The 60,948-nt window shown below is 41.8% G+C and overlaps 3 pseudogenes; 2 read left to right on the top strand and 1 right to left on the bottom strand.

Annotated features, from left to right (window-relative positions):
* Positions 1 to 5,339: 5,339 nt before the first annotated feature.
* On the bottom strand, positions 5,340 to 6,392 carry LOC101704697 (olfactory receptor 2M3-like; annotated as a pseudogene).
* A 32,210-nt stretch (positions 6,393 to 38,602) lies between these two features.
* On the top strand, positions 38,603 to 46,176 carry LOC147826847 (L-amino-acid oxidase BmooLAAO-I-like; annotated as a pseudogene).
* Positions 46,177 to 58,871: 12,695 nt separating this feature from the next.
* On the top strand, positions 58,872 to 59,951 carry LOC106008339 (olfactory receptor 2T1-like; annotated as a pseudogene).
* Positions 59,952 to 60,948: the final 997 nt, after the last annotated feature.

Here is a 60,948-nt window from a genome sequence, read left to right on the forward strand (position 1 = left end):
TTTCAGTGAGCATGCTCACCTACCCTTTAGATCCCTATAAAAGGAAGCTCTCATTTCTGATGAAATTCTCAGACTTTGGAGGATGAACTCCTCTGAGCCCACCAGAGTAATAAAGGTTTTTCTCCACTTCTTTGAGTGACCTTTGCATTCTAGAGGCTTTATATTGTGAGCTGTGACCCAGAGCTGCCACACTGAGCTGTAACAATCAGCTGTCCCTCACAGCTGTGGCACTTGGCTGTGATACTGAGCTGTTCCACTTTGCCAAAGAACTATCACCCTCATTATCTGTAATATTCTATTTTTTAACTTTTGATGTACTTTTATCAATAAACACAAATTGCATGTAGCAAAATGTTTAAATGTTTGTGAATTTATTTGGCCTAGAATAAGCCAATTTCTCAGAATGTTGCAAACATTTTAAATAATGATTATCCTCATACTTTGGTGAATATATACTGTATAATTAATATTTTATGTTTTGAATCATATATGCATCAAATTATGGCAGTAGCTTAAAGGTGCGAGTACTTGCCTGTTTCTCCAGAACTTAGAATCAAATTGTGTGGTTGTGGACTAAGCTGGGGACAGTGGAGTGAGCTGGACTTGTACAGTGCAGTGCAGAGACTGGGGATCCCCAGAGATTTTCAAGCAGAGAAGAATGGGAGGAAGAGAAGATAAGCCCTGAGTGTGGAGCAGTGGAGCAGGAGAATATGGTGTGAACCATGGAAGGGATACAGGTGAGGGTGGAGGAGCCCTAGGGGACTGCACTAGTGTAGGGTTCAGCACCTTACAGACTTACAAGTTATGATCTGAAAGTATGGTGGATACTGACAGGAAAAAAGAAATACTATTAAAAAACCACACACTGCCTCATATCAAACACTTGTCTCATTGCCCTTACCACTTTCTGAGGTAGGTAAAGAAGTCCTCTTTCCTGGTGTCTTTAGTTTCACTGTCTTGGGTGCCTCGATATCCTAAATCCATTCAAAACACTAAAATACAGAATGATTGTTTTTCATGATAAGCAAAGTGGTCATAATTGTTTCTATAAATAACATTTTATAATAATTTTTATTATTAGAAGTAACTTTAGAAACTGCAAAATATACACCCTCCAATCCATGTTCAATACAGATTTATATTTCATATGTGACATAAATATAAACAAATGATACAGGAATAAACCAATGTGAGGATAGAATTTCAGATATAGAAGATAAGATTGCAATTAGTGACCAGGAAAAGAAAAATTGCTTTAAAATTGTAAGGAAACATGAGAAATCAATCCAGCAGCTGCTAGATGATGCAAAGAAGAATAACGTAAGACTGATTGGAGTCAATGAAGAAAGAGGAGAGAGTGCAGATGACATAAAAAACCTGTTCACAGAAATGATGGCAGAAAACTTCCCAAGGAGGGGAAAAGAACTTGACATACAGATAAGGGAGGCATATAGGGCTCCAGCTAGCATTGGTAAAAAAAAAAAAAACTACACATAGACATATGATAGGATTCCAGAAACCCAACAGAAGAACAAAATTCTACAAGCAGTTAGAGAAAAGAAACAAATCACATACAAAGGAAAGCCCATCAGAACCACAGCAGAGTTCTCAAGGCAAGAAGAGCTTGGAGTGACGTATTTCAAGCCCTAAAGGAAAATAGGCTCCAAGCCAGATTGATGTACCCTGCAAAACTATCGTTCAAAGTTGATGGAGAAATAAGATGCTTTAATGATAAAGAGCACCTCAGGAACTTCATGAATACCAAACCAGCACTCCAAAAATTTTTTGACAATATTCTAGGAAAAGACAATGAGGACCACAACCCCAGGAAGCCCAGCAGCATGAATCCATTGGGCGTGACAAATTAAACACAAAGGGAGAGAATCCAACAGAAAGAAAATGTCATGACAAGGCTTTTAAAACTTTTAACTTCATCTCCCTAATGAGTTTATAATTCAATCTTGTTATTGTACTGATTAGTATTTTTCTTATTCTAGAGTCGTACACCTTTGCTTGTGCTGTACTGGCTATTAATCATCTTCTTATGTCTACTTTTTAATTGGGTTGTCTATTAATGAGCTGTAAGAGTTCTTTATATATTCTGCTCATAGATTATATGCATTGTAGATATGGTCTGTTTAAGGACAACTTTTCATTTTAATGATGTCATTTAAAGTTCTAAATTCTGATGGAATCTCATTTATCATTTTTTTCTTTTATACATCGTGTTTTTTGTATCCTAGGTAGTTCTTGCCTATTCTGAATTCATAAACATTTTCCCTTACAATTTCTTCTTAAAGATTTATACATTTAGGCTTTCATATTTAGGTTCATAGATCCCTTCACATCATTTTTATATATGGAAATAAAGGTTGAGGTTAATTTTTTATATATGGATACCAGGTGTTCTAGTGCCATTTGCTGAAAACACTATGTTTTCCTCAGCTCTTGAATTGAGTTTATATTCTATAAAATGTTAATGTTAAATAATCTTTCAAAACTCAGTGGACCATATATGTGTGGTTCTATTTCTAGATTCTCTGTTTTATTCCAATGATCTATATCTTTCCTTACACCAACACTGCCTTGATTACTGTAGCTTTAGAAGATGTCTTAAAATTAGGTACTAAAAGTCTTCCAACACTGTTATTTTGTTGTTGTTGTTTGTTTTTTCTTTTTACTTTTCTAGGTCCTTTGTGCTTCTACATAACTTTTAAATTTCAATATCCAGTTCTTCATTTATAGCAAGTATACACAGACCTGAATTTTTATATATACCTTGTGTTTTCTAATCCTGCTAAATTCAAATACAAGTTCTAGGGGCTTCTAGAGATTTCTTAGTATTTTCTCTGTAGATGATCATTTCATCTACAAATAAAGATTTTGCTTCTACCTTGCCAATCCTATCCTAATTGTGTCCTTTTATTGCCAGACTATTTTGGTTTGGGCCTAGGTTTCAAAGTTTAATGGACAGATGAAGAGTAGACACATCTGCCCTTGTCCCCACCTTAAGGAGAAAGCATTGTACCTTTTCCATTCATATAAGGAATTCTTGATGGAAGTATGGAGTACATGTCTTTAATTTGTTGAGAAGTTTCTGTTCTACTTCTAGTCTCCTGATACCTCTTACCATCAACAGGTGTGGAATTTGGTCCAATACTTTTTCTCCAACTATGCCTTTTTCCTTTCCTCTCTTAAAATGATGACTTTTGGGGGTGGATCTTCCAATGCTGAACCAACACTGCCATCCCTATAACAAAGCCACTTTCTACATCCTGCCAGATCTGAATTCTAATAGTTTGTTTTGTTAAACAAATTTCTATCTATGTTTATACATTTTTCTTCTGTTATCTTTATCCAGTTTTAGGATTAGTACAATGTTGAGTTCCTAAAATGAGGGGAGAAGAGTTCCTTCTTTTTTCTGCTTTAAATGTTTCATATAATTTATCAGTTAAAATGTATATGAGCCTGCTCTTGTCATATAGGCAGGCTTTCAAGCTAGGAATATACTTTCTTTAATAGGTGCTATTCAAATGTTTTATTTCCTCCAGAGTTAGTTTCATTAATTTGTCTTCCAAGGTACTTCTCAGAAGTTGTCAAGTTTACTTCAAAGCAGATTTTTGAAATATGCTTTATATATCCTTTTAAATTCTGTAAAATCTGTGGTAATGTCTCCTAGGTCTTGATATTGTAATTTTTAAAATGTATAATGGAAATTGTGTAATAGGATGTAAAGGTCTAAAGGAGCAGTGAAAGTGGGAGGGGTAGGGGAAAGGAAAGAAGGGAAAAGAAAAAATATGAGAAAAGGAAAAAAATGGAAACAAAATCTTTGCAAATAGGGAAGGATGGACAGGGTAAAGGGAGGGCAGGGGAAGGGGAAAAAAATAAGAACCAAGATACGTCATGTAATGGCAGAAGATCCCAATAATGAATGTAACTGTATTTTATACCTAAAATGTACCAATAAACTTAATGAGGGAAAAAATACATAAATGATAAATGCTACAAAAAAAGAAGTAACTTTAGAAACTGCAAAATATACACCCTCCAGTCCATGTTCAATACAGATTTATATTTCATATATGACATAAATATAAACAAATGATGCAGCAAGACATTAAATTATTGGTAATACTGAATTCAAAGTAGGAGTGAGTTCACATGAGAGGTTGGGAAAGATTTCCCTGCATAATGGAAATCTGCTCCATGGTGAGAATTGACCAGACTGCATAAAATGTCAGAAACCTGTCATTTCTTTAGCATAGCTAATAAAGATTTAAGTAGTGTCTCAATGAACTTTCCTTTCCAATAATTTTAATTAATTTAGAAAGTCACTTTTTCATCACGTGGATGAAATACAAAATATCTGCAACCTAAAGGAGGACAAGATGAATTTGATGCATGGACATAGCCCCTGGTTGGCTAGCTCCAAGGTAGAAACTGCACATGGTGGAAAGGCCTGCCATACAGAGAAGTTAGCATTGAGGCAACAAGAATCCAGAGAGAAAAAAGGAATAGCCAGGTAGGGAGATTTATCCTTTCAACTCATGCTACCAATAAACTGCTTCTCTGACCAGGTTTCTCTTGCTAGCAGCACTATCAGCTCTGCAGACAACAAGCATCTTGCAAAAGCCCAAACTCTGAACACATGGGGGACATTTTTTATGTGAGCCATAGTATTCCAACCCTTGCCCTCGAAGAGTGATATCTATCTCTTTATGCAGAATGAATTTAGTCCTTCTTCAAGTTGCCAAAGTTGTAATAGTTCCATCACAGTTGAAAAGACCAAGTCCAAAGTCTCATCTGAGAATCAAGACAAAATCTTAGCTGCGAGACCCTGTCAAAATAAAAATGAAAGTTAAACACTGCTGGCATAGCATGGTTCAGGGTAAACATTCCAGTTCCAAAAGGGAGAAATGGAAAAATAGAAAAGAAGCAGACCAAAGCAAGAGCCAAACACAACAGGGCAAATATTACATCCTATATCTCCTCCTAGCACCTGGGCAAGTAGTGGTGATGATGAACCCTATAGGATTAGGGCAACCCAACCTTGTGGTCTCCACTCAGTTACTGGGGTCTTCCCAACTGCTGATTCATGTTTTTGGCCCTTCTGACTTCCTGGTCACTCCACTTCACTTTTTTCTTGTCTCTCATAACATCACATGATGCCGTCTCAGGGCCATGCTCTTTGGCCTCCCAGGCTTTCTTCTAACATCTGGGTGGAGGCTTACGTGACCCCATAACTCTTACATTCTCTTTTGACATAAAACTAACACCACATTGATGGCATTCAAAACATAAAATAATATGAAAATGTTATACACTTGCCTACAAATTTGTTATTCCAAAAACATATGCATAATGAGTATTTTGTCAAGGACTGAATGTATATAAAAAAAAAGGATTATTTAAAAGAATGTAGTATAGGCCAAAGCAAAGAGAGAATTAGACAAAACATTATCAAGGCTTGCCCCACCTCAACACCTTCATGAAGGCTCTGATGACTTCTCTGCTGTGGAGGCTGTAGATGAGGGGATTCAGCATGGGTGTGAGGATGGTATAGAAGACAGACACTATCTTGTCCTGGGATAGTGACTGGTCAGTCACAGGCTGGATGTACATGAACATGACTGTTCCAGAGTATATGACCAATACTATCAGGTGGGAGGAGCAGGTGTCAAAAGCTTTGCAGTGACCCTTGCCTGATCCCATGTGGATGACAGCCAGAATAACATAAGTATAAAAAGAAATGATAATTGCTATGGGCAAACCAATCATCACAATACAACAAATAAAAACCATCTCTTCAAATGTGGATGTGTCATTGCATGAGAGGATTAGCAATGAAGGGAAGTCACAGAAAAAGTGGGCTATTTTCCAGGACCCACAATAAGAGAAGGAAAATGTAGCTACAGCATCAATGATTCAATCACTAGATCCCAGGATCAAGGAGGAAGCAGCCATAATTCCCAAAATTTTGGGACTCATGAGATTGGTATACAGAGGGTGGCAAATGGCAATGTTGTGGTAAGTCATGACAGCCAGCAGGAAACACTCAGCTCCAATCAGCAATGAATAGAAAAATATATGTGTGGTGCAACCAGCCATTTAAATGACCTGGATACCAGATAGGAAGTTCACCACCATCTTAGGGACAGTGGTGCAGATGAGCATGAGGTCCATGTGGGAGAGCTGGCTGACAAGGAAGATCATGGGTGTGTGCAGCTGGGCATTAGGTAGATGAGGAGGACCATGGCTTTGTTCCCCATGCAGGACACTCTGGAGATGGCCAGGACCAGGGTGAAGAGGAAAGGGTGGAAGGGGCTGTGATCAAAGATTCCCAACAGGAAGTCAGAGTTGAAGGTCAGATTCTCCCAAGCCATTGTGAACATACACTCTATCTAGTACCATAAAAAGTGAAATCAGTTTATTCATTTGTTAAACTTTTACCCAGTGTCTTACAAGATATCTGGTTCTAGAAATTTCTGTAGGTCAGTGTTCAATACAATAAAACTAGACTTAAGGGACTCAAAGCTTAATAGGCACAAATTCAAAATGAAACTTACTGTACTCAAAAGTTTCTCACTTAGGAAATTTTGGAACTTGTTCTAAATACCACCTCTGAGCATCCATTTTTCTCACTTGAAAACATAGAATGACAATATGTAATATTATTTTGTGGATAGAGTTTTTGCAATATTCATATGTTCCACAGGCAAAGAATAACTGTAACATCCTTTGTACATCTGTTAATTAATAAAAGTAGATTTGGTCAGCATTTGGTTGGCACAATAATAGAGGTCAAAAGTTAGATTTGTGCCTGTCACAGGACAAAAGGCACTTTTATCACTAGTGATGACAAAATCTCTATGTTTGTTTATTACTTTATAGCTTAGAGTGTTTGGCTTTAATTTACATTCAATGTTCTACAGATTAAATGGTTCAATGAGAAAAATTATTACTAACTTATTTAATTCTGCAATTATGTATGTCTAAAACCTGGACCCTTTTCTCAGTAGTTGATATATTGAAGAGTTTATTCACTATAAACATATTTTGGGCTGGTCCTCGATTTTGATTTAATTCACATGTTTAAAAATGATAGATAAATAACTACCACAAATTGTCATTTTCTAAACTGCTTGATGCTATTGTTGTTGCAGATTGTATCATGTGGGCTAAGGTGTTGTGACTGACCTAATCAATTGTCCTTCCTGGTATACTGAAAATGAGATTAGCTAAGAGTCATTAGAGACTCCATACGTACAGACCATATATATCTGGAAGACACTTCTGAGAAATAATCATTCTTTAAATCTTCTAAATACAAGCAACAAAAATACTTACAATAAGCAATATTGAAGTATCAACCCAGGAATTGATCCAAAAACACAGTACCAACAACAAAAATAGAAATAAGAAGTCACCTAAGGAAGCCACAAAATCAGGCTACCAGCTCACCAAACTGGGGGAAATGAGATGGAAAAGTCTGATAATCAATCACCTGGATAACCTGAATTGATGGCACAGGAAGTAACAAAATAGAATGAGGCTCTAGAAAAAGTCAAAACAGAAATAATTTCCCAGATAACCACAGAGATGTTGAGCAGAATGAAAGACATGATTAGAGACTGTTGAACAGAAAGAGATAAAAAATAATAGATGAACTCATGACCATGATAGAAACCATTAATGCCCAGCATAGGAAAGAAATAGAAACCATGAATACACGACATAGGAAAGAAATGGAATCCATGAAACAGATTCAAACAGATATTCAGGAGATTAAAAACTCTATTGAAAACATTTGCAGCAGAATGAGTGAATATGACGACACCATATCAGACATAGAAGACACGATTGTGGTCAGTGACCATAAAAAGAGAGATTGGTTAAAAATAGTAAGGGACCATGAGAAATTTATCGGGCAGATGAGGCAAAGAAAAATAACATAAGAGTTATAGGAATCCATTAAAAATCAGGAAAAAGTACAAATGACAAAAAAAAACCTGTTCACAGAATTAAAGACAGAAAAATTCCCAAACAGAGTGAAAGAATTTGACATACAGATGAGTGAGGCATATTGGATTCCAACTAGCCATGATAAAAAAAATCTACACCTAGACATATAATGATCATGATCCTGGAAACCCAACAGAAGAACAAAATACTACAAGCAGTTAGGCACACACTTCTCTTGTCATGAGAAACAACCTTGAGGCCTAGTTTTGTGGTGGCCACAATATCCTCTGAGTTCCTGTGCTGCTGAGCTCAGTGAAACAGATACAGGGGAACCAATGTCCTAGGATGTCCTTTTCAAACAGGGCTTTGAGGTACTGTCTTCTCACATGAAAATTTTGCAACTTTGCATCCTTGAGCTTTGAATGAGCGGGGGCTTGCTGATCCCTAAGATGCCCTCAGGACATCTTTCATTTTGTCCCAATACAAATCATCGATTCTTTTCAACAACACTAACCTCTATAGTAGTCATATTCCTGTTAGCCCCAACTTTACAGATTTTTTTTCTATGCCAAAATTAAAAGGTTTTTCAATTTTTCTTTTCTGTCTTCAGTTCACTTTTAAATTGGATAAAAGCAGTAGAACCTATGCCACAGCCTAAATGTAGGGTTGCTGTGAAATTTCCTCCAACAGATTGATTAGTCCTGGACTCTCCTAGTCCCAGTGTCCTGCAAAGTGTCAGGACATAGGCAAAATATATATAGACACATTTTTCTGCCAAGCATAGCACACAGGTTCTTGCATTCATATGCTACTGGTGTCTTTGTTCAAAAATTAAATCTCCTGGGCCTGTTTTATAGTCTGAATTTCTAAAAATATTCTGTTCTTCTGATTGCTAATTACAATTATCCCTATGACTCTGCTTACAGCATTCTGCAGTGTCTCTTGCCTGCATTTGCTAACCTGTCTACACACCTCCAGCAAACCAGTGTGAAGGGCTTAAGAGTCAGATGGTCAAGGCCCCAGTTTTCTTTTACCAAATTTTTTACTAGATATCTTTCTCATCACTGAGGCACAATACTTGACATGAACAATTTAAGGGAGGAATGATTTCATTTAGTTCACTGATTGGGGAAATTTATTCCATAGTTTTCTGGGAAGCAGGGCAACAGAAGGAGGAGTGTGGGGCCACAGATTGACCCCTAGGCCACATTTCCATGGCCCACCAAGACATACCTCTATGTGGGCTTCAGCAGTTCCTGTGCAGCTCCTAAGGCCAATCTGGTTGTCATTCTCACCTAACCTCCTCAGCTAGCCACTGCCCATCAGTTTTTGGAATCCAGCTGGGGGAATTGGTGGCTTTGATCAGTTTGAGCCAGGCAAAGCTTTCTCTAAATCTCCCCCACCAAAAAGAATAGCTTAACATTTTCATTACATATCAGAAGTGTTATAGATAATAAAGACAGTCAGAGTGCCTTGTTTTCATTCTATGAAATATAAGAACTAAATAATTTACCATATATGGTAATTCGTTAAGTTATGGTATTATTATTATTATCCTCATGATTATTTACTCACCCCCTTCCTCATGGTGGGAGCTGGACAGGTATTGTGTATGTTTAATTTGTTTAAAATGTCCACAGAGTAATTGATAAATTTATGATTTTATATAAAATATAATTATTAATTATGGTTTTTATTGGTAGTTTAAAATTATGGAGTCTCAAGCTACATAAGCATGAATATGAAAAGTTAGAAATTAAGTGGCTAATAGAATAGAAACTAAAGAACATAGGTTAGTCCTCCAAATTTTAAAATTTGCTCTAAATGGGTAGGTTGAAACTTGATCAACATCATAGGCATTAATGGAAAAAGAGAAGGTATTTAAAACAGGTCTTTAAACAAAGTGGAAGAAATTATGTTAAAATAGTATTTTCATAAACAGCTGAATATGAAAATTAATTGCAAGGAAGAACAAAAACAGAAAATATGAGTTTAAAATAAAAGTATAATAGCAGTACTTGTTTTGCCAAAATTTTCGGTGTGATAATTAATTAAAAGGCAACATTTCCACAGAATGAGATAAAATGGAGAACTCAGAAATGCAAATTACTTTAAACTGAAATTCATATTAGAAATTAGGGATAAAAGTTTAAAAATTTATGTTTTAAGCCATTTTACATGTATTGAGACAGAAGAATTTATGCTATTGATATAAAAATACAACTTTTAAGAAAATCACCATTAAATTAGAATAAATGTCATTGTGTAAAGGGAAAAATATATGATGACATCTATGTTGAGTTAATCTGTGATGAACTACAATAAAAACTTTTTTCTGAATTACTGTAAAAATAATAGGACATCAACTTCTACTGGGACACAGTAAATTTCTTGGAGGATACATTTTCCAAAGATGGAAATAGAAGAGGATCATGGAGGTCATCAAGTCTCAGGTGTGGTTTACCTGCAGTCATGTGATGGAGCGCAGTTCAGGATGGTGTGGAGCTGTGGAAACTCTGTGACCTGGCACCCTAGTGGGGCAGGGTGAGGTCTTTGGGTGCTGCTCCTGTGAGCCCCAGTTAGTCCCCACCAGAGGGCGCTGCTCTGAGCGAGCCTGACCTCTGCTCTGTCTCTGCTTCCTGTGTCACCATGAGCTTCCTCCCAGTGCCCTCTCACTGTGAGGTCACTGCCATCTCCTCCCCAAATGGGCCTGAGCTGAGGAAACTATGTGATCTTGGACTTGCAGCCTCCTGATTGTGACCTGAAGGAACCTACTGTCTTTATACAGCACCCAGGGTCACATATTTCATAATAATAGAAAATAGGTTAATACAAATGTCACCATCATGGAGCTGTATTTTATAAATATTCACAGCACTGTGGCCATTTCAAAGAGTGAATTTAGTTTTCCCCTTCCATGGGAGATTTGGATAGAGTATATGTGTTCACAACAACGACAGGCTGGCACTGCACATAAGAGGAACTATAAACTGGAAGCAAAATTGATCTTTAATGATAAAATTTTTTTAAAGATAAAAAAACCCGCTTCTTCATTCTAAGAGTGGAAACACTTCCCCTATCAGTCCTGGAAGTAAGGAAGTTATAAACTTCCCTGTCCCCTCTGCAAAACCAAGCCTTCATCCATGTGTGAGTGCCTATTTCCTGTCTTTTCTTCCCATTTTCTACATATGGGGGCTGTGTGAGTTCCAAGGTGCCGAATAGCTGCCTTAATCCTTTGATCAAATAGTGAATAAATTCTTGTTTTGTTTTCTAATATTTTCAATGGCAATTGGGCAAATAATCCAGTAGCTATTCCCTAGATCAGGCCTTTGACTGAACTACCTGACAATAAATTAAAGAGAGGTAAGGCAAAATGAAAATTTAAAAGTTTAACAAGGCCAAAATTACTAGGCCTAAAAATGTGCTATGGGTTACTAAACTCAGGATAAAGCCCAATAACTATGTCTTATTTTATATCCATCTCTTTTATTGCATCAAAGTTTGGGAGAGCTGCCCACTGAGCTCTGCGCATAGGCATTGTCTTCACTTCAGGAGTTTCTATCTAGGAGCTGTCAGCACAAGATCATTACCTACATTTACCTAGTTGATATTCCCCCCAAAGATGGAGCACACCAAGGTGCTTCCAAAATGTGTTGTGACAAGCAAGCACCAGATTTTGCCACATTCTGTTCCACATTCCCACAACTAAACTGTGAAGTTCCAGTCATTGCCCTCACCCTGCAGGCATCTTGGATTCCAGGATTAGGACTGCCTCAAAGGAAGTTCACCCCAGAGAGAGCAGTGAGCCCTGCTGAGGAGCCAAGGCTTCTCCCACAATCAGGAACCATGTTCCTCTGGCAGCATGATAGCATCCTCAGGCCTGGTTGACTTCTTTCAGCCCTTCACAGATCCAGCCTGAGCTGAGGCCTTGCCTGACCCAGCCAGGTGGGTTTGAGAAGCAACATCCCTGCCATGGAAGCCCGCATCCATTCTTTCCTCCCCTTATCCATTAATCCTCAGAGTGTCTGTCAGCCCCTTCCAGGTGACCTCTAGCTGTGCCTGTCCTTCCTGTCATGGTCTCCTGACCAAAGCTCTTTCTCTCCCCTCAATGCTGCTCATCTCCTCAATGGACATTTGGGGCTGGACTCCAAGCCTGGCTGTGGGGATGCTCAGCTGGAGCTCTCACCTGCACAAAGTAAAACGTCCCCAATTATTAAAAAAATGCATTAATACATCTATCATTCTGAATCAGAGTAAAATAGATACAAATATAAGAAACATATCTCTGGAAAATATTACTGTATTGTTACAAATATTAAATGATATTTAAGGAATAATTTCTGTCAGACTATATAATACATAGTTTATATCAATGAAGTTGTTACTTTCAAATCATTCAACTGCAGATCCTCTTTACCTACCATTTATATATAATTATGTTGAAACAAAAATAGAGAAGAAAGTCACTTAACTAGTGATAAAATTAAGAATCATATTAATATTTACTTTTATTGGAATTTAAAAAATATAAAGAAGCTATTAAAACAGAGAGACATGTAGAAAGATTAAAAACCCAATCATAAAAAAAATAGACACAGAAAGACCTTACTGAATCTAATAAAAGCCATTATGACAAACCAGAGGCAAATAACTGGAAACTTTCTCTCTAAATCAGGAACAAGTAAAGAATGCCCACTATCACAAATTCTGCACAGCACTGTAGTCAAAAGATCAGTCGGAAAAAATCAGGCATGAGAAATAAACAAAATGAATTAATGTAGGAAAGGAAGTAGTCAAATTTATATGATATGGAGATGGCATGATTCTTTATATAGATGACCAAAAAATTGCACTAAAACCTTATAAAACTCATAACCACTCACAACAATATATCAGGATACGGAATCAGCACACAAAAATCAATTAAGATTTGTTCATATCTATAATAAACTAAGGAGAAAGAAATTAAACAAAAAACAATTCACAAGAGCATCAAGAAAAATCAAATACAATTTACCTAAACAGGAAAGTTAAAGAACTCTTTTATGAAAACTACTAAAAAAGGAGATTGAAAAGCATATCAGAAAAGGGAACAATATCCCCTCTTCCTGAATAGGCAGAATTAATATTGTTAAAATAACCATACTTTCAAGATTGATAGATTTAAAGTTTTCCCAATCAAAATACCAATGGCATTACCTACAGAAGTAGAGAAAAAATTCCAAAATTAATATGGAACTAGGAGACTCAGAATAGAAAAAATAATTCTGGGCAGCAACAGTAAAGCAGGAGGCATCACAATACCTTACTTCAAGTTATAGTCCAAGGTTAGAGTGATAAAAATGACACAGTACTAACATTAAAACAGTCATATGTGCCAAAGAAATACAAGATAGGATTCAGGAACATCCAGAGAATGATTCAGCTGTCCGACCTCTGACAAAGTGGCCAAATCATACCTTAGAGGAAAGACAGCCTCTTTAGAAAATGGTCAGGAAACTGGCAATCTCTAAGGAAAAGATGGAAGCTGGACCCATGTCTCTCACCACTGACTGGATGAAAAACAAAATGGATCAAAGATTAATGTTTAGAATCCAAACAATTAACCTGCTGAAAGATAAAGTTGATAAAATTCTTGAAGACATAGGTGTAGGCAAGACTTTCTTAACAAAAATACATAAAAACAAGAGCAATTGGGCCAGGGATTTAGCTCACTGGTGCCGCCACCTGCCCCGTAAGTGCAAGGACCCAAGTTTGATCCCTGGTATAAAAAAAAAAAGCAAAATCTATAAACATGATCATATCATATTAAGAAGTGTGTGAATAGCAAAGGAAAAAAAATCAACCAAATAAAGATGCAACCTACAGGATGGAAAATCACTTCAAAGTATTCCTCAGACAAAGGAGTAATATCTAATATATGTGTATATCAAAGAAATTATACCTCCAAAAATAAAAGGCCCAAGCAAAAAATGGTCAAGTGAAAAGAATGGGCACTTCTCAGATGTACAAATGGAAAGTAAACATGAAAAAATGATCAAAATCTCTGCTCATTAGATAAAAATAAATTAAAATCAACCAATGATTTCCTCTAACAAAAGAAATAAGGGCAAACCTCAAGAAATTAAATAACAACAGAGGCATGGGGATTGAGAGGTCCCTGACCATTTGGAGAACCACTCCGTCCAGCACACCATGCCCATCTGTGATCAAAGAGAGGTGTGGAAACATCAATAGGACCACCAACAAGTAGATGAGGCATACAGGTACCTGCAACCCACACCCCACCCCCCACCTTTGCCCTCCTGGCTATGGTGCTACTTGGTTCCATTCTACAAAGGCACAGGGGGTCATAAAGGCCATTGCCCTGAGCTGCACTAGTGAATAACAGATGGAAGGCCTCTCTCAGGCTCCGTGATGAAAACTGAAGTCCACTGGAAAAGTGAAGAGAATCTCTGCAATAAAGGCACACCAAAACACCATACTTGGTAAATAGGAGGGATCATCATCTCACATCGGAACCTGGACTATCTTCAGGAGAAGGACAGCTATAACCTGCAGTAGAGCCTTGCAGAGTTCAAGCCTGCAAGATGACAGGGAGCTCAACTTGGGACTTGCAAATAGAAATCTGTCTGAATTTCACTGGTCTGTGACTTGCTTGCTGAGACTCATTGATTTATATCTGCATACTGCTGCCCACATCATCTATTGTAAGAGCAAAAACATACCCTGAAGGAGGCCCTTCATTTTTATCTTTTGTTATTGTCAAAATTATTAGTAGTATTTTTTGCTCTTATTTTTAGATTTTTTTTTCTTTTTCTTCAATTTTCAAATTTTAAGTTTTCTCTTTTTTCTTTCTTTTCTCCTCTCTCTCTCTCTCTCTCTCTCTCTCTCTCTCTCTCTCTCTCTCTCTCTCTCTCTCTCTCTCTCTCTCTCTCTCTCTCGCTCCCTTGCTGTCCCACATTGTTCTTCATCTCCCTTTGTGTTCCTGTTCTGGCCCTAATTCATATTTCTTCTTTATTTTTCTTTTCTTCTCTTTTTTCTTCTCTTACCTGTGTCCTCTCACCTCACTGCTAACATTCTTCTACCCATCTACCTACCTGTCCCTCCATTCCCAACTAATTCTAACTCTACAAGCCAAAGGGTAAAGTTGATTCACTGAAGAGTTTATTCACTATAAACATATGTTGGGTTGGTCCTCGATTTTGATTTAATTCACACAGTTAAAGGTGGTAGTTTAATAACTACCAAAAATTGTCATTTTCTAAAATGTATGGTCTTGCTAAATGTATCACTTGTGCTAAGATATTGTGATTGATATAACCAGTTGTCCTTCCTGGTATAATGAAAATGAGAGAGCCTCAGAGCCATTACAGACTCAAAATGTAAAGGCCAGCTATATCTGAAAGACACCTCTGAGAAACAATCATTCCATAAAGGTTCTAACTACAAGCAACAAAGATACTTACAACAAGCAACTTCAAAGTATCAACCCAGGAAACCAAGAGTGAGAAGGCATTTAATCAAGGCACAAACTCAGACTTCCACCCCCCAAAAGTCAAATTCTGGGGGAAATGAGGTGGAAAAGTCTGTTAATCAACCACCTGGACACCCTGAACTGATAGCACAGGAAGTAACAAAACAGATGAATGAGGCTCTAGAAAAATTCAAAGCAGAAATAATCCCCTAGATAAGGACAGAGATGGTGAGCAGAGTGAAAGGCATGATTAGAGTCTCTAGAACAGAAATAGATAAAACAATAGATGAGCTCAGTAACATGTTAGAAGCCATGAATACCCAGCATAAGCAAGAAATGGAAACCATGATTGCCCAACATAAGAAAAAATGGAATCAATGAAAGAGATTCAAACACCTATCCAGGAGATTAAAATCTCCATTCGAAGTATTCACAGCAGACTAAGAGAATGTGAAGAAAGAATATCAGATACAGAAGAAGACTGCAGTTGATAACCATGAAAACAGATTTCTTTAAAATAGTAAGGGACAATGAGAAATCAATCCAGCTGCTAGATGATGCAAAGAAGAATAACAAAAGACTGATAGGAAGACATAAAAAAGCAGGAGAAATTACAATTGACTTAAAAAAATTCAGAGAGGTAATAGAAGAAAACTTCCCAGATGGAGGAAGAGAATTGGACATACAGATAAAAGAGGCATATAGAACTCCAATTAGCTATGATAAAAAAAATTCACAACAAGATACATAATAGTCAAGATCTCAGAAACCCAACAGAAGAACAAAATCCTACAAGCAGTTAGAGAAAAGGAACAAATCACCTATGAAGGAAAGCCCATCAGATTCACAACAGACTTCACAGCACAAACCCTCAAATCAGGGAGAGCCTGGAGTGAAGTATTTCAAGCCCTAAAAGAAAATAACATCCAACCTAGACTGTTGTATTCTGCAAAATTATCCTACAAAATTGATGGGGAAATTAGATGCTTCCATGACAAATAACACTTGAGAAATCTTATGAACACCAAACTGGCACTCCAAACAATTCTAAACAATATTCTAGAAAAAGATAATGAAAGTCACAACTCCATGAGGCCCAACAGAGGGAAGCCACCAGGCAAGGTAAGAAACTAAAGGGAAAAGGGGAAAAATAAGAAATTAAAAAGCCAAAAACAGTAAAACATCATGACAAGGATGAGTCAGTATCCCTCAATTATAAGCATCAATGTTAATGGCCTCAATTCACCAATCAAAAGAAATAGCCTGTCAGAATGGATTAAGAAGCAAAATCCAACAATATGCTGTATACAAGAAACACACCTAACTCAAAAAATATTCATAGTCTGAAAGTGAAAGGATTGAAAACAATTCTCCATGCCACAGGAACCCAGAAAAAAGCAGAGGTAGCAATCTTACTTGCAGATAAAGTAGACTTTAAAGCAAAACTAATTAAGAGAGACAAAGAAGGTCACTACATCCTTGTGAATGGAACAATCCAAGAGGAAGAGATGACAATAATAAATACATATGCACCAAATACAAACACCCCCAACTATACAAACAAATATTAATAGACATGAAAAAACAAATAAGCACTAATACAAATGTAGTGGGGGACCTCAATACCCCACTATCAAAATAATCACATCAACTAGACAGAAAAATCAACAGAGTAATAGAACTGAACCAGTCTTTTGAACAAATGGACTTAATAGATGTCTACACAGTGTTCCACCCCACAAAATCAGAATACACATTCTTTTGGCTGCACTCGGGTTATTCTCCAAAATAGACCACATGTTAGCTCATAGGAAATATCTAAGTAAATGTGAAAGTATTGAAGTTATCCCCTGTATATTATCAGACCATAGTGCAATATAATTTGAGATCAATAACATAAGAAACCACAAAACTCCCACAAACACATGGAAATTGAATAACAACCTCCTGAACAACCATTGTTTTACAGAGGAAATTAAAGAAGAAATTAGACAGTTTCTACAAGTAAATGATAATGCCAGTACAACTTACAGGAATGTATGGGACACAATGAAACAGTTGTACATGGGAAATACATAAGCAGTGAATGTCCATATTAGAAAAACAGAGAGAACTCAAATAAATAACTTAGTGCAAAACCTCAAGCTCCTAGAAAAGGAAAAGTATAACAAACCCAAAGGTTGTTCAAGGTAGGACATTATAAAGATCAGAGCAGAAATCAATCCAATGGAGACTAAGAGAATGATACAAAAAAATCAATGAATCAAAGAGATGGTTTTTCAAAAGAATAAATAAAATGAATAAACCCTTAGCCAACCTTATCAGAAAAGGAAATAAAAGGCTCATATTCAAGCAATTAAGAACAAAAAGGGTGAAATCACAACAGACTCAGGAGAAATCCAGAGGATCATCAATACCTACTTTGAGAATCTTTACTCTAATAAAATGGAAAACACAGAAGAAATGGACAGCTCCTAGATACATATGAATTGCCAAAGTTAAATGAAAAGGTATAGAAATTCTGAGGACTCCAATTACAATTAGTGAAATTGAAAATGTAATAAAAAATTTACCAGCACAGAAATGACCAGGTCCTGATGGCTTCACTGCTGAATTCTACAAGACATTTAAAGAAGAACTATCAGCATTACTCTTTAAACTCATCAAGGAAATTGAAAGGGAAGCAAGGCTTCCAAATTCATTCCTGGAAGCAAGTGTTACTTTGATTCAAAAACCAGGGAAAGACCCAACCTCAAAAGAGAACTATAGGCCAATCTCCCTAATGAACATAAATGCAAAAATCTTCAACATGATACTGGAAAACAGAATACAGAGAGTCAACAAGAAGATCATACACTCTGACCAAGTAGGATTTATTCCAGGGATGCAAGTAGGTTTCAACATATGTAAATCAATAAATGTAATACACCATATTAACAGAGCCAAGGACAAAAATCATATGATCATCTCAGTAGATTCAGAGAAAGAATTTGACAAAATCCAACCCCCATTCATGATTAAAACCCTACAAAAATTGGAATAGAAGGTCATTATCTCAACCCCATTAAGGCTATCTATGAAAAACCAACAGCCAACAGCATACTAAATGGTTAAAAAATGAAAACTTTCATGCTAAAATCAGGAACAAGACAAGGCTCCCCACTATCACCACTCCTGTTAAATATACTTCTGGAAACATAAGCCACAGCAATTAGAAAAGAGAAAGAAATAAAAGGAATAAAAATAGGAAATGAAGAAGTTAAACTCTCATTATTTGCTGATCATATGATAATTTACGTAGAAGACCCAAAAAACTCTGTCAAAGGACTTCTAGACTCTTTTGACAAATTCAGTGGAGTAGCTGGATACAAGGTCAACACTCAAGAAAACAATAGCCTTCTTGTACACAAATAACAGACTCACTGAGAGAGAAATTAGGGAAACAATTCCTTTTACAATAGCATCCAAAAAAAATGAAATATCTAGGAATCAGTTTAACAAAGGAAGCAAGAGGCCTCTACACTGAAAACCACAGCATGCTAAAAAGAGAGATTTAAGAGGATGTAAGAAAGTGGAAAGACATCCCTTGCTCCTGGGTAAGAAGAACCAATATAGTGAAAATGGTCGTACTTTCAAAACTATTATATAGATTTAATGCAATGCCAATTGAAATTCCAACAATGTCCTTCACAGAACTAGAGAAAACAATCCAAAATTTCATTTGGAACAAAAAGAGACCTAGAATAGCAAAAGCAATTTTAGGCAACAGAGACATGGCAGGGGGTATCACAATCCCCAACTTGAAACTATGGTGCAAAGGTACTGTGAAAAAATCAGCATGGTACTGGCAAAGAAACAGGCCTGAGGATCAATGGAATACATTAGAAGATGCAGAAACAACTCTAGACATACTCAGCCCCACCTCATCTTTGACAAAGGAGCCAACCACACTCACTTGAGGAAAGATAGCCCATTTCATAAATGGTATATCAGGCCTGTCAGACATCTGATCCGATTGCTCACAGAGGTTTAGCAGTAAACCCGCCCGGACTGCAGAGTTCACATCCCTCTCTCCAGTGCACACAGTGGTCACACTCCTCTTTGGGTTGGCACGTACACAAAACATCTACACTCTCCTTATGCCCTCTTCCTCCCATCACCTTCCATCGCCACACCCCCACCCCCTGCTCATTTGTAAAAAATCTAATTCCCTGTCTCCTATTATCTTTTTATTTTACTCTTTATTTATATATTGGGTTTCTCATGTGAGAGAAACCATGCAATATTTGAGCTTGTGTTTCTGGTTTACTTCCCTTAACATTATGGTCTCAAGGTGCATCCGTTTTCCTACACATGACTCAAGTTTATCCTTCTTTATGGCAGAATAGTACTCCATTATATGTAGATATACATTTTTTTATCCATTCATCTGTCGATGGACACATAGGCTACTTCCAAGCTTAGCTATTGTGAGTGATGCTGGTGTAAACATGGGTGTGCATAGATCACTGAATTTACCAGATTTTAGACAGCAAACTTGCTACATGGCTATACCAGATCCTATAAAAGGTGACAATATATCATCGTGATACACAGATGTGTTATTACTTCAAAAAACATGAAAATGCTGTTTGTTTAATTTCCATATTATTATTCAGTAGCTATTTTACTACTACATCCACACCATTAATTCAACCAAACAACCACACAGCTGACGGCAGCAAGGAGGACCAATCACAGGTGTGAGCAGTTAAACAATACCGAGTGGGAAGAGGCACGAGTGTTCATCAGGCCGCTCCCTGGCGTCCTTCATGCACACTCTAGGCTGTCTGGCCTGTGTGGCTATTCCAGTGTTTCAGGCTGTGTGTTGGCTCTGTGCTTTCTCCTTAGCTGATGGCTGGACACCAGCACATCTCACACTGCCCGAATCTGGGACCTTCAACTTTGAGTTCTCCCCAGGGTCCAGAGCACTGCTCAGGGACTGTGCCCAGCTTTCTGTCCTGGCCCACGTGGTGCCCTCCCCTGCTTCCCAGCACCCCACTCAGCTGGAGCCTGTCTTCCAGGTCCCCTACCTCTGCCTCTTATTCCAATGCCCAACTGACATTTAGGTTTTGTTAAACTTTCCTCAACCAAAATAATTTCCTTTTCTCCACACCAATGAGGACAGGCTGTTCAAAGGAGGTGCTTGCTGTGGGAGAGCTAAAGGAGGATGGGAGGAGAGGTGACCCAGGGTGGCTCCCAGGAGTGGCTTCAAAGGCAGCTTAGGAGGCAAGGCCATGGAAAAGATCATTCCAGGAGAGAACAGTGAATGCAAAGGTCCTGGGGCATAAACTGGCTGGACTGTGGTGACTGGTAAGAGCCCTGTGTAACTGCAGCAGAGGGAAGGGGGACAAGAGCAGGGTACAGCCAGGGTGGGCTTGGAGGACACTGTGAGCTCTGGCTTTCCCTGTGGTGGGCAGGGGAGGTAGGACAGGAGAGGCCAGGATGTGGGGACCTGACCTGACAGCTGGGAAAACAATCCCATGGCAGTCCTGAGCCCCAACCAGGTCCAGGGCCAGCAGGGAAGGTGTCCTCAAGCCCAGGAGGTGGGGGCATTGGGGTGTGGAGGAAGTCATGCAGCCAGAGAAGCAGCAGCTGTGGGAAGATGGGGCAGGGACACCTCGGGCTGCAGTCACCCAGGGCCCGATGACAGCTGCACCCATGGCCGGTAACTCAGAAGTGAGGACACCCTCAGCATGTGCCTGCATGGAGGCCAGGCCAGGGAGACATGGAGCTGTCATCCACAGCACAACTGTACCACATGCCTCCTCCACACATGACTACATTCAGATGAATCTGCCACACACATGTAACTTCACACACATGATTATGACATGTACACATGACTGTACCACACACATGCCCCCACTCCACGCTTCCACCACACATGGCTCTGACCCAGACACCTCAGCATGCCCTCCTCCTGAGCCAACACCACTAAAGCAGGGCGTATGCTCAGCTCTGCCCCTGTCCCTCACTCTGCACATCTGCCAGGACTGGTCCTCATCCACCTTGCTGTTCACCAGGGACCCAATCTTCCAAGTGACTTATTTTTTCTTTTAAATTCTTATATTGGTATATTGTAGGTACACAATACATTTACATTTATCATTGGTTGTTTGTACGTGTACACAATGAATCTTGGTTCTTATTTTTTCCCCATTACCTTTGCGCCCTTCACCCCCTCCACCTTTCCTTATTTACATAGATTTCATTTCCATTTTTTTTTCTTTCCTTCCAGATGACTCTGAATGCATGTGAGTGCAGGGTACACCAAATGGACCTGCATTGCTGCACGAGCCTGCCCACTGCAAGCAAGCAGTAGGACCTGAGGGCAAAAACATGTTTGATTCTTTGTCACTCCATGACCAACTCTGTGTCCCAAGTCCTAAATCCTGCTGGCCACCTCTGCCAGGGCCTGACATCCCTGCTGTTGCTTTCAGACTTGGCACAGCAGCAGTCCCAGGCCTTCTGATGACAGCTCACTGGATCCTTAACTGCAGTGGAGGAGGAGGGAGGGCAAAGTCCACAGCAACCCAGCCTGGCCACTTCCTGAATCTGGGCTCTGGGGCAACAGGAAGTCTCTGAAGAGCATCCTAAAGATGGCTATTATCAAAAAGACAAGCTCCCTAAGCTGTGACTGGCCAGGAGAGACAAGCCTCTTGAAGCTCCACGGCTGACCCGGGCCATGCACTGTGAGGTCCCCTTAGGCACACAGGTGCCTCCAACACCCAGACCCATCCCTCCCTCCACACGGCCTACCTTCTGATTTTTCTGCTAACTGGTCTCACACTACAGAGGCACAGGAGATTATAAAGACCCTTGTCTTGAGCACCACAAGATGGAGCAGAAATTAGTAACAGAAAGAGGACCTCTCAGGCTCCTCAATGAAAACTGAAGCTCAGCAGAAAAGTAAAGAGAATCTCTACAATAAAGGCACATCAGACCACTGTACTTGGTCTGCTGCTGGCATGCTGAGACTCATTGACTTGTATATGCACAGGGATTCCTATATTGCCTGTTGTGATAGCAGAGACATACCCTGAAGGAGGTCCATAATTTCTATTGCTATTTGAAAAAAAGAAAAAAAATTTTTCTCTTATTTTTAATTCTTCAGTTTTACTTTTTTTCCACTCTTCAAAGTTTTTCTTTTCTTTCTTTTCTTTCTTTTATCTTTTCTTTCTCTCTCACTCACTCTCTTGCTGTCCCACATTGCTCCTCAACTCCCCATTTCTTCCTTTCTGCACTGAAATTCTGATTTCTCCCTTACTGTTCTTTTCTTCTCTTTTTCCTTCTCTTGATTATCATTAGGTTTAAAGGAAAATAAATTCGGTATCTAGCCTCCCTGTTGCGGTTAGATGATTCTATTCACATCTTTGTTCTTTCATTCTGCCTTTTTCTCTTGCCTTTAACAACTTCTTAGAGTTTGTGTGATCTTTCTGTGTCTTCTGGTCTCACCGCTAATCTTATCTGATCTTTCTACCTGTTCCTCCCTCTCCAACTTCTTTTAGTTCCCCACCCCAAAGGGGAAAGATGCTATATTGAAGTTTATTCATTAGAAGCTTATGTTGGGTTGGTCCTTGGTTTTAACTTAACTCACATAGTTAAAAGTGATAGATTAATAACTACCACAAATTGTCATTTTCTAAGATGTGCTTGATGCTATGGTATTGCTGACTATGTCATTTGGACCAACATGTTGTGATTGATCTGATTAGTTTTTCTTCCTGGTATAAGAACAATAAAATAGCTTCAGAGTCATTAGAGTCTCAAAACACAAACACAAGTGATATCTGGAAGACACCTCTGAGAAGCAATCATACAAGAAGTGTTTCAAACACAAGCAGCAAAGATACCTACATTAAGCAATTTTGAAATATCAACACAGGAATTAAACCAATGACAGTACCAAAAACAAAAATTAGAAGGCATTTAAGCAAGGCACAAATTCAGGCTTCCACACCACAAAAAGGAAATTCTGGAGGAAATGAGGTGGTAAAGACCGATAAGTAACCACTTGAACACACTGAACTGATCCCACAGGAAGTAACAAAGCAGATGCATGAGGGTCTACAAAATTTCAAAACAGAAATAATCTCCCAGATAAATACAGACATGGTGAGCAGAGTGAAAGACATGATTAGAAGCTCTAGAGCAGAAACAAACAAGACAATAGATGAGATCAGAAACATGCTGGAAGCCACAAATGCCCAGCATAAGAAAGAAATGGAAACCATGGAACAGATTCAAACAGATATCCAGGAGATTAAAAACTCCACTGAAAGCATGCAGAGCAGACTTAGAGAAACTGAAGACAGAATATCAGATATAGAAGACAGGATAGTGGTTAAGGACCATGAAAACAGAGATTTCTTAAAGATAGTAAGAGGCCATGAGAAATCAAGCAAACAGCTGCTAGATGATGCAAAGAAGAATAACATAAGACTCATAGGAGTCCGTGAAAAAACAGGAGAAAATACAATTGACATAAAAAACTGTTCACAGAAGTAATAGTAGAAAACTTCCCAGACAGAGGTAGAGAATTGGACGTACAGATAAGTGAGGCATATAGAACTCCAACCAGCCATGACCAAAAAAAATCTACACCTAGACATAAAATAGTCAAGATCCCAGAAACTCAACAGAAGAAAACAATTCTACAGGCAGTTAGAGAAAAGAAACAAATCACCTACAAAGGAAAGCCCGTCAGTATCATGGCAGATTTCTCAACACAAACCCTCAAATCAAGGAGAGCCTGGAGTGAAGGATTTCAAGCCCTAGAAGAAAATAACTTCCAACATAGACTGTTGTATCTAGGAAAATTATCTTTCAAAATCTATGGGGAAATTAGATACTTCCAGGAAAAGAACACCTGAGAAATTTCGTGAACACCAAACCAGCACTCCAAACAATTTTAAGCAATATCCTAGAAAAAGACAATGAAGGTCACAACTTCATGAGGCCCTGCAGAGAGAAGGCACCATCACGCAAAGTAAGATACTAAAGTGAAAGGGGGGAAAATAAGAAATAAAAGAGCCAACAAGTGTAAAACATCATGACAAGGATGACTCAATATCTGTCAATTATAACTATCAATGTTTATGGCCTCAATTCACCAATCAAAAGAAACATACTGACAAAATCGATTAAGAAACAAAACCTAGCAATATGCTGTATACAGTAAACACACCTAACTCAAAAGGAAATCCATAGACTGAATGTAAAAGGATGGAAAACAGTTCTCCACGCAACCAGAGCCCAGAACAAAGTAGGTGTAGCAATCTTATTTACAGACAAAGTAGATTTCAAACTGAAACTTATTAAAAGAGACAAAGGTGGTCACTACATCTTGGGAAAGGAACAATCCAAGAGGAAGAGATGACAATCCTAAATATATATGCACCAAATACGAATGCCCCCACCTATACAAAACAAATATTAATGGACATGAAAAAAGAAATATGCACTAATACAATTGTAGTGGAGGATCTCAACACCCCTTTATCACAAATAGACAGAAAACCTAGAAAAAAAATTAACAATAAAATTCTAGAACTGAACAAAGCTATTGAACAAATGGACTTAATAGATGTTTATAGAGTGTTCCACCCCACAAAATCAAAATACACATTCTTTTCAGCTGCATATGGGTCATTCTCCAAAATAGATCACATGCTAGCTCATAGGACATATCTAAGTAAATGTGAAAGAATCAAAGTTATCCCCTGTATATTATCAGACCATAGTGCAATACAATATGAGATCAATAACATAAGAAACTGCAAAACTCCCACAAATACATGGAAATTGAACAACACCCTCCTGAGCAACCAATGGGTGACAGAGGAAATTAAAGAAGAAATTAGACAGTTTCTACAAGTAAATGATAATGTGAGTACAACACCCAGGAACTTGTGGAACACAAGGAAAGCAGTTCTATGCAAGAAATTCATAGCAGTGAATGCCCATATTAGGACAACAGAGAGAACTCAGTTAAATAACCTAATGCAGAACCTCAAGTTCCTAGAAAAAGAAGAGCATAACAAACCCAAAGCTCGTACAAGAAAGGAAATTATAAAGATCTGAGCAGAAATCAATGCAGTGGAGACTAAGAGAATGATACGAAATATCAATGAATCAAAGAGTTGGGTTTTGAAAGAATAAATGAAATCTATAAACCTTTAGCCAACCTTATCAAAAAAGGAAAAAAAATGCTAAAATTCATGCAATTAAGAATAAAAAAGGGGAAGCCACAACAAATCCAGCAGAAATCCAGAGAATCATCAATACCTACTATGAGAACCTTTACTCTAATAAAATGGAAAACACAGAAGAAATGGACAGATTACTAGATACATATGAATTGTCAACATTAAATGAAGAAGATATAGGAATTCTAAACGCCCCAATAACAATGAGTGAAATTGAAAATGTAATAAAAAAAATTACCAACAAAGAAAAGCCCAGGTCCTGATGGCTTCACTGCTGAATTCTACAAGACATTTAAAGAAGTACTATCTCCATTACTATTTAAACTCATCAAGGAAATTGAAAAGGAAGTAAGGCTTCCAAATTCATTCCTGGAAGCAACGGTTACTTTGATTCCAAAATCAGGGAAAGACCCAACCCAAAAAGAGAATTACAGACCAATCTCCCTAAAGAACATAGAAGCAAAAATCTTCAACAAGATACTGGCAAACAGAATACAGAGGGTCATCAAGAAGATCATACACCCTGACTAAGTCGGATTTATCCCAGGGATGCAAGGATGGATCAACATACATAAATCAATAAATGCAATACACTATATTAACAGAGTCAAGGACAAATTCCACATGATCATCTCAATAGATGCAGAAAAAGCATTTGACAAAATCCAACACTCATTCATGATAAAAACGCTACAGAAAATTGGAATAGAATCCCTTTATCTCAACCTGATTAAGGCTATGAAAAACCAACAGCCAACATCATACCAAATGGTCAAAAATTGAAAACTTTCATGCTAAAATCAGGAACAGGACAAGGATTCCCACTATCACCACTCCTGTTCAATATCATTCTGGAAACATTAGCCATAGCAATTAGAAAAGAGAAAGAAATAGAAGGAATAAAGATAGGAAAGGAAGAAGTGAAACTGTTATTATTTTCTGATGATATGATACTTTACATAGAAGACCCAAAAAACTCAGTCAAAAGTCTTTTAGACCTAATTGACAGATTCAGTAGAGTAGCTGGATACAAGGTCAACACTCAAAAACAATAGGCTTCTTATACAAAATAGCAGACCCACTGAGAGAGAAATTTGGGAAATACCTCCTTTTACAATAGCATCTAAAAAATGAAATATCTAGGAATCAACCTAACAAAGGAACCAAAAGACCTCTACACCAAAAACTACAGCACTCTGAATAAGGAATCGAAGAGGATGTAAGAAAATGAAAAGATATCCCTTGTTCTTGAGTAGGAAGAACCAATATAGTGAAAATGGCTATACTTCCAAAACTACTATATAGATTCAATGCAATGCCAATTGAAATTAAAACAATATACTTCACAGCACTAGAGAAAACAATCCAAAAATTCATTTGGAAGCAGAAGAAGCCTAGAATAGCAAAAGGAGTTCTAGGCAACAGAGACATGGCTGGGGGTATCACAATCCACAATTTGAAACTGTACTACAAAGCTACTGTGATAAAAGCAGCATGGTACTGGCAAATAAACAGACCCAAAGATCAGTGGAATAGATTAGAAGATACAGAAACAACTCCAGACATACTCAGCCACCTCATCTTTGACAAAAGAGTCAATCACCCTCACTGGAGGAAAGATAACCTATTTAATTAATGGTGTTGGAAAAACTGGATTTCAACCTGTCAGAGATTAAAACTAGACCCATACCTATCACTGAGCACTAAGCTGAGATCGAAGTGGATTAAAGGTCTAAATATTAAGTCACAAAAACTAAACTTACTGGAAGATAAGTTAGGTAGAACTCCTGATCACATTGGTATAGGAAAAGATTTTATGAAGAAATCTTCAGTAGCATAGGAGCTATCACAAAGAATCAACAGCTGGGATCTCATCGTATTAAAAAGCTTCTGCACTGCAAGAGAAACTACCAACAGAGCTAAGAGACAACCTACAATGTGGGAAGAAATATTCAGCAGCTGTAGCTCAGACAAAGGTTTACTATCAAGAATATAGAAAGAACTGAATAAAACCAGGCCCCCCCAAATTCAAAGACCCAATTCAAAAATGGGCATCTGAAATGAACAGACATTTCTCAGACAAAGAAGTAAAAGCAGCAGATAAATATATGAAAAGATGTTCAACATCACTGCTCATTTGAGAGATCCAGATGAAAACAACACTGAGATTCCACCTCACCCCACAAAGAATGGCTGCTATCAAGAAATCAACCAATAACAAATGCTGGCAGGGGTCTGGAGGGAAAGGAATCCTTCTCCATTGTTGGCGGGAATGTAGATTGGTGCAACCACTGTGGAAATCAGTATGGCGATACCTCAAAGAACTAGGACTACAGGTACATTTGACCCAGCTATTCCCCTACTGGGAATCTTCCCCAAAGAATTAAAAGAATCATACCACAGCGATATATGTCCACCTATGTTTATAGCAGCACAATTTGTAATAGCTAAAGCTTGGAAACAGCCTAAGAGCCCATTGACTGGAAACTGGATAAAGAAGATGTGGTTTTTTAATAAAATAAAGTACTACTCAGTCATAAAGAATGAGAAGCTAGAGACATTTATAGCTAAATGGATGCATATTGAGGCCATACTCTTAAGTGAAAAAATAGGGCAGACGTGTAAATAACGAATAGTTTCTCTAGTGTGAGAAATTGAAAGTGTAAATAAGGATGAAAATGATTAAAATGAATAATTGATAATTTGAAATAAGAAAAGGTCCAAGTGTTTGGGGATCGTGGGAGGGGAAGAGGAAAGGAAAGAAGGGAAAGGAAAAACTATGAGAAAAGAAATGGAATCAAACTCTGTGTAAATAGGGAAGGGTGGAGGGGGTGAAAGGTGCACAGATAATTGGAGAAAAAATAAGAGCTAAGATACATCATGTTCAGGTATAAACACCCAATGATAAATGTAAATGTATTTTATACCTAAAATGTACCAATAAATACATACATATATATATATATATATATATATATATATATATATATATATATATATATCTTCACACAAGAGATAACGTTGGCAGGGACGTGGAGGAAAAGGAACCCTGTACACTGCTGCTGGGTTGTGGATTTGATACAGACATTGCGGGGTTCCTAATGAAGTAAAAAATAAAAGTACTGTTTGAGCCAGCAATGGTTTTCCTGGGTGTACACCCCAAGGGAGATGAATCACCACCTCTTAAAGATAGCTACATTCCTGTCTTCACTGGAAAATTATTCACAGTGGCAAAGATATGGAAACAACATAAATGTGCACTGATAAATGAATTGATAAAGAAAATGTAGTACACACAATTATATTCATCCTTCCATACATACTTATGTGTATGTGTCATGGATTATTTGGCCTTACAGAAGATCTCGCCATTTGCCATAACATAGATGGACCCAGAGGACACCACAGGAAGTGAAATAAGCCAGACAACAGAAAGAAAACTTGTGCATGATACCACTCCTATGTGCAGACATTTGGTTTCTAAAAGCACAAAGCCGGCCAGGGATTTAGCTCACTGGTTCCATTGCCTGCCTTGCAAGTGGGAGGTCCTGAGTTCAATATCCGGTGCCAAAAAAAAAAAAAAAATGACTTTGTCTAAAAGCACAAAGCCATGGAGATCCAAAAAGGAAGAGTGGTTACCGCGTGTCGGGGCAGGAGGAGGAAATGAGATGCAGGTCATAGATACAAAGTAGCAGGTAAGAAAAACAAGTCGGAAGATCTCGGGTTCAACCCAAGGACTAGTAGTTAGTAAGAATGTACTAAGGGTTTTGTTAAATAAGTAGAATTTCCCTGCCGTCATCACCAAAAAATCCCAGGTGAGATGATGGCTGTGGCGATCTGCTTCACTACTGCAGTCACTGTTCATAAGCACCCTGCAACATCATGTTTTAACCACACAGGAACCATTATTTTTTCCTCATGAGTCCGTGTTTGCACAACCCAGTGTTTACATTCCTGGTGTGGAGTCTGCAACTGTACACGGCAGCTTTCATTCCTTTCTTCATCCCTTTCCTTTCCCTTCCTCCCCTCTCCCTCCATATCTCGATCTGCTCTCCATTTAGAAAGATCTCTCTCCCTATTTTCTTTCTCTTTTTTTTGTATTAAATTCTTTTATTGGTACATTGTAGGTTTACAACACAATTACATTTCTCATTGGGAATTGTACCGTTACATGATGCATCTTGGTTCTTATTTTGTCCCCATTCCTAGCCCTCCCTTCATGCCCTCCACCCTTCCCTATTTACAAACACTTTATTTCCATTTTTTCCATTTCTCATCATTTTTTCCTTTCCCTTCTTTCCTTTCCCCTGTGCCTCCCACTACCCCTACCCCTTTGGACCTTTTCTTCCTATTTTACATTATCAATTATTCATTCTAATCATTGGTACATTTTAGGAATACAATATAATGACATTCATCATCGGAAATTTGCACCTTTACATAGTCTCTCTTGGTTCTTGTTTTTCACCCTTGCCCAGCCCTCCCTTCAACCACTCCAACCCTCCCTATTTACAAAGATTTTGTTCCTATTTTTCCATTTTCTCATATTAATCCCATTCCCTTCTACCCTTTCCCTTAGCCCTCCCACTTCCTTCCCCTTTGCCCCTTTTCTTCCTATTTCACATGACCTATTATACATTTAGTCCTTATTTACACTTTCAGTTTCTCACACCAGAGAAATTATTCAGTATTTACACATCTGTGTCCTATTTATTTCACTTAAGAGTATTGCCTCAATGTGCATCCACTTAGCTATAAATGTCTCTAATTTCTCATTTTTTATGGCTGAGTAGTACTCCATTTTATAAAAAAAACACATTTTCTTTATCCAGTCTCCAGTTGATGGGCATTTGGGCTGTTTCCAAGTTTTAGCTATTACAAACTGCACTGCTATGAACATGGGTGCACATATATCACTGTGGTATCATTCTTTTAATTCTTTGGGGAAGATCCCCAGCAGTGGAATAGCAGCGTCAAATGGGATTTCCAGACCTAGTTCTTTGAGGTATCTCCATACTGATTTCCACAGTGGTTGCACCAGTCTACACTCCCACCAGCAGTGGAGCAGTGTTCCTCTTTCCCCACAGCCACGCCAGCATTTGTTAATGGTTGATTTCATGATAGCAGCCATTCTTTCTGGAGTGAAGTGGAATCTCAGCCTTGTTTTCATTTGCATCTCTCAAATGACCAGTGACGTTGAACATTTTTTCATGTATTTATTTGCTATTTCTACTTCTTTGTCTTAGAAATGTCTGTTCATTTCAGATGCCCATTTTTCGATTGGGTCTTTAAATTTGGGAGATCTGATCATTTTAAGTTCTTTATAGATTCGAGATAGTAGACCTTTGTCTGAGGAAGAGCAGGTGAAGATTTTTTCCCACATTGTGGATTGTCTCTTCACATTGCTGGTGGTTTCTCTTGCTGTGCAGAAGCTTTTTAATAAGAAGAGATCCCATTTGTTGATTGTTTGTGCTAGTTCATAGGCAACTGAGGTTTTGTTCATAAAATCTTTTCCTACACCGATGTCTTCAAGGGTTCTATATAACCTCTGTTCCAACTGGTTCAGAGTTTCTATTTTAATATTTAGATCTTTAATCCATTTTGATTTTAGTTTAGTGCATGGTGAGAGATACAGGTCTAGTTTTAATCTTTGGCAAGTTGAAGCCCAATTTTTCCAGCACCATTTATTAAAGAGGCTATCTTTCCTCCAGTGAGGGTGTTTGGCTCCTTTGTCGAAGATGAGATGGCTGAGTGTGTCTGGTGTTGTTTCTGCATCTTCTAATCTATTCCACTGGTCCTCAAGCCTGTTTCGTTGCCAGTGCCATGCTGTTTTCATCACAGTAGCTTTGTAGTAGAGTTGTAGGTTGGGGATTGTGATACCCCCTGCCATGTCTCTGTTACCTAGAATTGCTTTTGCTATTCTGGGTCTCTTCTTATTCCAAATGAATTTTTGGATTGTTTTCTCCAGGTCTATGAAGTATGCTGCTGGGATCTCAATTGGAATTGCATTAAATCTATATAGCAGTTTTGGAAGTATGGTCATTTTCACTATATTAATCCTTCCTACCCAGGAGCAGGGGATGTCTGTCCATTTTCTGATATCATCTTCAATCTCTCTTTTCAGAGTGCTATGGTTTTCAGAGAAGAGGTCTTTGATTTCTTTTGTTAGGATGATTCCTAGGTATTTCAGTTTTTTTGGATGCTATTGTGAAAGGAATTATTTGCCCTATTTCTCTCTCAGTGAGTCTGTCATTCATGTAGAGGAAAGCTATTGATTTTTGTGTGTTGACCTTGTAACCAGCTACTCTGCTGAATTTGGTTATTAAGTCTAGAAGACTTTTGGTGGAGTTCTTGGGGTCTTCTATATAGAGTATCATGTCATCTGCAAATAATGACAATTTGACTTCTTCATTTCCTATCTTTATTCCTTTTATTTCTTTCTCTTGTCTAATTGCCATGGCTAATGTTTCCAGAACTATATTGAACAAGGGTGGTGATAGTGGACATCCTTGTCTTGTTCCTGATTTGAGTGTGAAGGATTTCAGTATTTGACCATTTAGTATGATATTGGCTGTTGGTTTTTCATAGATGGCTTCTATCAGTTTGAGGCAGAGACCATCTATTCCAATTTTTTGTAGGCTTTTTATCATAAATGCATGTTGGATTTTGTCAAATGCTTTTTCTGCGTCTATGGAGATAATCATATGGTTTTTGTCCTTGGCTCTATTGATATAGTGTATTACATTCATTGATTTTCATATGTTGAACCATCCCTGCATCCCTGGGATGAATCCCACTTAATCAGGGTGCATGAGCTTCTTGATAATCTTCTGCATTCTGTTTGCCAGTATCTTATTAAGGATTTTTGCATCTATGTTCATTAGTGAGATTGGCCTATAGTTCTCTTTTTCAGTTGGGTCTTTCTCTGCTTTGGGGATCAAGGTGATGCTTGCTTCCAGGAATGAATTTGGGAGTATTGCTTCCCTTTCAATTTCATTGAAGAGTTTAAACAGTAGTGGCAGTAGTTCCTCTCTAAATGTCTTGTAGAATTCATCAGTGAAGCCATCAGGGCCCGGGCTTTTCTTAGCTGATAAGTTTTGAATTACATTTTCAATTTCATTGGTTGATATTGGGTTGTTCAGAAGTTTTAGGTCTTCTTCGTTCAACTTTGGTAATTCATATGTATCTAGGAATCTGTCCATTTCTTCTGTGTTTTCCATCTTATTGGCATATAGGTTCTGGAAGTAGGTCTTGATGATCCTCTGGATTTCTACTGAGTCTGTCGTAATTTCATCCTTTTCATTCCTAATTGCATGGATTTGGGCCTTTTCTTTCCTTTTTCTGACAAGGTTGACTAAAGGTTTATCAATTTTGTTGATTCTTTCAAAGAACCAACTCTTGGCTTCATTGATTTTTTGTATCATTCTCTTCGTATCCATTGCATTGATTTCTCCTCTGATCTTTATAATTTCCTCCCTTGTATGAGCTTTGGGGTTGTCCTGCTCTTTTTTTTCTAGAAGCTTGAGGTTCAGCATCAGGTTGTTTAATTGGGCTCATTCTGTTTTCCTAATATGCGTATTCACTGCTATGAATTTCCATCCTAAGACTGCTTTCATTGTGTCCCATAGATTCCGATATGTTGTATTGTCATTGTCATTTAATTGAAGGAACTGTCTGATTTCTTCTTTAATTTCCTCTGTGACCCATTGGTTATTCAGAAGTGTGCTGTTCAATTTCCATGTGCTTATGAAACTTTTTGAGTTTCTTTTGCTATGGATCTCCAATTTCATCACACTATGGTCTGATAATATACAGGGGATAACTTCAATTCCTTTGTACTTACTTAAACATGTTCTATGTGTGAGTATGTGGTCTATTTTTGAGAATGACCCATGTACAGCTGAGAAGAATGTGTATTCTGATTTTGTGGGGTGGAAGACTCTGTAAACATCTGTTAAGTTCATTTGTTCAAGAGTTCAATTGAGTTCTAGTATTTCATTACTTATTTTTAGTCTAGTTGATCTATCTATTTATGACTGTGGGGTGTTGAGGTCCCCCACTACAATTGTATTAATGCATATATGGCTTTTCATGTCCGTTAGTATTTGTTTTATATAGTTGGGTGCACTAGTGTTTGGTGCATAGATATTTATGATTGTCATCTCTTCCTCTTGGATTCTTCCCTTTACAAGGATGTAGTGTCCTTCTTCATCTCTCTTAATTAGTGTTGGTTTGAAATCTACATGATCTGCCAAGAGGATAGCTACTCCTGCTTTTTTTCGGGTTCCTGTTGCATGCAGTATTGTTTTCCACCCTTTAACTTTCAGTCTATGAGTTTCCTTTTGAATGAAGTGTGTTTCTTGTATGCAGCATATTGTTGGATTTTGCTTCTTGACCCATTCTGCCAGTCTATTTCTTTTGATTGGTGAATGGAGACCATTAACGTTGATGGTTATAACTGAAACATATTGACTTGTCATTGCCATGACTTTTTCTTTTGGTTGGGTTCTCCCCCTTTACGTTTAATTTCTTGTCATGCCAGATGAGTTCATTCTGCTTTGCTTCCTGGGGTTGTGACCTTCAATGTCTGTTCCTAGGCTATTGTGTAAAATTCTTTGGAGTGCTGGTTTGGTATTCACGAAGTTCCTAAGGTGCTCTTTGTCATGAAAGTATCTTATTTCTCCATCCATTTTGAAAGATAGTTTTGCAGGGTACATCAATCTAGGCTGGAGGCTGTTTTCTTTTAGGGCTTGGAATAGGTCACTCCAAGCTCTTATTGCCTTGATGGTTTGTGTTGAGAAGTCTGCTGTCATTCTGATGGGATTTCCTTTGTATGTGATTTGTTTCTTTTCTCTGACTGCTTGGAGAACTTTGTTCTTCTGTTGAGTTTCTGGAATCTTAACAATTATATGCCTATGTGTAGATTTTTTTTGATCAAGGCTATTTGGAGTCCTATATGCCTCACTTATCTGTATGTCAAGCTCTTTTCCCCTGCTTCGGAAGTTTTCTGCCATTATTTCTGTGAAGAGATTTTTTATGTCATCTGCACTCTCTCCTGTTTCTTCATTGAGCCCAATCAGTCTTATGTTGTTCTTTTTTGCATCATCTAGCAGCTGCTGGATTGATTTCTCATGTTCCCTTATAATTTTGAAGCAATTTTTCTTTTTCTGGTCACTAATTGCAATCTTATCTTCTATATCTGAAATTCTGCCCTCACACTGGCTCATTCTGCTGTGTAGACTTTCAGTGGAGTTTTTCATCTCCTAGAAATCTATTTGCATCTGTTTTATGGATTCCATTTGTTTCCTATGTTGGGATTCCATCATTTTCCTCAGTTCCTCTCTAGATTTATTAATCATGTCTCGCACTAAGGGCACAATTTGTCCTGTCATCTGAGAAATTATTTCTGATTTCACTTTTTCTAGATCCCCTTTTGTTGCCAGTTCAGTGGGTCCAGGTGGTTGAGTATCAGAGTGTTCCATCTCATTTCCCTTTGGGGTTGCTGTAGGTGATCTGGAAGTCTGGTTTTGAGACTTATTTATGTGTTTTCTCATTTTGATTTGTGGGACTACCTAACCTTTGTTCCTTTTCTCCAGCCCCATTGTGATTAAATGTGAGTTAATGGATAAAGATGCTTGTTAGTTTTGGGACGCTAGATAAAAATCTGTAACAGACCTAAAGTCCCAGAGTAAACTACTCAACTCTTTTTTTGCCCAGAACTGATATTCCGGGCACCACAATTGTTAGAACAAGCTGCAAATGTCTGCTGACCATCAATATGTGACAGTCGACCACTAACCTTTGTCCCCTTTTTCTTTAATTCTATGTTAACGTCCCCCTCAACCCCCTATAAAAACAGCCTCGGATTCTGAGCCAGTTGCCTCTCTAAGCTATTTTGCTTTGGGAGTTCCATCTGGCCAGACTAATAAAGGTCTGTTTTCCAACTTGTCTGGTGTGTTCCTTCCTGGGTGTTCTTCTCTGTAGTCAGCTCCTCGGAGCGTTTGGTAAGGCTTTTGGTCTTACATTCTGAAGGCACTGCTGGGATTCCTGGGTGTGCTTCACTAGTCAGCTCCTCGGAGCATTTGGTAAGGCCCTCGGTCTTACAGACTGGGGTGAGGGGCTGTTAGCACCTGCACGGATTACCTCCTCTGAGCTGGGTGAGGTGGGACAGGGGCTGGGAGCAGCAGTAGAGATGGTGACCCAAAAGCCCTTTCCTGTGGGCTGGGAGCAGCCAGAGGGATGGTGGCCAGGAAACCCCTTCCTCTGGGCCAGGTGCAGTAGGACAGAAGGTGGCCCAAAATCCCTTTCCTCTGGGCTGGGAGCAGTGGGAGGGATGGTGACTGGGAAGCCCCTTCCTCTGCACCAGGAGCAGTGGGATGACAGCTCAGAAGCCCCTACCTCTGGGCTGGCAACAGTGGGACTCAGTACCTTGGTCTGGTGGTCTGGTGTCCTCTGCACCTTGGTAATGTGGAATTAGGGGGCTGCCTGTCTGCAGTGAGGTGATTCACCATCTTCCACGTGACTCAGGACCTCGGTAAGGCATGCACAGACCTGTCTGTCTGCAGTGGGCTGATTCAGCATCTCTCTCTCCCTATTTTCTATTATCCTTTATGTTTTGAAAACCCCTTGTAGCAGTCACTGAATTAAGTCGGCTTCACTACCTTCAGTGTCTCCAGTGATTTTTATCTTCAACAAGACCCATGCTCAGAGAAAAGAAGGACAGAAGGCAGCATCCTCGGATCACAGTCACTGTCACCAACCCCTCATCCACCTCAGGAGGACACCTGTGCCCCAGATGTGCAGTGGGGTGACAACTGGGAGGGAGCACTGCCACATCACACTGGAGACTGCAGGTCCTGCTGGAGCTGTCCCTCCATAGGTGGAAAGGTGGTCAGTGCCACGCCAGGGCCACACAGTCACTTGGGTCCCCACATGGCAGCTGGGCCACAGGAGGTGGGAGGGAGAAACTGCCCCCACCCGGTGGGCCCAGGTGGCCCAGTCCTGCCCAGCCTGTGACTGGCACCAGCTCTTGCACCAAGCCAGCTGTTGCATCAAGATGAGGGTGGCTCCCTGGATAACAGGGAATTAAACTCCATCACACCCCTGTCCTTCTCCTCCCCAAGCCTTTCTAGAAGGGCCTATCGGGGCGGTGGAAGCCAAGCCCATGCATGGGCAGAGGATCACCCTGGGGATGTTTGTCCAGGGCTCTGCCTCCCCTCCAGTCTCCTGGATGATGACCACTTGGCTCAAGCCCTGGCTGCATGGACACGGCTGCTCCAGGACCCTGGCCAGCTCTCAGGTAAGTGTCCCTCTCATGCTGAATGTGGCAGATCCTGTAGGTGACCTGTTCTCCAACTGGCCTGCTAAACAGAGAGTGTTGACATCCTCCTTGCTTTGGCCTGGCCCTCTTCCTCTGGACATGAAGCCTTTCCTGGCCCAGCATCTAATGGCGGGTTTCATGGTGAGCAGCTAGGCAAGAGCCAGCAGGAAAGAATGGCATGAGGATGGGGTGTGTGAGGCCCATGGTCCTATGACCCCAGGAGGCCCCTTCCTGTCACTTCATCATCGCCTAAGGGAGAGATGGTTACAGGCCTGGGATGGCCCTGGGGAGGTGTTAATGTGTGTCATGTGTGTGCGTGCTTGTGCACATATGCATGTGTGGGGCCTGGATTCATGCAGCAAGGGTATTGCTGAGCATTTTACAGGTGTTCCCACATGTCTGCATTTCCTCCCTTTATGAGCACAGTGGTCAGAGGGCAGAGTGATCCACCCAGACAGTTTCCTCTTAAATCACCTTTTCAAAGGCTGCAGTCTCTTAACAGAGCTGAATTAGGGCTACTAGGGCTTCAACATACAAACATTGGGAAGAGGATGCATCTCAGCACAAAATACAGATGGTAGCTTTAAAAGAAAAAACAACAAAAACAGAATGATCATAATACACACAGGTCCTACAGCCTCCAGTAGGGAAGCTGGGCATGGCTGACCCAGGGCTGAGCCAGAACAGGGCAGAAGCCACCAGGAGATACGGTGGGAATGAAGGCTCAATGTCCAGTAAACTCTTTAAACACAATGAGCCTGTGTGTCTCTGATGGCCCTGACATACCCTGCATCTCGGGAAGCCCGCAGCCCAAGGGGCACAGCTCAGAGCCAGTCAGTATATTAAATAATGTCTTCAGGCTCTCCTGTCTCAACTGGTCCTACAGCAACCTTAGTGAGTCACACTTTTCAGGGCAACAGACCAGTGGTGGGGAGAGGAACCTCATCTGCCCTGTCAGTCACTCTCACATCTCTTCAATGCAGACCTAACTCCTGCAGCTGGAAGGGGGAGGTTATTTTGGCTCATGGTATGTAGAGCTTTAAGTACATGGTCCACTGGCTCCAGGCAGACAGCATGGCAGAGGGCCTGGCAGAGGAGGACAGCTGCTCACAGTGTGGTGGGCAGGAAGCAGAGAGAAGTGAGGAGCCAGGAGGGTGATGAACCTGTCCAGGCCTCGCTCACCAAGATCCTCCTCTTCCACCAGACCCCACCTCCCAGCAGCAGGCCATCTATAAGCCCCATGACCAGTCACCTTCCAGGAGCCCTGCTGTGAGTGCAGGAAGCTTGGCTAGCATCTGGGTAGAAACCCTACCACCTTCTTGCTGTGCTGAGGGCTGGGCCTCTTCCAGCAGGAGGAGGAGGAGGGCGGATTCACCACTGACTGGGCGCTGGCCCCCAAAGAGTATTGCTGGCCGGCAGAGCACAGGGAGGTGGGATTGGGAACCCCATGACTAATGTGCACTGTGAGAAGGGAAGAAGGAAACAGGAGTGGCGGGTGTTGCATCACAGGCCCAGATAAATCCCACTCAGATCAAGGGTTCAGACAGTCTGTCCCTGTCCCCAGCCTCTCGCCTGACTGCTGTCTCCACAGCCATGTCCCCAAGGTGGCTGGCTCTCTCCCTCCTGAGTGTGCTGGACTCAAAGACCCAGGCCTTCAACCCCTGGCTGGTCAAGTGTTTCAAGGACTCCCAGTAAGAAGAGCTGCTGCAGCTAGCTTGGGACAGACTGGGGCCCACAGCCAACAAAAAGAAGTGGTGTTCATTGGGGCCAGCATGGCCGGGCTCACCATGGCCAAGACCCTACAGGATGCTGGCCATAAGGAACACATGGGCTTGGGGAGTCTTAGGGACACAGGCTGGAGAGGGAGGTGGGGAATGGAAATGGACAGCCCCAGGGCATGGGCCAGAGGCCAGGCAGGGGCTCCTGGCCAGGTGGAAGGGGTAGGAGTCCAGGTGGCTGACCTTATAACTGAGGGACCTCAGAAAGGCACAGAGGGGAAACCGCCTGGAGGGATGGGGGTGCGATGGCAGACTCCACCCACTGGTCTTTTCCAGGTGACGGTGCTGGAGGCCAAAGGGAATGTGGGCAGCAGGATAGAGGCCCACTGCATCCCCAGAGCAGACTGGTACATAGAGCTGGGTGCCATGAGGATCCCCAGGAACCACAGGTATGGTGGGGAGAAGCAGGCACGGATGAGGAACCCAAGGTTCATGGTGCTGGCACTGAGGCCAAGAAGACTACAAGGGGTGGAGTTCTTTCCTGGAACCCAAGGGGTCAGCATCAGTCTCCACTCATTTTGCAGCTCCAGGCTCCCCGGGAACTTCCCCATCTGAGTGGATTAATTTCCATAACAGCCTGACCAGACCTAGGGGGCCTGCTGGGGACACTGCTGAGGGGCTCTAGAGCTCACTGAGTGGGGGGCCCACTGAAGGGGCATGGCCAAGGGACACCACTGGGAACCCTTCTGGCACGTCCAGGACCTGATGTTGTCCCGAAACCTCCTGGCCTCATGGCCCTTAGCTTGGCACAGCAACCAGCACCCCGCATCCCTCCATGGAGTCCAGGGCAGCCAAGTGACTCCAGGGTGCAGGGAGGCCTTTCGCTTCTTGCCCCAGCCCCACCGCCTCCTTTTCCCCCTTGCCCAGGCTGTCTAGCGAGTTCATCCGGAAGTCGGGGCTCAACCTCACAGAGTTCTGCCCCTGGAACAACCAGACCTGGGTGCTGGTGAATAGGGTGTAGCAGGACTTGGGGGCCATGCATGCCAACCCTGACCTGCTGGGCTACTCGGTCCAAGCTCATGAAGCCGGGAAGATGGCCAAGCAACTCTTGGAGCAGTCCCTGAGGAAGATGAGCCAGGCAGAGCTCCTGCAGCTTCCTCCAGGCCAAGGGGTGCACAGGTCTCTGAGACGGGGGTGGAGAAACTTCAGAGGCCCCGGCTGCAGGGTCCCCATTCACCTGGCCTTGTCATGTACCACTGTGAACTGGGGGACCCCAGATGTCTGCACCTTTACAGAGGAGTCCAAACCTCGGCCAGTGAAATCATGGCAGGTCCAGGCTTATGGCAGAGGGGGGACTCCCACAAGCTCACTGGGTGACCGGGCAGGTACCTGCCATTTCTGTGGCCGGCTTCCATGGATCAATCCCACTGCCAGAGCCCTTTCCAGCTGCTGGGGACCAAGTGTGAGCATGGACACTGTGAAAGGTGTGGCAGGCCACAGCCAGTGGTGCAGTCAGCTGTCCTGGTGTGAGGTTTGTGGCACAGTAGGTGAGACAAAGGCGGCCGTGTGCCCAGGTTTGCCTGGCATGGGCAGTATCTTTGTCTCACATGACCCGTGCCCCCGAGGGACCTCAAGGTGACTGCAGGCCTGGGGACAGGGACCCTGGCTCTGCAGTGTCACCTGCCATGGCACAGATGGCTACACTGAGCCCTGAGACACAATCCAGTCTTCCTCTGCTGCCATCACTCACACCATTCATGCCAGCCTCAGGGAGACCAGATGTCCCCCAAACACTGAAATCAAATGACAGAGACCAGGATAGTTTAGTTCAAAGTAACACATTTATGAAGCAAGAAAAAATTCTATCAGTAGGAAATATCATGTATGCATACAACAAAAATTAGTGATGTGTCCAGGGATTTGGCTCAGAGGTTCTGCTGCCTGTCTCACAAGCACAAAGTCCCAAGTTCGATCCTTGGTACCAAAAAAAAAAAAAAAAAAATTAGTGATGTGATTTATATCACCCAATTCATTCCATATCCCATCTTCCTCCAAATTGTCCTTCACAATAACTTTCCAAATCAGTGTTTAATCCAAGCAGTGGCAGCTTGTCCAGCAATTTCATTATTTTTACCTAAATATTGTATTTTTTGTGATACCTATTTAGTTAAAAAGATGCTGCATTTTGTGATTTTTATATTGTTTCTCCATACTCTATATTTCCTGTTCATTATAAATAAGACATAAAGTACTCATTAAACCTAAAGGTTCTTGGTTCAAAAGAAAAATGTCCTCAAGACAGGACAGGGGATTGTGTCCCTTCTGAGGCCTCTGGGGTGGCAGAAGAGCTGGCGGTGAGCCTGAGAGCAGAGGTGGCGTCTTCCCACTCCGAAGCACCTTTGCCTTTGAGCACTGTGGGGACCGGGCCAACAGAGCCTGGCTCCCACACAGGTGGAAGCAAGGCCAACACAGTGGGGTGTAGAGGCCCGAGCCTCAGCATATGACCTCCCTCCTCCACCCATGCTCAGGTCGAGGAGGAGCTGAAGGGCAGTACCTGCCCCTGCATGCTGGAGAAATAGGACTCCTTCTCCACCAAGGTCAGTCCTGGGTTCCTCACCTGAGTGGCCCTCTCACAGCCCCTGGTAACCACCCCAGCAGGACCATGCCCAACACTCAGAGATCTTCTGCACTCTGCCTCCTCAGTGAAATGAAAGCTCTAACCCTAACCCTAAGGCAGTCCCTGACCCGGACACTGCTTGTTCAGTGCAGTACCCAGGGAACCAGTCTGCTTGGCAAAGGGTCCAAGGTAGGCAGAGGCATGGGAAGAAAGCCTCATGCAGCCCTGCAGCATGGAAGGAGGGGTCTCATCAGAGCAGCATGCCCGCCCGTGCCTGCTCACTCTGCAGAAGTCCTGACTTACACCAGCAAGCCCTGCCAGATGGGAGCACGGGTGGGTGGCTTAGGGTCCCAGGCTGTGTGCTGTCCTGGGACCACCATAGCCACAGGCACGTGGCCATGGCTGGCGGGACATCCTCATAGAGCCAGGAGGCACAGTGCTGTCCTGGCTTGTGCCCCAGCACCACAACACACAAAGGATACCGCAGGGAGAGGTCCACCATGCCTGCCTGCAGGCAGTGGGCCCTGAAGGGAGCCCTGAGGTCACCTAGCAGTGAGTTTGTCTCCTCTGTGGTCCTGAGAAGGAAGCAGGGTGGGGCAGGGCATGAGAATCAGGGGTCTTGAGCAAACCCCAACCACCAGAGGTTGAGGTTTCCCCTCTAGCTGTTGTATCAGAGGTTGGGGGCCGGGGCTTGTGTTCACATGTGGACAGTCACTGTGTGCTCAGGTCCAGAAGGGAAAGGGAAAAAGGCAACAGAGGGACTGTGGAAGTAAGATGACTCAAGATCTCCAGGGTTCTGGGTCCCTAAATCCCTGGAACACACACCCCACTGGGAGCTGTCTGCCTCTGCCTCCTGACCCTTTACATTAAAGTCTGGCACTGCTCTCCCCAAGCACTTTCCTTTAGGCACTGCTGGGACCCAGGGCCTTAACACTGGGCCACATCCTCAGCCCTTTTTCTTTGTCTATTTTGAGACAGGGTCTCTCTCACTAGATTGTTAAGTTGCCTTGGCTGGGCTCAAACTCATGATCCTCCTGCCTCAGCCTCTCTGAGAGCTGGAGTACAGGCATCCCCAGGGCCCAGCTTCCTGGCCCTTCTTGAGGGTGCTCTGCCTGGGATGTGGTGCCCTGTGGGCATCGCTGTTGAGTCCAACAAGGTAGAGGCTGATACCCAGCCCCTTCAGGCTCCTGCCCTGGTGAGGAGGCACAGCACTGCCTGGCCATGGCCACTGTGGGCTCCCTGGAGGAGGGGCAGGGGCCGCAGAACCTGGGAGTCCCTGCAGACAGACAGGACAGGTCAGCAGGCAGCAGGGAGGGAGAGAAGGGACACTCGCCACTCAGACTCCCCTGGCCCCAGGTCTTGGCCGAGAAGCCAAGCTGTCCTGCAGATGAGCACTAAGATCTGGCCTTAGCTCCATCTTTTCTTACCATTGTTTAGTATGATCTTGTTCACAGTGTGGAGTTGGTGCAGGTGCCTGACACACTTCCACTCTTCCCATCTCCTGCCCCTCCATCTCTTTTCCCCTCCCTGTTTCCTATCTTCGATCTTTTATTTTGCTCTTTCATTTATGTATGCATCAGGTTTCTTTAACCCTGAGACACTGCAGCTCCCATATGTGGTTTAGGCAGCCCGGGGTGCACCCACTTCCCACAGGAGTTAACACTAAGGGGGGCGCCCAAGAGAAAGGCCTGAAGGGGCTTCTCTTCTGCTGTTTTCCCTCACAGGGACTGAGCATTCCCCCGTGCCCAGCAGAGTCCCGAGTGTGGGTGCCCAGGAGCCTCGGCCCAGGTGGGCAGCAGGGCAGGCATCTTGGGGCTCCCCCACTGTCTGACACTGGCCTCCTCTCTGAGTGCCAGGAGTACCTGCTCAAGGTGGGGAACCTGAGCCATGGGGCATGCAGATGATCTGGGACCTGTTGAATGCAGACTCCGGCTACTATGCGGCCTTCAAGGAAATGCTGCACGGCTTCATCTTCTTCCATGAGCCCTGGTGGAGAGTGGGGTGGGAGTAGGCAGGGGCAGAGGTCACGGCTCCTGGGAAGGACTGGACAAACAGCTTCCTGGAGGAAGGAGGGACCTGTACAATTGCCCCTGCAGCCTGAAGCAGAAGGCCACTGACAACCACAGAGAAGGTTTGCAGGACATCAGACAGACAGGAAGGGATTCACTGGGAACAAATTGAAACCTACATGAAGCAGCAGAGTGTGGCTCCCGGGGGCCTTGTGGTCTGGTTCTGCGTGTGTTTAAGGGGCTGTGGTGACGTCCAGATGGGGCCATGGGGTGTGCGTCCTGCTGCCCGTCTGGCCACCCATGGGTCTGTCACAGTGTGGACTCCCTGTGTTTCACACTGAGATCTGAGGCCCAGTAACACCGCTGCTTCCTCCTGGGGCCAGGGCAGGAAGTGGGGCTCATGGGAACAGCACAAGTCAAGAACCCAATTTACAGACTCACCACGCCTTGAAAATTCCCTTTGGAATTTTTTCCAAGTGAGTTTCCTGCAAGGAAAGGGCTTGAGTAACTTCTGTCCTGAAGCTGAAGATTTTCTTACAAGTGCAGTTTTATCCAGTTTCCAGCTGACTCTTCAGCTATAAAAAATGAGAAACTAGAGACATCTATAGCTAAATGGATGCATATTGAGGACATACTCTTAAGTGAAATAAATAGGACACACGTGTAAATACTGAATAGTTTCTTTAGTGTGAGAAACTAAAAATGTAAATAAGTATTAAAATGAATAACTGATAATGGGAAATAGGAAGAAGATGTCCATAGGGTAGGGGAAGTGGGAGGGGTAGGAGAAAGGAAAGAAGGGAAAGGAAAAATTATGAGAAAAGGCAAGAATGGAAACAAAGTCTTTGTAAATAGGGAAGGGTGTAGGGGGGTGAAAGGAAGACAGGAAATGGGAAAAAAAATAAGAACCACGATCCATCATGTACAGGTACAACATCCCAATGATAAATGTAAATGTATTGTATACCTAAAATGTATCAATAAAAGAATCTAAGAAAAACTGGAGTTTTAAAATTCCAATTTCCTCCCACTATGATGGCACACACTTTTCATCCCAAGCACTTGGGAGGCTGAGGCAGGAGGATCACCATGAGTTCAAGGCCAGTCAGAGCTATATCCATGTCTCAAAAACCCTACCAAAATCCCAATTTCCTTGTCTCTTTTCTACCTATCTTTATTTCTTCCACCTTGAAGAAGGAAGAAATAAACCAGGTGAACATCCCTAAAGGAATGGGAACCAGGGAGGCAGTGGGCAGGGCTTTCTGAACTCCGGGGATAGGGTCGGCACCCCCAGAGCCAGGACCTGAGAACTCGTCCTGCAGTGTGTCCCAGCAGCACCTGTCAGAACCCCACTGTGAGATCATGAGCCAGTTAGTCCATCCTCCAGTGATGCACACTGCAGCATCTGCTGGGCCAGGGCTCCACACACAGGGGCTCTTGCCAGCTTTGAGTTCAGGTAAATGTGCCGGAGGTGCTGATCCAGAGCCTGCCCCACCTCGGTTGCTGGCCCCAGAGGCTCTGTGCAGATGAACCCATGGACTCTGAGACACAACAGGCCCCAGACCTCCTGAGGCCCAGGGCGCCTGAACCTGGGAACCCCCAGGGGGACAATGAGGCACCTGGGCTCCTCTGCACCCCCTCCCACTTCTCAGCCTTGGGGTTCAGGGTGAATCCACTGAAATTCAAGGCAAGCACTGCCACAGGGAAGAGGGAGCACAGGAAGTCTTAAGAGAATGAGGGGTCTCGGGGTGTCCACACTGCATTCAGGGCCCTGGCTGCGTGCTGAGGGGCAGAAGGTGAGTCCTGGGTCTCTGCCAGCCTTGGCCAGAGAGCGGAGGTTGGGCAGGTGCCATGGGGCTGCCCTTCTCTGCTGGACCAGCCCTTCCTGTCCTGGCCTCCCTGTCTGACCACTCCCTGATCTGTAGGCTTGGGGACCCAGGCTCCTAGCACCTCCTTTCCAACCACTTCCCTCTGCCTCCCTCTCACCTCAGGTTCCATGAGATCATCCAGGGATTTGAACAGCTGCCCCAGGCCCTGCACCAGGCCCTCCAGCTGGGCACAATGTGGCTGCAATCACTGGCAGAGGAGGTGGAGATGGCCGGGGATCTTGTCCACATCACGTACAGGATGCCCAACACCCTGCGGCCCAGGGCGCACCTGACCACTGACTTCGTGATGGTGGCCACCATGGCCGAGAATACCCAGCTCCTCCTCTTCTGGTTCCCCCTGTCTGGCAGCAAGGAGGACGTGCTGTGCTTGGTCCACTACAACAGCACCACTGAGGTGATCCTGGCCTGCGCCCAGCACTTCTGAGGGCACGGTGGCATCCACAGAGGCAGGTCTGTCACCAACTGGGCCTCCTGCTTCATCTACTACCCCAAGCACGTCTTCCCCAATGGCACTGGCGTCATCCTGGCCTCCTACACCTTGGAAAATGATACCGGCTTCTTCTCCACCATGGAGAACGCACGGGTGGTGGACATCATGTTGGATGACCTGGCCGCCATCCATGACTGCCCCAAGGAGGAGCTCCAGGCTCTGTGCCCCTATGTCTTTGTCAAAAACTGGGGCCAAAACCCCCACTCTATGGGTGGCTTCACCTTCTTCAACCCCTATCAGTTTGTGGACCACACCAAGGAGCTCAGCCAGCCAAAAGGGTGGATGCATTTCGAGGGCAAGCACAAGGGCCTGCTCCACTGGTGGATCAGCACGGCCATCAAGTCTGGGCTCAGGGCAGCCAAGGGCATCCAGGTGGCTGTGAGCCTGGCTGAGGGAGGGGAGCCCCAGGATGCTAGAGGGCCCTGCTCCAAAAGTGAGCTGTAGGCCAGCAGTGAGACTAGCCAGCATGGCTCGTGAGGACTGGCAGAACTCGCTCTCACTTCATGCTCACCTCTGCCAGACCAAGTAGCCACCTATGTTACCCACCTGAGCCACAATGCTATCTCCACCAGGAGGGCTTGTGATAGAGCCATTAAAAGAGCAAGCATGTGTTGAGTTGAGACTATCACCAAGTGTTCCATCTACATCCCGGGTGGCATCTATTATTAGCTTTCCTATCACAACACCCACACCCACGACTTAAAAGTTCACTCCTTCCAAAGCAAAACCATACTGCAGCAGGGCATGGTGGACCCCACTGCTGACTCCTGGAAGGTGGGAAGTGGCAAGGGAGCTGTGCCAACAAGAAGGGCTGAGGGTCCAGAGGTGGACCCCAAAGCCGCCCAGACACAGTTGCTGCCTGTCCAGCCACCCATGGGACTGTCACAGTGTGGACACCCTGGGTTTCACACTGAGATCCCAGGCCCAGTAACACCACAGCTCCCTCCGGGGGGGCAGGGAAGGAAGTGGGGCTCAGGGGAAGAGCACAGGCCGAGAGCCCACCTTACAGGCTCACCACACCTTGAAAATTCCCTTAGGAATTTTTCCAAGTGAGTTCTCTGCAAGGAAAGGACTTAAGTAACTTGTGTCCTGAAGCTGAAGATTTTCTTACAAGTGCAGTTTTATCCAGTTTCCAGTTGAATACTCAGCCATAAAAAACTTTGTTACATTTGTTTCTCCCGATGTACTGAATAAAAGGTGCAGCAAGCTTGGAGGCTTTTGTCTTTGCCACCCAGAGCAGCACTGATCAGACCCAAAGCTCAGCTTCTTCTCAAAGTCTCATTTTTCTACATTTCCCCATATAATAAGTTAATTCGCCTTGTGCTTTTCTGGCTCATAGGAGACTAGGACTTACTGCAGAGTTTCTAGTAATGTCCCCTTTCCCTGTTCCCTACACACATCTTTCTGGTAGTGGTTGAAATGATTTTATTCTTTAAACTACCTGTTCCTTAAAATCATTGAAGACTTTCGGGGCAAGTAATAAAATGGGCAGTTTTGCATTTTTTAAAATATTTTAATTTAAAAATAACTTTATTATCAAACACACACATACAGAAATTAAAACCATTCAAAGAAGTACAATGCAAGGAAAAAAAACATATAATAATTCAAATACTGTAGAACTCAACCAAAACAAAACTGAAAAGCACTTAAACATTTTTCCATATAACTTAAAAAAAATCTCAAGTACAAAGAAGTCACCAGAGGATGTGATTTGTTTCAGAAAGTTCCCCCAAACCAACACTGAATAAATAGTAGTCTGGAAAAAAACTCCAGTTAGCTAGCAGACTCCACATAAGCCAAACTTCTCCCTAATTTAAATTTTGACACATTCATATGACATGCAATGGAACACAATCCAAGAAATATGTTATTAGGCCATTTCATCTGTGTGTATCCTTAATTACACTTTCAGTTTCTCACACTAGAGAAACTATTCGGTATTCACACGTACATGTCCTATTTATTTTCCTTAAGGGGATGGCCTCAATATGCATCCATTTAGCTATAAATGTCTCTAGTTTCTGGTTCTTTATGGCTGAGTAGTATTCCATTTATTAAAAAAACACATCTTTATCCAGTTTCCAGCTGATGGGCACTTGGGTTGTTTCCAAGCTTTAGCTGTTACAAACCATGCCACTATAAACATGGGTGCACATATATCACTGTGGTAAGATTCTTTTAATTCTTTTGGGAAGATACCCAGCAGGGGGATAGCTGGGTTGAATGGGACTGCTAAGCCTAGTTCTTTGAGGTATCTCCATTCTGATTTCCACAGTGGTTGCCCCAGTCTGCACTCCCACCAACAATGGAGAGGGGTTCCTTTCTCCCCACACCTCTGCCAGCATTTGTTATTGGATGATTTCTTTATAACAGCCAATCTTTCTGGGGTGAGGTGGAATCTCAGTGTTGTTTTCATTTGCATCTCTTGAATAACCAGAGATGTTGAACATTTTTTCAAATATTTATTTGGTGCTTTTACTTCTTTGTCTGAGAAATGTCTGTACATTTCAGATGCCCATTTTTGAATTGGGTCTTTGAATTTGGGGGGTCTGATTTTTTTCAGTTCCTTATATATTCTAGATAGTAGTCCTTTGTCTAAGGTACAGTTGCTGAAAATTTTTCCCCACATTATAGCTTGTCTCTTAGGTCTGTTGGTGGTTTCTCTTGCAGTGCAAACGCTTTTTAGTAAGATCAGATCCCAGTTGTTTATTCTTTGTGCTACTTCCCGTGCCACTAAGTCTTGTTCATAAAGTCTTTTCCTATACCAATGTCCTCAAAAGTTCTACCTAAATTAACTTCCAGCAAATTTAGTGTTTCTGTCTTGATATTTAAATCTTTAATCCACTTCAATCTTAGTTTAGTGCTTGGTGATAGGTATGGGTCTAGTTTTGATCTTTGGCAGGTTGAAATCCAGTTTTTCCAACACCATTTATTAAACAGGCTATGTTTCCTCCAATGAGGATGGTTGGCTCCTTTGTCAAAGATAAGTTGGCTGAGCATATCTGTAGTTGTTTCTGCATCTTCTATTCTATTCCACTGATCCTCTGATCTGTTTCTTTGCCAGTACTATGCTGTTTTTTATCACAGTAGCTTTGTAGTATAGTTTCATGTTGGGGATTGTGATACCTCCAGCCGTATCTCTGTTGCCTAAAATTTCTTTTCCTATTCTAGGTCTCTTCTAGTTCCAGATGAATTTTTGGATTGTTTTCTCTAGTTCTGTGAAATATATTTTTGGAATTTCATTTGGCATTGCATGAAACCTATATAATAGTTTTGGAAGTATATCCATTTTCATTATATTGGTTCTTCCTATCCAGGAACAAGAGATGTCTTTCCATGGCAGATTTGCATTTTTTAAGATTACTGTGGCTATAGAATGAAGAATATGTTAAAGGAGACAAGGATGGAAATGGTGAGGAGTGGTTGTGAGTGCCCACACTGCAGATGATAGTATTGTGGACCATGATGGTAGTTGCACAGTTAGGGAGAAGTGGATGGATTGAAAAGATACTTAAAATGTAAAATCAGTCTCTTCTGAACTAGATTAAATGTGAAACATAAAGAGGAAGAGGCTGAAGACTGAACAGGTAAGAAGTCAACAGATGGATCTAGAAAGAACAATTAACTGAAACAACAGAGCAACTTGGGCAGAAGGATGTGTTAGAGAGGATGAGTGGAGAAATGAAGCAGAAAGTGCCTTGATGTTTCTGGGGCTAGAATATCTGGCAATTTGAGGAGGGGTAGCGCAGAAGGGAGTGGGAGGGTTGGCTGCCTTGTGGAAGGCATTGTACACCTTGCCAAGGAATTGAACCTTGTCAAAGGTAAACGATGAGGCACAACAGAAAGATTTAGGGAAAGAACTCAGGAAGAGACCAGGATCAGGAAGGAAATTCTCTAAATATCCTCATAGACAGATTAGAGGAGAGTAAACCTGGAGTGTGATGGAAACCAGGTGGGAAGTGAGGGTAAATGACAGATTCAGAACAGACCAGAGACTTTACTGTAGATAGAAAACAGATATTTTTCCACTCTGGGCATGTTATGCCTGATGTTCCCAAGAAGTGCAATATGTGTGTGTGTAAATCAGGAAAAGAAGTCCAGGCTGAAAAGGAAGGTTCAAAGGATTGTGTGTGGCAAAGCCAGAAATAAAGATGAGCTCAGCACGGGTCTGTGTGGGATCTGAGAAGAGCCTCCAGCAGGACAGAGCTGGCCAGCATTTAGGGGTTGATAGAGGAGGGGCTGAAAATGAGGACACAAGGGAAACCTGGGCTTGGAGTATGTGTCAAGGAAGAGAACCAAGCAGCTTTCAGAAGTGGTCAGAGTGCTAGGTGTCAGAGAAACTGGATAAAGATTAAAATTTCACCATTGACTTAGGCAATTAACAGGTCACCAGAGAAGAATTTTTAAAGGGAGGGGAATTGGAAGTTCCCTGTGAATGCAGACATCATCAGTAACAGCCCTGACCTTGCTTAGCTCCACTTGTAAGGAGCCATCAGGTGACCCTGGAGATGTGGACAACAGCACAGAAGGAGATTCAGATCCTCTGTGTGACCAGACATCATGACTCATCAGAGCCCTGCAGGCCAGGATGGTAGACAGGGTTTCTCCACTTCTCACACAGTGAACACACTGGTCTCTGTCAGGGGTACAAGTTACAATTACACATTTAACATTCACATGCATGAGTGTGTATCTGTCTATCTACAGTAAATATATATATATGTGTGTGTGTCTATATATATATATATATATATATATATATATATATATATATGATAGAGATGGAAAGAGAGGATTCAGCTCATGCCAAGATCACAGGGAAATTTATAACATTAAATACATATATTAGAAAAGAAAAATGAAACAGTGATATAAGCACCTATCTCAAGAAGTTAGAAGGAAAACAGCAAGTTAAATTCAAAGAAAATAAAAGGAAGGCAGTAATATAGAGCTGAAGTTAAGTTTTTATTTTAAATCCTATAAAGACCAAAGCCAAAATCATAGTTCTTATAGATCATGTAAATATGAGGACACTGTAAACAACTTTACACAGATAAATGCTAATCTATAGATGAAACTAACAAGTTGCTAAAAAAATGGAATCTCAATGTAAAACCTTCCTACAAAGAAATCTCGAGGCTCAGATTATATATCTGCAGAATTATATCAACATGTAAGGAAGAAATAGCAGTAATCTGGAAACAAAATTGTCTATAGAACCTGAAAGAGGAGGACTACTTCCCAATTTTGTTCTTTATGACCACCTAATAGTGACACAAAATTGGCAAAAAAAAACAGCACAAAGAAGGAAAATAATGAGCCAATCATTGTCATGAACAACAAGCAGAGAATCCTGAAGAAATATCAGACTACTCCAGAATATATAAAAGGATGATATGGCATGACCAAGTCATGTGAATGCAGGAATGCAAGGCTGTTTCAGGTTTTAAATCAATCATGCACTGTTCCACAATAGCAATAAAAATGAAAATCCATGGACTTAGCTCTATAAAGTGTGTGTATATATAGTGAAAAATTTAAAAATTAGCATACATTCATAGTGTTTTTAAAATCATTTAACAATTTAAAAATACTGAGGAACTTTCTGAACCTTATATAAGATAATTGCAGAAATCCTACAGCAAGTACTATATTTGATCATGAAATTATGAAAGATTCTCTCAGTGACAGAAAACACACACAACACTTTCTGTTCTCCTTTCCCTGCATCTCTGCTAAGGCAATAAGGCAATAAAAAGGAATAAGAAGTATAAACACTGAAAGAGAAGGGATGAAACTGTGACTGCCAACATAACCAGGTATATACAAAATTCAAATTCAGCTATTAACATAAATACTTATAGGAATAGTGTGGGAAACAAGTCACTGTGTTTAAGGTACTTTTACATTACAGTAATAAGTAGTTAGAAAAGCACTATTTAAGAGGTGAATCTGGGTGAGGAGAGGGCTGAAGGCAGGGTGAACAGAGTCAGGGCGATGTCCCAGTGGGCAGCCAGGGCTCAGGAGACTGGAGGCTCATAGGGAGAGGGGGAGCAGGAAGCACTGCAAATCACAGGAGCCAGGTCTCCCACTGTGGGTTAGAGATTCACAGATATAAAAATGGGCAAGGCTGGAATCAGTCTTGTGGCTGAGTTGCAATGGGAAGAACCAGTGTGAATTCAGTTTTTAATACCAGCAGACATAGAAGCAATAGACACAGATGTGGCTGTGTAAAAGACTTTATGGAAGCCTTAAAACTCAATTGACACAATCAAAATCCGATCCAGAAAACAGGAGAGGAAATACATCCCAGTTCATTATATAAGGTCAATGTTACGAAGATACACAAACCAGAAAAACACAACATAAAGGCTGGTGTGGTGGCACACACCTGCAGTCTCAGCACATAGGAAGCTGAGCCAGGAGGATCACTGCAAGTTCGAGGCCAATATGGGCTATGTAATGATTTGAAGGCCAGCTCCAACTTCATCGTGAGACCCTGTCTCAAAAACTTAAGAACAAATCTACAACATAAAGCAGAAAACTATATAGATCAATACTCCCCAGGACTATATACTCAAAAGTCCCCAACAATATTAGGAAATTCAGCCAACAATATAAAAAAGAATCCTAAATCATGACACATAGGTTTTTTCCCTAGAAATGCAATGCTGATTCTGCATCTCAAAGGCAACCCAGGATAAAAACAGGCTAAACAAGAAAAACAAAGTTAAGAAAAACTTTCCATATGAACTATTTTCTGACTCAGCCCCAGAGACATAGAAACTTTAGTCTTACAGGTCCACCAGTCCCGCCCTTTGCTGTACTCTCAGGTGCACATATCATATCTTCTATTATACAACCACCACCACTTTGTTTGTTATTATCTTGTGTAACCTTGTTATATCCTTTACAGAAGCTGGAAGAAAAATCAAGGGGAAGTGCAAATTTATAAAGTTTTTCTATTAACCTATTTATTGTAATTGCTTTTTAAGCCAATTTAGGGAATAAAAAAAATTCAATGTGCAATTGTACTGTCTTGGATTAGTTATGAAATTTCCTCTTATATTTGTTTCTTGCGAATTAATATCCCTGTCTGAGGTCACCTGTCTTCACCCCAAATAACTTCCTTTAGAATTTTGTGAAAGGAAGATCTGCTAATAATTAACTTTGTCAGCTTTTGTTTGCCTGTGGATGTGTGTATTTGCCCTTCATGTTTAGACTGTAGAAATGCTCTTTCCCCAGATGTGAGGCTTCTTACTTTGAATGGACTGATGATGTCTCTCCCCGCCTCTGCCTCCTCTCCTTCTGGTGAGAAGTCAGATGTTGTTCTGGGGCTTCACTCCCTGTGCTGTATGATGATGAATCATTTTCCTCTTACAGGGCCCAGGATTTCAATCACTGATGTTCAATGTTTTTACTGTGCTGTGTTTGGAGCCTGCCTGGAGTGTATGGCACTTCTGGGATGCATAGGGTAATGTTTTTCAATAAATTTGGGTTGTTTTCAGCAGTAAGCATTCCTTTTGGATTTTTTATTTTTTCATGTTTAAGTAGCTTTCAAATTTGATCTCACATTTTTCTGCAGGAATAGTTGCTGGGGGAAATGTCCAGTGAAGCCCTCAGCAATCAGAGCTTTGTGGCCTTGGATCTGGGGGTCAGGGGCTTCTCTCAAACCCTGCGTGACTCTGCAGTTCACGGAGTCCCAGCCCAGCCCTTCTCATGGGCTGTGCTGAGCCTGTGACCCAGTCCCCCGAGATGAGGGCCAGGCCTGCTCCTCCAGGGCCCTGCCTCACAGAAACTCATTTAAATCCTCCCACTTCTGCCTGGAGCTCCCCCTGTGCCAAGAACCCAAAATGCATGGGATAAGGAGGAATCCAGTGCTTTTTAATGGCCTGGTCTCTCTTCCTGCTTTTTCAGGTTTGTACCACTCTCTGTCCTCTGTTGGATGTTCCTTGGAAAGGTAGAAGACCACAGTGTCACCCACCTCCAGGATCCTGCAGAGCAGCTGATGTGCCCTGGGAGGCATGAGGTCTCAGGATTTTCAGGTGCGTGTGTTGTTTTCCCAGTGACACCTCCATGTGCACAGTTCTGTTACCAACACCACCCTGACTGACCAGCCTCAGGCCTCTTTGAACCAACTCCCCATGAGCTGTGGGCTCCTCTGCCCTGCATTTCAGACCTGTGGAGCAGACTTCCCGGCCAGCACTGAGCCCTGTGCCACAGTGGACAGAAGCTGCAGGCCATGCTGTCTTGGATGCTGGGGCCCTGCTTCACATGTTCTCAGTGGGAAGTGGGGAGAAACTATGTCCACTGCTGTGGCATAGAATGCTCCATCTAGCGAAAGCAGCGATGTTTAAAGGTCTCTGTTCACTGTACACAGAGGTCTTGGGATGCCAGTGAGTTTGCTCACTGAGTTACTTCTTACTGTCACAGTACAGAACATTTCACAATGCTTTTCACACTGCTTCCCCTCCCGCACTCCTCCCCCTCCATCTCTCCATCCCCTTGTCATGGAGGTCACATCTGAGGAAACAGGCAGGATGGGCTGCAGCACCTGGGCTGCCCATGTCAGGCTCAGTTCCAGTGGAGAAGAGGCGGCCCCACCCCACCCAGAGTCTGCCCACCATGGGAAGCAGACTGCAGGCTCAGAAAGCTGCAGGGGGCCTTACAATCCCAGGCTGCAAGGGGCTGCTGAACAGGGCAGCCCACTTCATCTTTCTTCCGTAGTACCTGTGCATATAATCCCAGTAAACCCTGTGCTCCTTTGATATCTTTTTAACTGAAGTGGAACTCAGTCTTGTGAATTGGACTGGCTCAGGACAGCACTAGCTAGAAGCACAGAAGAGCTACATTGAGAAGGTCTTCCTGGTTTCAGTTTCTAAAGTGTAGACCATGAAGTACCTGGTGTTACTCACATTGTACCTGGTCCTTGATTTTTCTCCTGTTTCAAAGATAAAGACATGGAAGACTGGAAAGCTGCAGACGCTGGCTCTAAAGTCCCAGAGCTCAAGAAAGGCTGCTCTCCCAGGTCCTTCAAGCCCAGGCTCTTTGCCTTACAGTCAGGGGCACATAAACCCCCAAGTTACTTCCCACAGTGCAGACACCTGCACTGCTCAGGGGCCTGCCTAAGGGTCATGGGCATTTTTCCTGTCCACTTCCCCCAGGCATAGGATGGACCCCACCAGAAAGAGCAGGTCACCAGGGGCAGCCTTGCTCTGCTCCTGGGCAGTTAGGGTCCAGCACAGGGCTCTGTGGCTCACCAAGACAGGGGCTCTAAGTCTCTCAAACTGACGGAGTATGTGAACATTTTAATATCTAATATTTTATGATTCCACTTCAATTTGACTTTATTCTAATGATTTCAATTTTGGAAATATTGATAAAGATTTAGGAACACAGACAAGAGTTAGTAATGTTTTTACATTTAATTTAAACATGGTAAATCCTTATCTTGGCCTGATTTGAAAAGCTCTCACATGAAAATAAATTATAATATGTATATAATGAGTTGAAATTATCTCTCTGATTAGGAAACAGAAAAGTAATATTCCAATACATCCTGCACTGGAAGCCTGTAGCTACAGTAACCTTTATAAATTGAGACATCACATTTTTAAAGGGACATTGCAAAGATCATCCCATGCAAATACATGAAACTGGAGCATTTTTATAGAATTCATAGATGAATATACATGAGATTTGGAAAGAGAAGCCTGACACACAAAAGGATGAAGGAAAGCAGTAGCCATCTTCATAGTATGAAGGGTTTAGTGTTAAAAAGGGATAATATTTCTTTGCAGAGATTGGAAGGGCCAGGAGAAGGAGCACGGGGTAGGTTAGATCCAAGGCAGCACAGAAGTTCCCAGCAGCAGGACTCAGTGATGCAGGAACATGAGTCCTGCTCTTTTGCTTGGCAGAAGCCTCACTGGTGGTAACCTAGCAGTGGCAAATTGTAAACAGAGTTGACTGTCATTTTATATGAGTGATGGGTATCATGATCATCACAGACCTGCTCTGGTATTCCATCCTGCCTTCAAACTGCAGCCATGAGGGAGACAGAGTTTGGTAACTGCAGGTGCTCAACCAAACATGAGGATACTTGCAAATGTCAGCATGGAATGAATGCATGGCCTTCTGTTGGTGTGTGATGTTATGTAATAAACAGTAACCTAGTGAAGCCTGAAAGATTATTTTGTTGAATAGTCATGCCATGTTATCCGACAACTTTTGTTTCTTGGGTACAATTTACAGGCCAAATATATCAATGCCCCTCAGAGACATGTGGATTTCTTGCAGACTTAGTTACAATGCATCTATTTTTTCCTGAAAATTTCCACTAATATCATTTCCTTCAAGTCAAGGGATGTTTGAGCAAAAAGAAACAGATTCCAAGTGCTGAAATGTGCTTGGATCCCCTGACTTTATGGACCTGCCAATCAGGAGGGATTTCCACTCAAATTTAGATTTTAGTTGAGTATCTGGATTGTTTAAAAGAGAGATTGATAATTCTCACACATTTACCAATAATGTTGAAAAATCACCACGTGTGTATATCACGGGCATTCTGGTTTGTATTTTATAAAACATTTTCACCTATAAATCTAAGTTTCTTATTTAATCCCTAAAGTAGTCCTGTGTGTTTATTATCCCATCTGAATATTCAGATATGAGGCTCAAGGAACTGGAGGACCGTCCAGGGTGACAGAATTAGGTCATGTGGTGAGCAGGAGAGGAGCTGAGGTCATCCAGCTCTGCACTTTGTCGCACTGTGTGTCTACTCCATCACTGCAGGGAAAACTTCCTGTATGGAGCTACAGAATCAGTGTGGATGCTTTCTTAGCATTTATTTCATACCACATCATAGCACAGTGAGAGTCTGTGCCCAGCAACATGTATAGGTGCATCTCGTTATTCTCATAGTGAGAGCAGATAACACACTGCACCAGATATTTCATTTAGAATTGGAGTTCACATTGTAGGGGCTTCCTGTCTGGCAAATTAGACCGTTTATGAGAAAAAAGACAAAGCTGGTAACCTGCAAAACAGAAGTAGCTGTTCATTCACTAGCTGGAGAAGAAGGTAGACAGCCTGAGGTAATAAAATATGTATAGACAAATAAGATTCTTAGGAAGTAGGGAGAAGTTCAAATAATCCCCTAAATTACCTACTCTACTGACTCAAAAGTATTTTAAAATATATGTTAATTTGTTTCATTTACACTACTAGTTTCTCTTTGTTCACTGAAAAGAAACTTTTGTGCTATTATATTTGTTCCTTTTTGTGAGAGAGAATCTTTAGGTCTATGTCTTGTACTTTGAGTAACTGCTTTGAAGATAATGATACAGAGTATATCAACCACTGTTCTCTTATAATTTCATTATGAAATTTTATTTAACTTTCACATAATTTTTAAAAAAATTGTAAAAACCATAATGTGTGAATATGGATAGAGAGCCTAGAAATGTATTTAAGGATGCCAAAACACATGTCTGTTCTCTTTGTTTTTGAGGACTTAGGATGGGATACAAGTTATACCTGAAATGTAGACAGTGTCGATGGACTGATACATAGGCCATTCCTCTAACTGCACCGTAGTTTTCCTTCTAAGGCATGGTTTACTAGAGTACATGCATAGCAGACACAAGGTCTTGAATTTGATCCTCAACATTGCAAATAAAAACAGTCATAAGGCAGAAGATAAAGATTGTAAATGAGATGAAATTACACATAGTATTAGGAAACTTTATGAAATGTGACAACAAAGATTCTGAAATAGGCAGAATGAGTAAAACAGTAAACATTATTGACACTCTTAAAAACAGCAGTGCAGATTATAATTAGTTGTGTGAGTTCTCAATTATGAACATTTTTCACTAATTTAATTAATGATTATACCCAGGTACAGTTTTCAGAGACTCACATGGTTTGCACATGTTATGTGGTGGATGCAGTTGATGTGTAGCTGTTGTTCTGTGCATGGGTAGAACACAGTCGGTTGTTCTGACACTGTCGGTCCAGACACTGCCCCACTAACAGCCTGACCCCAACAGGACCCTCTGATTTCTGCACCGAAGAAGGATTTCCTAGCTCCCTGCTTCCTGAATTTATCCTGAGTAGAGGCCAAAACTCAACAGGTACAAACCACCTCTTAGCACACCTCTGGCACAGAGTAAACTCTTCACAGTGCCTTCACCACTGTGTTCAATAGTATTATTTTCTTCTCTGCAATTGATGCAAGTGCTCACATCTTTAGAATATTTAGAAGAATATCAGATTAGTGTGGTCAGTGTAGCTCACAGTTTAGTAAAATAACTTGTACATATTTAACCTTAAAACATGAGAAATCTTCCTTTGAATTTTTATTTTTTAATCATAGCCTAAAATTAAATGAGACACAGTCATTTCAATTTTTCTTAATAAGTATTATAAAATAAATTCCAATTCCCAAAAATAATAGATGGAAAATAGCTCAATATGTATATCCCTGCACTATTTCCTCTTAATCCTTAAGGCTAATACTGATTGTTAATGATTATTCTAATCATAATTTAAATGATAATTCCTCATCATCCTAAAATTAAAATTTTTTTCTTAAAAATAAACAAAAATCATTTTGTACTGTAATTTCTTCTTTATTGGATGATTCTTTCAGCCTGAATTTATGAGAATAGTTTGTATCACCAAATTCATTTCATTCCTCACAATCTGGATGGCCTGACAGGAAGTATCCACCCAGGATGTAGCCTAGGACTTTGGGCCCAAGTCCTACATTATTCACACTAATGTAGTGACAACATAGACAAGTCAACAGAATCAAAGGTGTTTTAAAGATGGAGGTTACACTGGCCATAACGAAGGTGCATTTAACATTGACATAAATTTAAACCCACCTAAAACAATATGTTCACAAATACTCACACTATTACATGGTATGTTCAGCCCCTGTATGGCATACTATATACCCTAAGCTGTTGTTATCAGTATTATTGTAGTACAGTAGCATCTCCTGACATCTTGTCCAAAATGTTCTTAAAAATTTTGATTATGAATCACTTTTTATTTAAAATTGATAAAAATTAACATTCTGATATAAATTTTTACATATAAATACTAGAACATACAGATGTTTCAATATTTTCTTCCACCTTTTAGACTCTTTATGCTTAATAATGAATTTGTATTGTCATTGTATTTCCCTGGGAACATCATCCATCATTTCATTTGGAAGATCTGAGGCTGCTTCAGTTATGTGGTAGGGCCCATGGAAGGGCACGACACATCTTCTATGGACTTCATCTCCCTAGGACTGTTCACCAGAGAGGAAATCTCAGGTCTTCTGTTTGGCACCGTCTCTGCCATATTCCTCACTGCACTGCTGGCCAATTAGACGATGATCTTTCTGATCCACACTGACTCATATCTCCAGACACCCATGTAGTTCCTGCTCAGCCACCCTTCCTTGATCGACACGATGTACATCTCTACCATTGTGCCCAAAATGCTGGTTGACTATGTGCTGGGCCAGAGAACCATTTCTTTTGAGGGGTGCACAGCTCAACAATTCCTCTACCTCACTCTGGTGGGGGCTGAGTTCTTCCTGCTGTGGCTCATGGACTAAGACCTCTAGGTGGCCATCTACCACCCCCTGTGGTAGCCGGTGCTCCTGAGCGGCTGGGTGCTGCATGATCATAGCAGGCTCCTGGTTTGGGGGCTCTCTGGATGGCTTCCTCCTCACATCCATCACCATGAGCTTCCCCTTCTGTGGCTCCCAAGAAATTTACCACTTCTTCTTTGAGGTGCCTGCTGTGCTGAGGCTGGTATGTGCAAACACAGCCCTGTATGAGACATTGATGTACCTGTGCTGTGTGCTAATGCTGCTCATCCCATTCTTTGTGGTGATTACTTCCTATGCCTGAATCCTGAACACTGTCCACTCCATGAGCTCTGTGGAGGGGAGGAAGAAGAACTTTGCCACCTGCTCATCCCAAATGCTCATGGTGACCCTGTTTTATGGGGCTGACATGTACACCTACATGCTGCTGCACTCTTACCACACACCAGCCCAGAACAAAGTCTTCTCTGTGTTCTATACCATCCTCACACCCATGCTGAACCCCCTCATCTATAGTCTAAGGAACAACGATGTGGCTGGGGCACTAAGGAGAATGCTGGGGAGGCTCAGATCTTCCAAGCAGGTGCCTGGAGAGGCCTTCTGAGGGTTGGCTTGGTCTCATGGGCATAGGAATGGTGACACTGAGTCAGGGAGGCCATGTCACAGTGTAGGACAAACTGGAAGGAATGGATGGGATTGACAGGAAAGGAAACATTAACAAATCTTTCTTCTTAACCCCTCTTCTTTCATCTCTTCCTTTCTTTCTGATATCTTCCCTTTTCCTACCCTGTTCACATGTTTGACCACATGTAATAAATATCCAGTGGCTTCCACAAACACAAATGAGAAAATTTTTTCCTGGGACTTTAGCCTCTTGTAAGTATAAGAGGTCACTCAAAACTTCAAATGACATGGACTATATCAAGGGTAGCAGGAGGGAAGACAGGATATGGTGCTGGTGTATAAATCCAGCTCACCCTATAAAGAGATGTGGAATGCTATCTTTCCTGGCAGCCTCTCAGCAGAGTTGGTGAGCTGTTTTTGTGCTCACATCACCTGGGGGTTGGAAAGGTCACTGAGCTTGCTCAAATGCTGATCGTCCTCACTGAGGTCGGACATTGTCATTATTTGAGTAAATCATCAGTACTTAACTTCTGTTCCTTTGCAATGCCCGAGTGAAGATTCTGTGTGTGATAAGTTACAACCAATGGATGAAAAACAAAGAACAAGGCCAGAGCAGAGGTCTAAAGAACATGCTCTGAGGAGCTTCCCCAAGCACTGGGGAAACATGCAACTCTGTGGGTTAGGAAGTTATGGAAACACTTTTCAGAGATGTTAAATTATCCTCCAGGTAAACCATGACCCGTACAGGTAATGCAGGTTAGCTCATATTTATCTCCATGCTCGCAGTCACCACAAATTTGAGGACAGAAAGCAGATGGCCAATCATGTACAACCCCCACCCCAGTTATATAAGGAATTCCTGCAGGATGAATGTGGTGGCTTCAATGAAAATTTTAGGAGCCATTTGGAAATGCCATTATAGAAACTTCACCATAGCATGGCCAGCAGCACATGAGTCAGTCTTTCTATAAAATCAA

This window comes from Heterocephalus glaber, unplaced genomic scaffold (genome assembly GCF_053883595.1).
Source record: "Heterocephalus glaber isolate CG9 unplaced genomic scaffold, H.glaber_assembly_v1.0 deba00001461, whole genome shotgun sequence".
Taxonomy (NCBI): domain Eukaryota; kingdom Metazoa; phylum Chordata; class Mammalia; order Rodentia; family Bathyergidae; genus Heterocephalus; species Heterocephalus glaber.